The sequence below is a fragment of the Denticeps clupeoides genome, chromosome 18, assembly GCF_900700375.1.
Source record: "Denticeps clupeoides chromosome 18, fDenClu1.1, whole genome shotgun sequence".
NCBI classification, from domain to species: Eukaryota; Metazoa; Chordata; class Actinopteri; order Clupeiformes; family Denticipitidae; genus Denticeps; species Denticeps clupeoides.
The window spans coordinates 2,373,420-2,443,758 of record NC_041724.1 but is presented as its reverse complement, the minus strand read 5'-3'; the positions used below and the strand labels follow the sequence as shown (position 1 = coordinate 2,443,758).

Below are 70,339 nucleotides of genomic sequence, written 5' to 3'. Positions count from 1 at the left end.
TGGAAAGTGATAATTTCCTGCATGGCGGGCCATAATATCATTTAATTCACATTCCACCTTACTGTACTGTGACCAGCTGCTGCATAATGATGGCACTTTGGAACAGTTTCAGAAATTCATTGTTAATTCAAGAGAGATAATCACTGTGATTTTAACATCATATAGTTCAAGTTCAAGTAACCCTTATTGTCATCTCTTCTATATATTGTGCAGATATACAGAGAGACGAGAAGACGTGGCTCCATATAATAAATGTTTAGCACATAAGCTGTATTAAAACACTGTAACACACTATAGTGTGTTATAGAGTGGCACTATAGAGTGAGATGTTAGCACTGCATTTAATGTATGTATATATATTTACATTTACAGCATTTACCAGACGCCCTTATCCAGAGCGACTTACAATCAGTAGTTACAGGGACAGTCCCCCCCTGGAGACACTCAGGGTTAAGTGTCTTGCTCAGGGACACAATGGTAGTAAGTGGGATTTGAACCTGGGTCTTCTGGTTCATGGGCTACTACCACCCTATATATTTAAATATATATATTAAATAGATATTTAAATGTTGTATTTCAACCACGTTATCCCACGTTATTGTTGTATTTCAACCACGTTGTATTTCAACCATATTCATGTAATCTTTTATTTTTATGCCATCCACTTCTGGACTGTTAGGTTTTCATTTGCTGTGGTTTTCTGCATCTACATTTTTGTAAAATATACTCTGATCTTTTGATACGCTCAAGAATCCTCTGCAGTTCCACGCCAGTCCTCTAGATGTTCTCCAGACCCTTGTTGGGACACCCTGCTTCAGCCAATGGTTCAGTCAGCCTCCGTACCTTGAGAGGAGGCCTGAAAATGAAGGACACCCGCTTGGTTGCGTTTATTAGCTTTGCTCCGGCAGCGTCCCATCGAGCCTCCAAAGGTCAGAGGGATTAAAATCCAACGAGACGAGAGACGTTGACGCTCGATTTCACGCCGTGTAGATCACACGCCACAGCGCGTGCAACGGTGGGCACAGATTGTAAACCAGGAACGACTACCCCCTTCCGGCCCGTCTCCGATCACCAGTGGTGTCGGCCGATTATGTACGCACACCTGCTCGTGGACGCGGGGAGTCCCCCCGTCTTAATGAAATGCAGATTATACCTGGACATTAAGACCGTTGCACCGTATGACTGCAGGTGGGAACAACGCTCATATTGCAGGCGCCTGGCAGGAAGCATGGAAACCATCAGAGCGCTGATGGAGCGCGCCATTATCCGACATGGTGACCCTTTTTAATTTGACCTTGTCCATTCAGATGGACGAGGAGCCTGCATGTTTATAAAATTACACTTAACACAGCAAAGGCCCCCAAGAAAGGGACATGGCCTTATCTTCACCGTCTTCATACTGAAGACAACATTGCCCAGTGTTTCCATGGCGAGGCCATGCAGATGTCATGGAAGGTCTGAAGGGGAGGAGAGGGTGCGTGTTTTGAGGAGACAGCTGGACACCCAGTGTCCATCGCCCCATGCAGGACCGGCCAGCCGGCCGTCCCTCCGAGAAGAGCAGATGATACGTAGGGACAGCAGCTATGGTCATCAGTGTTCCATCAGGCCCGATGGGCATCAGAAGGAACGCACTGGCCCCATGCCTGCTCTGCGGCTTTAGCCAATCGGACCCTAAAGACTTTGGCCGATGAAGCGTCAACATTTAATGGAGCCAGATTGGTCACCTCACCTCTGCAGCGTTGTTAGATCTACACCCGACGGAAATGGAAAATGGACGGTTGCGTTGAGCCATCAAGGTCATTCGATCAGATATTTATACACCCTGAGTAGAGCGTGCCGGTGCGGACGTCCCCTTCTTTTTTTCCGTGACGCGAGCTGTCGAGCCAGGGACGCGGTGAGAAGGATCTGATGGGTCAGCCAGCATGAGGTGGTGCTGGATGCCGTCCCTCAGACTTAAGAGGATTTTGCACATGGCCGTCCCTTGTGTCCCGTTGTGTTCTACATGCGACTGCAGCTGCTGCTCTACAGGAAAACATGGCCCTGAGCAGAAGCCCATCGATACTCCATGGAATCACAAGGGGTCCCCAGCAAGGAAGAAATTACAGGTGTCCTCTCGATCATAGATGGAAATCCACATTTTCTTAAATGTTAAAGTTAATGCAGGAAGAGTAGGGTGGTGGTAACCCAGGTTCGAACCCCACTTACTACCATCGTGTCCCTGAGCAAGACACTTAACCCTGAGTGTCTCCAGGGGGGACTGTCCCTGTAACTTCTGACTGTAAGTCGCTCTGGATAAGGGCGTCTGATAAATGCTGTTTCATGGAGAACGTTTGTGTGTTGCTTGTTCGTAGAAGAGAAATTTGTTGGTTAAAAATAAATTCTAATTTAACTTGGTGTCCCTGAGCTTTCTTAAAACGTCGTGATGATGTGCTGATCTTTTTTTCTTCTCAGCAGTTATGAATGTCACATGCTACTGGCTCTGGCGTGTGACATCTGGTGACTTTCTTCAGCCCTCGGTTGACAACTCTGGGTACGGCTGCTGAGCAGACGACAAAACAAATGACACTCATTACCGTAACCACTGGCACACGGCCGGGCGTCGATGCCAGCGCCTGGGACGTCTGGACCTTGGTAGGCCCGGTCCCCGCACCCAGACCTCATTAGCGCCAGATGTAATTCATCCTCTCCGTGGCTGACCCTGGGCTGTGATCGTCCCCGTCCTCTCGCCGCCCGCTTTATCCGAGATTTGGGAAGTCACCTCCCGCGCCGGGCTGAGTGGAGGCCTGAGGGACGTCATAACGAAATGAATCTGTCAAACGTCCGGGCGAAAAAGAAAATGACCCCGCAGAATGACCTGGAAAAAAAAAAAAGAATCACTCGAATTCTCACTTTAATCTGTAATTTATTTTTCTTTTTCAGTAGCTGTGAGGTGTCCATGATTCCCTGACGTAGACGTGTACTTCTCTCTACCTCGTGGCGGTTGTCTGGACGTCTTACGAACGAATAAAGCCCTGAAGGACGGTACTAATAATATCTACTGATCTGTTATCAAACGAACTCGGCTGTTCGCCCCGCCGAGCGAATTATTCTTAATTTTTTTACTCCTCATTTTCCCGTCCCCAACGCCTTGGGCTTCGATGAGGCTCTTTGAAGATATTAAACAAACAAATTCTCATCAGCCAGAGAAGAGAACGTTCATCACCGGAAGCCAGACTCATCTCCTGGTGGCCAGGAGGCCAACTGACGGTGTTACATGCACCACATGACCAGACGCCGGATTCCTGGCTGGACACGTACGATGTCTTTACTGAACGCCTCCCGGTCGTCCAGGGTCCTAGACCTTCTCCTCTTCAGCTAACAAAGCCCCCGGGCGCCCGTCATGGCCGCCCGCTGCTCACTCAGGGTGATGGGTTAAATGCAGAGGACAAATTTCACTGTGTGCACCGTGTGCTGCGCTGCTGGGTGTCACATGTGACAATCACTTCATTTACAGCGTCCAGGTTCCCACCTCTCTTCTCCCCTCTCCATACTCCTCTACTGCTCCCTGCTCTCCAGCTATTTTCCGGCTGCTTTGGTGTCTCCTGTAATTGCAACACGTCTCCAATCATCTCAACCAATGAGCTGCTTCTCATTTGCGGCGCCAGAAATTTCTCAGCGTCACTTTATTTTTTGACATCGTCACAAAATGCGCAATCTGATTTATTAGGACGACAAAATTTTGGCCTGTGCGTTTAATTTATTGTGAAATGATTTCGAGTCATTTCGCCCTTCGCTGTCCTTTGATTGACTCCATGTCGAAAGCAGTGAAAATTGAAGGTTGACGTGTCACCCGCACATCTGGCCAAGGATGCGGGCTCCCGGCGGACGGGTGTGGCGTTCAATTTTAGCTCGCCCGCCATGGCGGTGACAGACGGTATGTAGGGCATTCAGCGCGCCTTCTAATCAGAGCGTCTCCCTGGTGCAACGCCCGCTCCTTTCTCCACCATCCCGGGTCCTTCAGCGGGTGCCGTGTTACCGCCTTGATTTTCAGTAGGCTGCATTATTTAGTCACAGTGTCGTGCATTTCCGGGGGGTTCAGGGGGCCAGCAGACGGGTCCCCTTCACCATGACGCGGTGTACCGGACCGACCCATCTAGCCCACTTTCAGAAATGCGGGTCAATGCCATTCCTCCCTCTATAAATGGACACCGTAGCTCTCCGATTCAGTTCGTCATCGCCTTATCAGCACAGTCGACTGGAACTAGGTGAAGCGAGAACATGAAAATGAACCAGAAGTCCCAGGTTCAAACCCCACTTACTACCATTGTGTCCCTGAGCAAGACACTTAACCCTGAGTGTCTCCAGGGGGGGACTGTCCCTGTAACTACTGATTGTAAGTCGCTCTGAATAGGGGCGTCTGGTAAATAATGTGATGTAATGTAAATGTACTAAAGATCAGTTTGATCAGAGGTTTCAATCTAAAGTCGCAATTTCTCCCTATAAACGTGTAAAAATGCTGTGATGGCGGCCAACAGAGACGCCTCGCCGGGAGTCTCATGTCTGGGTGTGGTTGTGTTGTTTCTTCCTGAACTGGTTTCACTAATTAGCAGGATTCCATGCTTGCCGTGTTTGCCGTTCCTGTCATTGACGTGTCCATTCATCTCAGAGTTGAGGACACATGAGAGCCAGAAACGTCTCGGTCTCTGTCACGGCTCCTTTCGCGCCAGAGCTAATCTCGGCGCCGAGCAGCGGCGGGAGTCGCGGCCGGTGCGCCGTTCTCGTTGTGACAGCCGTGGGACGCGTCACGCCGACGTTTGAGGAGCTCTCCCCCTGGCTCCCGTTCTCCGGGTGGCAGCGCTCGCCGGAGGACGCCAGCGGCCCTCGTGCTGTCTGAGCGTCACATCGTCCGAGGTGTGGGCTACCCTGAGGTGGACATCATCTGCAATGACAGGCCCACGCTGTTTTCGCTCTGCTTTCCCCCCCCCCCGTTTTGGTATTTCGGTCTTGGTACACAGGAGACACTGTCACATATGTAGGTCACGTACGTCACTTATGGCGCGTGGCCGATCATAACAAAGAACCCGCATCCAATTATGAGCTCCCATAACGTTAATTTAACTCTGGGGTGGTAGTAGCCTAGTGGGGTAACACACTCGCCTGTGAACCAGAAGACCCAGGTTCAAATCCTACTTACTACCATTGTGTCCCTGAGCAAAACACTTAACCCTGAGTGTCTCCAGGGGGGGACTGTCCCTGTAACTACTGATTGTAATATGCTCTGGATAAGGGCGTCTGGTAAATGCTGTAAATGTAAATATAACAGCACACAATATACAGTATGTGATTTTATTGCCTTTGGTTGTATTATTTTATGCTATTCCATACCCTGAATATGGTCACTCTCGCATAACAGTGCTGTAAATCACACTATTCATAAATAACAAGAAGTATGAAAAAGCTCAATGTTATTGTAGCCGCAGATTATTGAGGATGCATTTCGTTGTTCTCTTGACACGGTGCATGACGTGGCCAAGTTAATTTCACCGCTGTTTGAATACATCTCCCTGAATCTTCCGGCGCCGTTGGACTTTAAGGCGTGCATTTGCAAAAAAAAATATATATATATATATATATATATATATATTTCTATTTGCAGGGTTTTTAGTAGCCCACTCCTCCTGCAACAGCGAGCCGTGCCGAATGCTCAGGGACGGATTTATTGCCTCCCACCCGAGCACACATGACCCCGTGCATCTTAAATCGGCAGAGCGGCCCACACACGCTCACACACCAGCCATTTCCACATCCACGGGTCAGGGACCCCTTAGAGTAACACCAGCCTATCGTGTGTGTGTGTGTGTGTGTGTGTGTGTGTGGGGGGGGAGGGGGGGGGTTCTGATCACGATACACGCGAGGCTGCATCTGGAGCGAGGGGATCAAAGGGAGGATGAGGAGCCTCTCCAAAGCTCGGCACAGAAGAAAGAAAAGCTTCTACTAATGGTGTTTTTTTTTTGTTTTTTTTTGCTTTACAACAACATAAAAAGAAATTAAATAAAAAGAAAGCGCCACGGACACAAGATGCATGTAGTAAACTCTGTCTTTACCAGAATTTAATCAAGAGAGCTCCATGACAGCAGATAAGCCAGAGGCCATTGTGTTGAAACATTATTTTCCTAATTCTCGCGGATTTTAAACGGCAATATTCAATTATTTTCCACATGCGTCAAGCAAGCACTATGTTGCAAAGCTTATCGCTCCGTCCATTCTTAAAAAAAAAAAAACATACTGCCAGTAAGACATTTAACCAGTAAATATGTTCACTTCTGTCATCCAAATCATGTCCATTAACCCCCTTCCACTCCTCCATAACCAGGCAGAACCAAGGCCACACTGTGCAGTTTATAGTCTGGAAGGTCAGAGGCACCAAACGACATTATATATGTGTGTATATATACAGTACGGGCCAAAAGTCTGGACACACCTTCTTATTCAACGTGTTTTCTTTATTTTCATGACCATTTACGTTGGTAGATTCTCACTGAAGGCATCAGAACTATGAATGAACACATGTGGAGTTCTGTACTTAACAAAAAGTGGAGACCTGGCCTCCACAGTCACCGGACCTGAACCCAATCCAGATGGTTTGGGGTGAGCTGGACCAACAAGTGCTAAACACCTCTGGGAACTCCTTCAAGACTGTTGGAGAAGCATTTCAGGTGACGACCTCTTGAAGCTCATCGAGAGAATGCCAAGAGTGTGTAAAGCAGTAATCAGAGCAAAGAAACTAGAATATAAAACATGTTTTCACTTATTTCACCTTTTTTTGTTAAGTCCATAACTCCACATGTGTTCATTCATAGTTTTGATGCCTTCAGTGAGAATCTACCAACGTAAATGGTCATGAAAAGAAAGAAAACACGTTGAATGGGAAGGTCTGTTGATCGACAGAGAGGAGGCTTCTCTGCTGATTCCTGGATGGTTGAGGGGACAGTGTATGTTTTCTACAGAGCAACATGCGGTGACAGAAACCAAACGATGGCGTCCTCATATTTCCTTTTTCCTTCAAAAGTAGCAAGAAAGGGATCGAAATAGAGCACAGGACCAAATGTTCTGCACTAACACGGTCTTGTATGAAGATGTTGGTTTTATTCCCTCATTTTAGCCAATTGGCCATTGATCCTTCGGGTCATTATCTCTGTGGATCAATACTGCCCGGTGAAATACAACAAGAATATTTTATTTTATCACCCGGCCCGGGAAATGTCAGATACACGCCTTCAGAACGCCGCTGAGTCCGTATGTGCCGTCCATCTGAAATCCATCCTCTTCTTTTCTTCCCTCCATTCATCACGGTGACAAGAGAATTCTGCCAACGCTGGGAACTTAAACGTCTCATTGTGCGAGGGCTGGATCAAAAAAACAAAAAAAAAAAGCCTGACAGACTCCACGGCGGCTTAACAACCTTCCACTCGTTTGGCAGCCTTTTTACATATTTCTCTGTATTTTGCGGAATTGCGTGAGTCTTGGCTGTTGCAGCTCACTTGTCAACTACGATAAGAGGGATCCTGCCCGTCCTCAGTCACATCCCGCTCGCATTGTTCATCTGTAGCTGATCTAGTCCTTCAGGTATTGTGCATTTAAAAGCCCGTCTGCTTTGCATTATTTGAGTTTACCTGCTTGTGGCCACAAAATTGCGTACAAATAAGAGGAAATGGCACATGTGGATTTTGTTATCTGGGGAAATAAAAGTCAAATTATTCACCATATCAGAATAAAGCCTTTTTCTGGCCCCGTCGGAGTGGACACAGCGCTGTGAATTGGAAAAAAAAATTAAACAAATGTTTGTCTGAAATTGCATAAGCCGTGCGCAAATATGTGGAATGAATTCAATTAGCATTTTCCGTTTCTATTCTTTTTTCATTTCGATGACACACTTTTATATATAGCTCACTTAGAAGCATGGCTAAAGCTAGTTAGCGCTGAATAATTATTACATGTGCTGCGAGTGTGTGCGCGTGTGTGTGGAGAGAAGGAGATTAAGTGGCCCCGCAATATGTCAGTAGAAACCTCGAAGGTTATTTTGGTGCTTCTCCCGAGATCGGCGCAGAAGTGTCGTGATCAGTCATCCTCGGTCATTAAGAAGTTGGTCGCGTGGATTATTATTCATTCATTCATCCATCCATCACTCACAACTCTCATTAAAATGTCGTCAGGTTTTAATAAATTGTCATTCTGCGCAATATACCGCAAAGTTGTTTTTTTTTTTCTTTTTTTTTGCCAAATTTGTTGGTGGTCTGATTAATCACTAGAAAGGTCACATCAGACAATAACCAGCTTTCTGCTTCCAAAACTATTCAGACATGAACATAAGATGAATAACAAATGAGATCTAGGGCCATATTTTGCCAGCACTATGCAAGACGTAGCACTTGGGCCGCTAATGTCACATTCGCTGGTTCGTTGTTTAGTGTGTGGGGTGACAACTTGAATTAAAGCGCCTGATAACCTGCATGCTGGTGACCATAGTGGGTGTGGTCACGTTCACTAGAATAAAAGCACCTGATAACCTGCATGTTGATGTCGGTAGTGGGCGTGGTCACGTTCACTGGAATTAAAGCGCCTGATAATCTGCATGTGTGTGTCGGTAGTGGGCGTGGTCACATTCACTGGAATTACAGCACCTGATAACCTGCATGTTGGTGTTGGTAGTGGGTGTGGTCACGTTCGCTGGAATTAAAGCGCCTGATAACCTGCATGTTGGTGTTGGTAGTGGGCGTGGTCACATTCACTGGAATTACAGCACCTGATAACCTGCATGTTGGTGTTGGTAGTGGGTGTGGTCACGTTCACTGGAATTAAAGCGCCTGATAACCTGCATGTTGGTGTTGGTAGTGGGTGTGGTCACGTTCACTGGAATTAAAGTGCCTGATAACCTGCATGTTGGTGGTGGTAGTGGGCGTGGTCACGTTCACTGGAATTTCAGCACCTGATAACCTGCATGTTGGTGTCGGTAGTGGGCGTGGTCACGTTCACTGGAATTAAAGTGCCTGATAACCTGCATGTTGGTGTTGGTAGTGGGCGTGGTCACGTTCACTGGAATTAAAGCGCCTGATAACCTGCATGTTGGTGTCGGTAGTGGGTGTGGTCACGTTCTCTGGAATTAAAGCGCCTGATAATCTGTATGTTGGTGTCGGTAGTGGGCGTGGTCACGTTCTCTGGAATTAAAGCACCTGATAATCTGTATGTTGGTGTCGGTAGTGGGTGTGGTCACGTTCTCTGGAATTAAAGCGCCTGATAACCTGCATGTTGGTGTTGGTAGTGGGTGTGGTCACGTTCACTGGAATTAAAGCGCCTGATAACCTGCATGTTGGTGTTGGTAGTGGGCGTGGTCACATTCACTGGAATTACAGCACCTGATAACCTGCATGTTGGTGTTGGTAGTGGGTGTGGTCACGTTCACTGGAATTAAAGCGCCTGATAATCTGCATGTGTGTGTCGGTAGTGGGCGTGGTCACATTCACTGGAATTACAGCACCTGATAACCTGCATGTTGGTGTTGGTAGTGGGTGTGGTCACGTTCACTGGAATTAAAGCGCCTGATAACCTGCATGTTGGTGTTGGTAGTGGGTGTGGTCACGTTCACTGGAATTAAAGTGCCTGATAACCTGCATGTTGGTGGTGGTAGTGGGCGTGGTCACGTTCACTGGAATTACAGCACCTGATAACCTGCATGTTGGTGTCGGTAGTGGGCGTGGTCACGTTCACTGGAATTAAAGTGCCTGATAACCTGCATGTTGGTGTTGGTAGTGGGCGTGGTCACGTTCACTGGAATTAAAGCGCCAGATAACCTGCATGTTGGTGTCGGTAGTGGGTGTGGTCACGTTCTCTGGAATTAAAGCGCCTGATAATCTGTATGTTGGTGTCGGTAGTGGGCGTGGTCACGTTCTCTGGAATTAAAGCGCCTGATAATCTGTATGTTGGTGTCGGTAGTGGGTGTGGTCACGTTCTCTGGAATTAAAGCGCCTGATAACCTGCATGTTGGTGTTGGTAGTGGGTGTGGTCACGTTCACTGGAATTAAAGCGCCTGATAACCTGCATGTTGGTGTTGGTAGTGGGCGTGGTCACATTCACTGGAATTACAGCACCTGATAACCTGCATGTTGGTGTTGGTAGTGGGTGTGGTCACGTTCACTGGAATTAAAGCGCCTGATAATCTGCATGTGTGTGTCGGTAGTGGGCGTGGTCACATTCACTGGAATTACAGCACCTGATAACCTGCATGTTGGTGTTGGTAGTGGGTGTGGTCACGTTCACTGGAATTAAAGTGCCTGATAACCTGCATGTTGGTGGTGGTAGTGGGCGTGGTCACGTTCACTGGAATTACAGCACCTGATAACCTGCATGTTGGTGTCGGTAGTGGGCGTGGTCACGTTCACTGGAATTAAAGTGCCTGATAACCTGCATGTTGGTGTTGGTAGTGGGTGTGGTCACGTTCACTGGAATTAAAGCGCCTGATAACCTGCATGTTGGTGTCGGTAGTGGGTGTGGTCACGTTCTCTGGAATTAAAGTGCCTGATAACCTGCATGTTGGTGTTGGTAGTGGGCGTGGTCACGTTCACTGGAATTAAAGCGCCTGATAACCTGCATGTTGGTGTTGGTAGTGGGCGTGGTCACGTTCACTGGAATTAAAGCGCCTGATAACCTGCATGTTGGTGTTGGTAGTGGGTGTGGTCACGTTCACTGGAATTAAAGCGCCTGATAACCTGCATGTTGGTGTCGGTAGTGGGTGTGGTCACGTTCTCTGGAATTAAAGTGCCTGATAACCTGCATGTTGGTGTTGGTAGTGGGCGTGGTCACGTTCACTGGAATTAAAGCGCCTGATAACCTGCATGTTGGTGTTGGTAGTGGGTGTGGTCACGTTCACTGGAATTAAAGCGCCTGATAACCTGCATGTTGGTGTCGGTAGTGGGTGTGGTCACGTTCTCTGGAATTAAAGTGCCTGATAACCTGCATGTTGGTGTTGGTAGTGGGCGTGGTCACGTTCACTGGAATTAAAGCGCCTGATAACCTGCATGTTGGTGTTGGTAGTGGGCGTGGTCACGTTCACTGGAATTAAAGCGCCTGATAACCTGCATGTTGGTGTTGGTAGTGGGTGTGGTCACGTTCACTGGAATTAAAGCGCCTGATAACCTGCATGTTGGTGTCGGTAGTGGGTGTGGTCACGTTCTCTGGAATTAAAGTGCCTGATAACCTGCATGTTGGTGTTGGTAGTGGGCGTGGTCACGTTCACTGGAATTAAAGCGCCTGATAACCTGCATGTTGGTGTTGGTAGTGGGTGTGGTCACGTTCACTGGAATTACAGCACATTTGTGTACAAGGGGTGTACAAGGGGTATTAAGAGTGTAGAGAACGGAGGATGAAACAGAGGATAAATGGAGGAGATGGACACTGTGCTACACCTGGACATGCCTAGGGCGTGTGATAGCTGTCAATCCTGCCTACAGGCTCCTCCCCATTTTAAACTTTGTTTATTTAAAAAGAAAAATCAGTTGGGTGTTACACACCAGTAGTTAGTTCCTCCTCTCCTAGTGGTAACACACTCACCTATGAACCAGAAGACCCAGGTTCAAACCCCACTGAACCCTGAGTGTCTCCAGGGGGACTGTCCCTGTAACTACTGATTGTAAGTTACTCTGGATAAGGACGTCTGGTAAATGCTGTAAGTGTAAATACAGATAACCAGCTAGCAGCCACTTTTTATATTTTCACAAATATAAAAGACGTACTTGATGTGACATTAGCAAATGTGCCTAAAGTCCTTTAACGGCGGTACCAAAAAAAAGCCTCTGATGTGTAGGGGGCTGCGTAAGAGCCCACCGGGGCACAGCGGATTTTCTCTTGTTCCTTTTCACCTAATGTGATGGAGTTAAAGCGAAGCCTGCGGCGTGGGGCTGGACGGGTTCACAGGTCACGGCCGACCTACCGCGCCCTCACCACGCCACGGGCATCAGATCGGAGCTCGTCTAAAATTAGAAAGTAGAGCTGGCGCGTCCCATTAACGGCCAGCCTGATGCAAATCAGCCGTAAGTGACGTGCCGCCAGCGGGACACCTGGGGAATTTGGGGAACGGGGGGAGGCAGGAAGCGGATTTCGTCCTCGGGGATCCGTGGCCGCTCCTGTTCCTTTGTAATTTAAGCAGCGAATCACGACAGCGGCATGGCGAGAGCCACAGCTTCTCAGATGCGCGTTTTACATGTCTTATATACCTCCATCAGCGCATGTTGTACCAGGTGACAGGTGCAATAAGTGTAGGCGGGTCGGCTTGGTCACTCCGCTTAACCTCCCTCCCCATCGACCACCCCGTCCCCGTCCCCCTTCCCTGAAGGTGTCCTCTGCTTCCTCCCAGCCGGCTGTCCAGACAGCTGGTGACGAACGGGGGGAAAGGCGAGAGGGACGCAGCGATGCATCAGGTTTCGCTCAGGGGCTGTCAGGAGGTTCCATATCATGGCGCCCGGGACAGGACAATCGGACGCCGCAGTGTGCAGGACGTAGGTGATGGCAATTCTCGATGGAGTTAATGTGGACAATCCAGGCGTGGTTTGGCTGTCGTTACGTGTTACGGCCCTGTGTACATCCCCGAAAAACGCAGGGGCTCTCACATCACCATAGGAGGGTGACAATGTGAGGTCAACATGAAGACACTCTGTTTGCAGGCAAGAAAGGCCAGAGGGGGGAAATACCGCCATGCCGAAGCGAAACATCACGTCCTGTTACAGCCTCATTAAAAATAATCTGTTCTGAGGCGGCGGGAAACTCAACAGATGAAAAACTAGTGCAGTTTCTGAAAAAAAAACCTCTGAAAAATACATTAATTAATAACGCTCCTTTGACGTCCCCCAGAGATCCCCTCCAAACGTTCCGTAAACATTAGGCTGTAGGATTCCCTTTCTGTCCCACATTATCTGTATTTCCAGTCTCGATAGTGAATAAAAGTCCCGGGAGAGTTCCGTCAATGTCCCCATTACATTATGTCCCCAAACTTTGCAGGGAAGGGAAATGCTAGACCTAAGAACATGTGAACCAACATATGAACCAAAAGAGAACCTTGTGATGGGGACCAGTGTGGGGGACGTCCCCTGTTTGCAGGGCTTGCTGTTTGAGGGAAATGAACCCTCTCTCTACTCAGAGACCCCGGTTTCAGCTCCTAGTTCCCTGCTTTGCCTACCTGCACACACTGGCCCGGGGGGGGAACCCTCAGGTATAATTCATATAAGCAGCGTTTAAGGCACGTTTAAAATGGCGACCCATGTCTTCTTTTGGCAAGGGACTTAAGAGTTATACTTTTTTTTTTTTTTTAATTGTCGTTATTTGCTTTGTTAGCACATTTCACATCCTTCGAAGACACAGGTTTCCATCCGCTCGGCAGCCGGGAGTGTGGCCATCCATCCTGCCTTCTCCTGAGAGACCCCTCTGAGATTGGAGTCTTATTTCTGGCACACCTATTTATACTGCATGCGCCTGGATAAGGAGCTGGATCGCACCAACATTCAGGCCATGGATCCACCGATGGGGAAAGTTGCAGTTGCTCTCGAAGCTGAGGCGCATGACCACTGCAGCAGATATAATTGTGATTATTACAGTTCATAATTAATATTAATAAACGTCCTTTTTTTTAGCTATTTTGTCATTTTTGACGTGCTGTACTGAGTTGGTCCTGTGCTGGTATGCTGGGTCTGTTGTTTGGTTGAAGAATTTGCCAGTTTTTTCTGCTTTTGTGTTTTTCTGCAGGGAGCCCGTTTAGAGCCCTGACGGGGATTAAGCCTTTTAAGAAAATTGATTCATTTTGTTCATGCTGCTATAGTCGCAAAATCAAGGTCACGAACGTAGAGTAAGTTCACAATTGTACAGTTAAGCCTCTTTTTTTCATCTGAATGAATGATATGATTAAATGCTTAGATGCCGTAGACTCAATAAGACCTCTGTTGTCCCTCTCGTAAGGACATGCTTTCTCAGTTGTGCTTAGGACATGTCTACTAATGTAAAAGCCTTTTAAAAGCCTTTGTCTTCTAGATGGAAAAAAAATCTACTTTTTATATTGGAGAGGAGGAACTAACTGCCCTTTGTTGGTGTGTAATTATTTCTGACACTCAGAACATGCTTTTTAATGACATTATTACTAGCAAAAAGTTTAAAGGGGGAGGCACGATTGACACCGCAAAACACCTCCCACTTCCTCCTACTTCCTTAAGCCTCCTGTCAATATGTGACACGCCCAGGTGTAGTGCAGCGTCCATCTCCTCCCTTTCTCCTTTGTTTCCCTCCATTGCCTACGCTCCTAATGCACACTCCCCTCGTACACAAACGTGACCACGCCCACTACCAACACCAACATGTAGGTTATCAGGCACTTTATTTCTAGATGAACGTGACCACGCCCACTACAAACATTAACATGCAGGTTATCAGGCACTTTAACTCCAGTGAATTTGGCCACGCCCACTACCAACATTAACATGCAGATTATCAGCAATTTAATTCCAGTCAACTTGACCACAGCCACTACCAACACCAACATACAGGTTATCAGGCACTTTAATTCCACTGAACGTGACCACGCCCACTACCAACACCAACATGCAGGTTATCAGGCACTTTAATTCCACTGAACGTGACCACGCCCACTACCAACACCAACATGCAGGTTATCAGGCACTTTAATTCCAGTCAACTTTACCACGCCCACTACTGACACCAACATGCAGGTTATCAGGCGCTTTAATTCCAGTCAACTTTACCACGCCCACTACCAACACCAACATGCAGGTTATCAGGTGCTGTAATTCCAGTGAATGTGACCACGCCCACTACCAACACCAACATGCAGGTTATCAGGCGCTTTAATTCCAGTCAACTTTACCACGCCCACTACCAACACCAGCATGCAGGTTATCAGGCACTTTAATTCCAGTCAACTTTACCACGCCCACTACCAACACCAGCATGCAGGTTATCAGGCACTTTAATTCCAGTCAACTTTACCACGCCCACTACCAACACCAGCATGCAGGTTATCAGGCACTTTAATTCCAGTCAACTTTACCACGCCCACTACCAACACCAGCATGCAGGTTATCAGGCACTTTAATTCCAGTCAACTTTACCACGCCCACTACCGACACCAACATGCAGATTATCAGGCGCTTTAATTCCAGTGAACGTGACCACGCCCACTACCAACACCAGCATGCAGGTTATCAGGCACTTTAATTCCAGTCAACTTTACCACGCCCACTACTGACACCAACATGCAGGTTATCAGGCGCTTTAATTCCAGTCAACTTTACCACGCCCACTACCAACACCAACATGCAGGTTATCAGGTGCTGTAATTCCAGTGAATGTGACCACGCCCACTACCAACACCAACATGCAGGTTATCAGGCGCTTTAATTCCAGTCAACTTTACCACGCCCACTACCAACACCAGCATGCAGGTTATCAGGCACTTTAATTCCAGTCAACTTTACCACGCCCACTACCAACACCAGCATGCAGGTTATCAGGCACTTTAATTCCAGTCAACTTTACCACGCCCACTACCAACACCAGCATGCAGGTTATCAGGCACTTTAATTCCAGTCAACTTTACCACGCCCACTACCGACACCAACATGCAGATTATCAGGCGCTTTAATTCCAGTGAACGTGACCACGCCCACTACCAACACCAGCATGCAGGTTATCAGGCGCTTTAATTTCAGCATTCTATGAACTGGTATATGTGACATTTGCGAACATAACCCATGTGCACCATGCACTAGGAAAATCTGACCCAAGGTGTTCAAGTGAACATTTTATTTGGGTGAGAATAAAAATGGCCTGGCATTTACGCTCAAATCAAGCCTGAATAACAGGCTTTTTTTTTCTAAATCTGACTGCAATAGTTGAACACCTTTCAAAAACACAACCTCTGTTCAGCTCCTCATGTACGCGGCCATGTGACACGTGTTGAACATGGCGCTGGAATTGAAGTTCACGTGACCTTATTTCACGCAGAGAAAAGGCGATGACCTATTCAAATTCAAATCAGCTCCCCGGGTGGATTAGAACGACCCAACGCGGTGATGTTCCCATCCCCGGAAGCAGACCTGCACGAACGAAACCAGAACGACATACATTACAGGGTCTCGAGATGACAAATTGCATTCTTATTGAGGCCATACAACCTAGATGCAGAGGTGGGGGTAATTCAGACCCTTGCTCGTGCAGTTTCCTGTTTGTGATAAAAAAACCTGGACGCCTCGTGTCCTCACGCGGTGAGTTTGGCTGCTAGCGCCCACTGTGTGGGAGGCAGGTACTTATTTCTTTCAAAAAAAAAATGTAAAAAACGATGGGCTGTTTTTGTAGGCCACTCGGAGTGTTGATTTCACGGGCGTCCCCCACGGGGGACGGAGGAGAGGAGAGGAGGTGTTCTCCTCCCTGCTTTCCATGGGTTCACGTTGGTTCTTGGAATTAGGAGGACAGCCTCCAATTTCCTTCCAAGCGCTCGTGGACCTCAGATGTTAACTCTGGGTTTTCGGGTATTTATAGTTCCTCCAGGATACCTGAGAAGCCCCAATTAGGCCGCGGTGCTTATTTTACGGCCATCTCTCTGCAGAAGGCGCTAACTGATGCTCTTCAGCGACGGGACGCGACCACAGAGAAGACGGTTTGTTTTACCGCGTTATAAGCGCGTTATTTGTTCTTCATTCTTCAAACCTTTCTCACCCTCACTCCAACCCCCCCCACACACACACACACACACACACCCTCTTCCACGCTGGAGGGCATCATGGAAACATGATCACAGCGGGCTCCCGCATCACTTCCTTAGTCATCGCCAGCGCAGACATCACCCCCGCCAGCCACAGCAGATGTATCCACCACCCTCCGCGCCGTCATTTCTGCTGAGCTGGAGGAAAGCGGTGCAAGCTGGGAAAAAGGAGCCCACTCTTGTTGTCGTTCTGCAAACCCACTCTTGTTGTCGTCCGGATGTCCCGATGGGCGGGCGGACACGTCCTCTGACGCCTCTCTTTCGGCTCTCCACGTCTGCATGCACCTGTGGGGAAAGCGGGGAAAGTTTAATCTGCCGGTTGAAGCCACTTGATCTCTGGGCGCGAGTGTATGTCGGACTTTGCGTTTTTAACCAACCCAGGACATCAGGACATCGGGACATTTCACATTCGGAACAATTTTCAGATGTTGCACGTTCCTTTACAGTAAATTCTTTTTTTGACTGGTTTGCAGTAGCCCCAGCCAGTGAAACATTCGCCTACGAACCAGAAGACCACAAAGTCCCAGGTTCAAACCCCACTTGTTACCACTGTGTCCCTGAGAAAGACATTTATTTGGAGGGGGACTGTCCCTGTAGCTACCGATCGTACGGCGCTCTGGATAAGGCCACCTGGTAAATGGCAGTAGGGTGGTAGTAGCCTAGTGGGTAACACACTCACCTATGAACCAGAAGACCCGGGTTCGAATCCCACTTACTACCATTGTGTCCCTGAGCAAGACACTTAACCCTAAATTGCTCCTGGGAGACTGTCCCTGTAACTACTGATTGTAAGTCGCTCTGGATAAGGGCGTCTGACAAATGCTGTAAATGTAAATGTAAATGCATAAAAACGTAAATGTAGCGCCGATGACTGGTTATGCCTTGCTTCTTTTTCCTAATAATTCGGCGATTCGTAGAAATTGCACAGTTCTGAGGCTGCCGTTGGTGCTCACAGATCAAAAAAAACAATTGCATATCATTTCTTTCTTGTTATTTGGTTGAAAGGAGCGAATGCGAGAGCTTCAGGTGGTCAAGTGGTGCCCACAGGGTCAGTAGTGGCCTAGCGGCTAATCAGAAGGTTGCCGGTTCGAATCCCGTTCCGCCGAGGTGGCGCTGAGCAAAGCACCGTCCCCCCACACACTGCTCCCCGGGCGCCTGTCATGGCCGCCCACTGCTCACCAAGGGTGATGGGTGAAATGCAGAGGACACGTTTTACTGTGTGCACCATGTGCTGTGCTGCTGTGTATCACAATGGCAATCACTTCACTTTAACTGCTGAATTTTTTTTTTTTATTAATTTTTATCATTTTCTATTAGCGGTATCTTTACACAGAACCTCCGCTGTCGCGCTCGCCACGTTTTTGCCGCTGTGGGCGACGACAAAAACCGCAGCGTGAGCCGCGGCGTATTTCCGCTCGTATATTTTCTCCTGGAACTCGACTGCCTTCGTTGGGACGGGATCTGATTACCAGACAGCTTGACTCACAGTTCTGACTCATTAGTTTCGTTCGCCAGGCCCCGCCACGAGAGCCGCCATCGATACGGGCCGCGTGATAAAGCATGCCTCGTCGCGTCCTCGCGCGCTCCTTCTGCGCGGTGGAAAATAGTCTTTTTTTGTTTTGTTTTTTAAAAACATCGCCATCACTAAAGGCCCTCGTGAACCTTACATCGCCTGCAGAATGGCGTTTTTTCCATTTCCCCTCGATGACATCAACAGAAAAGCTGGCCGCTTTCATGCCATCACGTCTAACGTTTTTAATTACGTTCTAACAGCGCGTTCTCGTGTAGGGTCGTGTGGGAGAAGGACCCGACGGAGGTGTTGCTCACATTTCACACATTCCCTGCAGCGGAACGTCGAGGAGCGTCGTGGAACGTCTAACGACCTTCCCCTCCGTCCCGCGGCACGATGCGGTGCACATGACACCCTGGGAGGAAGTCGCGCTCCTGCCGCCGCTGCCGGAAATGACTTGATAGACGGAGCGGTCGGCACCTCGCCCTTGAGGGAGTGCGCGGTGTTCAGAGAGGGCTACGTTCCCGGTCCAGGTGCCGAGAAATCTGTGAGTCTGCATGTGGCCTGTCCCACTTACTCTATAATGTGTGTGTGTGTGTGTGTGTGTGTCCTCACAAGTCTCATAGTAAAAAAAAAAAGACATTTCAGTTGCTGTGGTTAGGTTATGGCGAGTCTGCATGTGGCTTGTCCCATTTACTCTATAGTAAAGTGATTGGCATTGTGATACACAGCAGCACCGCACACGGTGCACACAGTGAAATGTGTCCTCCGCATTTAACCCATCGTCCTGAGTGAGCAGTGGACGGCCATGACAGGCGCCCGGGGAGCAGTGTGTGGGGATGGTGCTTTGCTCAGTGGCACCTTGGCGGGTCCGGATTCGAACCAGCAACCTTCTGATTACGGGGCCACTTCCTTAACCGCTAGGCCACCACTGCCCCTGGGGGAGGGGGTGTCCTCACAAGGCTCATAGTAAAAAAAGAAGCAGGGACATTTTACAGGTTTCTTTTTTAAAAATATTTCGGTTGCTGTGGTTAGGTTACGGTGCACATGTGGCCTGTCCCACTTACTCTATAGAGTGTGTGTGTGTGTGTGTGTGTGTGTTTGTGTGTGTGGGGTGGGGGGGTCCTCACAAGGCTCATAGTATAAAAAAAGACACGAGGGTCATTTTACAGGTTCCCATAAAAAATGGGTTATTTGTAAAAAAAAAAAAAAAAAAAAAGGCTGCTATGGTTAGGTTATGGTGAGTGTGCATGTGGCCTGTACCACTTACTCTATAGTGTGTGTGTGTGTGTGTGTGTGTGTGTGTGTTTGTGTGGGTGAGGGGGGGGGGGGGGGGTCCTCACAAGGCTCGGTTAGGTTATGGTGAGTGTGTTTCTGGGTCTTTTTTTTCATGAAGAAATTATTCCTTAATATTCCCCATAATTGTCACGTGCACCTGCACTACAACTGCGCGCAGGATCGTTGTAAACCAGAACATTGCAACTCGCCACAGACCCCTCCCTCCCTCCCTCCACCCCCACCCCCCCTTCTCCGGACCGCGCGCGCGCGCGCTCGCTCGCTCCGCTCCTCTCCGCGCGTCGTGGAAGCGTCGGACGCGCCGATGGACGGCCGGGAGTAGACGGAGCCGCGGAGCGGGATGCCCGCGCACGGACGGCCGCCCCCGGCGTGACCTTTTCCCGGGACGGGGGGTTGGGGGAGTAAAAGTATGGCATGGGAAGATGCCCTCTGCCAAGAAGGAGATGGGTCGCGTTTCCACGCTCGTCTACTTTCTGTGCGCCGCGGCGTGGTGGTAAGTTGTGTCCCGGACGCGGGGGGGGTCCGTGTTGCATTGCCGTGGGAATGAAAGTGTCGCGTTTGCAGCACGGACGGGGTCTCTGCGCAAGTGAAGAGCGATGAGAGGGTGGTCTACCCGGAGAATTTTACCCGCATCCTGGACCGCCTGCTGGACGGCTACGACAACCGACTCCGGCCCGGATTTGGGGGTACGTACCTGTCCGCCCACCTGTCACGGGGACGGTCCCACTTTGCGTCCCCTGTTAGAACCACCCGCCGCATTACGCAACCGACGCGGCGGGGAAAAGCCGCTTTATCGAGCAGAATTTAAGTAGGTAAGAGAGTGCAGATGTTCCTTCCCCCCGTGCGCGCGTGCGTGCGTGCGCGCGTGCGTCCCTCGCCAAGGGAACCCTGGTGCGCACCCAACCACGGGCGGGCGTCATGGTGCGGGTCAGCGGTGCTGCCCTCTCGTCCGCCTTGGTCGCCGACCGCGTCGCCTTCGGCGATTACGCGATTAGTCGAGTAATCGTCGCGCCTGTGGACGTAAATGATCGGCTTGTGTCCCCAGAAGGAAAATTTTCTCATTGTAAATTATGTAAATTGCAGGTTCTTAAGATATGTTGCATGCAGGAACCCACGTTGGCTATTCTGGACTATAAGTTATTTTAGGGCGGTGGTCCCCAAACCACAGGCCAGGCTCCTATCCAAAACTAAATAAACGAAGGAACCGTTATTTCGTGCAAATGAGTCTCGCGGAGCGATGCCAGCTCTCAGCCACAGATGTAATGAAAACCCTTTACCAATAATCATCGTTGGCAATTAAGCGAATTCATTTCCCGCCCGTTAAGTTCCTGACCAGTAGCCCCATGGGTGCTGCGTACAAGGTAACAGGATTACGGTTCAAATGTAATTACCCACAGTGGGATGGGATATGGGAAACTATGGAAATTGACATTTTATCGGCAAATATGCCTTAAATAATAAAAAAAAAAAAACCCAAGGAGCACAATTGCTCCTCTAAGGAAGTCGGAGTGCCTTTTTTATGCAGTGAGCTCGGATCCATCAGGGTTTCCACCATTAGGGCTCCCCAGAAGACCAGCGCGGGAGAGGTTGAGTGGCCCATATGGCTGCTTTTGTAGACGACTGAACGGACAAGTGGTGTCCTTTTGGCTAAAGGATAATTGGCCGTCTCCCTCGTTGAGAATAATCATCTCGCCGAGCATGTGTCCTTGTCCCTTTTGTCTAATGGGAAAGTGATTGTGTGGCACAGTTTGAGGATGTTGGGTTGCCGCAAGTTAATTATGAACCCTGCAAAGTGACATTGTGTGAAAATCTGGAGGTTTTCAGACAGCCAGTTGAGGGAAGGTCTCCGCTGAAGGTGTCCCGCGTTACCTAGTAACGCTAGGATGCTAGGTGCCTTCGTGGATCGGACTGATGTCTGGGATATTTTTTTGGAATTGAACATTGCCAGGGGGTGTTTCTGTTCTATTCGATGGAACATGTCTTCTGTGAACATCTCTCCAGTGGCACCTGGCCGTTCAGAAGGCAGGCACTGGATCGCAGGTCAACGCTTTCTTGCTCTCGTGGCGTGAAGAACCCAGTCACCCAGGCACTCCTGGTCAAACTTTTTTTTACAACATGGCTGTCAGGCTCACATCAGAGGGAGGAGCGGCCTGGAGGATTCAGCTCCGTCCATCACACCTCAGGCTAGTGATGGTTGTGCAGAGCAGCCGTAGCCGGTGGTGGTACGAGACGAACGGTTATTTTTCCGAAGGCGCCCAGCCAGAGACGCTCCGAGAGAGGCGCAGCTGGGATCTGAATGAGCGTCGCGAACGTCCGCCGCCATCAGACGGGCATTCAGATCCACTGGCTGCTGAGCCAAAGCACTGATTATTTCATTCTTCCGATAGGTCCAGTGACAGAGGTGAAGACGGACATCTACGTCACCAGCTTTGGTCCCGTGTCAGATGTGGAAATGGTGAGTCGGTTTGAAAGCGAATAAAAGCCCCTCTTCCAGGTGCATGCCCTTCACGGGACATCCTGCGACGTGACAGTGCCATCTTGGTGTCGTGATGTAATAATGCTGGGACAGATGCTGCTAAGTAGGTTAGCAAACGGGCTAGCCAAAAAAGACAGAGGAGGCTAGATCACAGCTCTGGGTCCCGTGGTGGGACCGGTTGCGGTGCCAAGTCCTTTATTTGGCACCTTCAGAGGGTTTAGAAGCAGGACTCAAATAAAACACAAAAAAGGCACCCAAGAACATTCTCTTCGTGATTTGTTTTAGGAGTACACAATGGACGTGTTTTTCCGCCAAACGTGGGTTGACAGGAGATTGCGCTACGAGGGTCCCGTGGAGATCCTGAGGCTGAACAACCTGATGGTGACGAAGGTTTGGACCCCGGACACGTTCTTCAGAAATGGGAAGCGCTCTGTGGCCCACAACATGACGGCCCCAAACAAGCTCTTCCGGATCATGAAGAACGGCACCATCCTTTACACCATGAGGTGGGCAACCACGACATGACATCTGGAGGAGTTATGGTCCAGCACCGACTTTTAAGAGGCTGAAGTGGAGTCATTTAAGGTGTCTAAGGCGCATCTGTGCATTGTGTGTCTAGGTTGACAATAAGTGCTGAGTGTCCAATGAAGCTGGTGGATTTTCCCATGGATGGACACTCTTGTCCCCTGAAGTTTGGAAGCTGTGAGTAAATCTAGACGATGAATGCTCATTAATCAGAGATGACCAGATTTCCGACGCGGTAAGTTAGTTTACCTCCAGTCTCCGAGAATACTTCATTAGCTCAGTTTTTTCCAGTCAGGAGATGGAGGTAATTAGCAAGGGGCGCTTCTGCTTTATGAGCTTGAACTTACATTTGCATTCTTTAAAGAACTCTTTAGAGGTCTGCATTTAAGAAGTAAGCGAATTTTCCTGTTGCCACCGGCGGGGTAATTGTGCCGACCACGGCGATTTAATGTGATTCTGATGGGAAAGAAATGTCAGACCACCATCTTGCTTTGTAGCCCCTATATAGAAGCTTCAGCAATCACCAGCAGATCCGTATTGCCGTCAGGAGGCCCAGAACGTTGGAATGAAATGGAGATTTGTTTGTGATGCACTTGACCGTGTCTCCTAGTGTCACCATCCAACCTGCCAATGCTCAACTGGGACAGTTGAGGCGTGGCTCTCCGGCTTTCACACAGTCTTACAGTCCTGTTGTCATGTTGCTTCTGCCACAGCCCATTTAATCACATTTGGGATCTGTTGTGTTTGTTACCTGTAGCAGATAGCATATTGGCATTAAATAATCTAGTTAATCTGGGTTAATAGTGGTGGTACTAGCCTAGTGGGTAACACACTCGCCTATGAACCAGAAGGTTCAAACCCCAATTACTACCATTGTGTCCCTGAGCAAGACACTTAACTCTGAGTGTCTTCAGGGGGGGGACTGTCCCTGTAACTACTCGCTCCGGATAAGGGCGTCTGATAAATGTATGATAAATGCTAGAAATGTAAATGTAATTCGCTTGTGTTGCACGAGGTACACATTGTTCCATAACTTGGCAATCAAACCTGCTCCACCTATTTGTGTAAAACCAAAGTGTTTCTTTGCTCGTTCTTTTTCTGAAGCCTACTTTTTGGTCTTGCTGTCAGCATGCATAATGTTACTGACAAAGTGGTTTATTTTAAGATGTATGCAAATCTCTCGGAGTTAAAGCTCCGTAACTGGAAACACTCTGATGGTAGGTAGTCCGCGTGTTAGCCAGTTTGATGTTTCTTTTTCCACTTTCATCGGGAAAACGCGACGCGTTGTGTGGAATTAGCGTGCGCCCCCCCAGTTCGCCACGAGAGAGAGGCGGCGGCTCATCTCCCCAAGCGAGGAGTAATTGCTTCTTTGCAGAAACGCGAATGCATTGGATCTCGAGGTAAATCCAAAACAAAGAAGCGTGGCATCAGCAGAATGGTCAGCGGCGACTAATCTCCCAGGGACGGGCCGCCCGGCTCTTATCTCGCGATTTGGAGATAATAAAGCACAGTCTCTCTGGGAAATGAAGGGACAGCAAAGTGAGGATGAGGATAATGAGACAGCCAGTCCAACTAAACACCTACTCGGTTATAATAGAGAGGAGGGCTTTCGCATCTCCTGCCTAATTCGGGTTGAGACTGTGGTATCAGGCGTCCCTGTCTAGGCGGCGTTCGGCCTGGGGGACAGGGGAAGCAGTATCAGGACGGGATGGGGCCTGTAACGCAGGAAAGGTCAAACTCCTTCCTCTCCCGCCCCGGGTTAGAATAGACCTATTCCGGCTTCTCCTTTTTTTTTTTTTTTTTCCTCCTCCTCGTCCCATCTTTTCCCCTCCCGTCATCCGAATCCCTCTCTCTCTCGCGCGCCCTTCCGTTACCCTCCTCCCCTCCGCGTCTCCCCCTTTCTCCGGGTGGATCTCGTTCTGCTTCGGCGGCGTCCCCCTCCTCTCGCTGGCGCTTCTCTGTCCTCTGCACCGTGGGACATGCGGGGGCACAAAGGGAAAAAAAAACCCAACGCTCCGTACAAAAATCCTATTATGCACAAACACATAATCGTGACCTTTAATTTCTAGTTCGCGTCTATTTTGGTCAAGTGCATGCTTAATTTAACCAAGCTCAAGGTTTCTTGTGTCTTGCAGTTGACCATAAAAGTTCTTCCAAGTAATAATTGTGCAATAACATGACATAATTCCGTCTTACATTTACAGCATTTATAAGACGCCCTTAGTAGACGCCCTTGGTAGTAGCCTAGTGGGTAACACACTCGCCTATGAACCAGAAGACCCAGGTTCAAATGACACTTAACCCTGAGTGTCTCCAGGGGGGGGACTGTCCCTGTAACTACTGATTGTAAGTCGCTCTGGATAAGGGCGTCTGGTGAATGTTGTAAATGTAAATGTAAAATGTTATCCAGAGTGACTTACAATCAGTAGTTACAGGGACAGTCCCCCCTGGAGACGCTCAGGGTTAAGACGTTCGTACTGAATAAATAATAACTATAAATAATAACTGTTTGCATTTGTACTCACCCCAGATGCCTACCCCAAGACCGAGATGATCTACACCTGGACCAAAGGGCCGCAGAATTCCGTGGAAGTTCCTCCGGAATCTTCCAGCCTGGTGCAGTATGACTTGATTGGCCAGACGGTGTCCAGTGAAACCGTCAAGTCGATCACAGGTAACCGGCACACAGGTAACCGGCACACAGGTAACCGGCGCAGGGTCCAGAGTGGCTGTCGGTGCGAATGAACGCGCATACGCTCTTGTACGTAGGATGAAAGTCCGCGCCGCTTCGCGCCTGTTGCCTCCGATTAACCTCTTTCTCCCGCGGCTCTCCGCAGGTGAATATGTGGTGATGACGGTCTACTTCCACTTGAAACGGAAAATGGGCTACTTCATGATTCAGACGTACATCCCCTGCATAATGACAGTAATCCTCTCCCAAGTGTCCTTCTGGATAAACAAGGAGTCCGTTCCCGCGAGAACTGTCTTCGGTGCGTATTACTCACAAGCCCGCCACATTCGCGCCGCCGCTTCCTCTGCCGCTGGAGAGGCAATTTTCATGCAAATGGCGGGAAGCGGAGTGGAGACCCGACGCGCCTCCTCTGCAGTACGGTTGGGGCCTGCTGGGTCCGGCTCGCGTGGATATTCGGAGCGGGAGTTTCTTAGTAATCAGCCTGTGGTTTTATGTTCTCGTCTCTTGTACAGTCTGTTCTACATTGTTCTAGTGCGTGCTAGTAGCCTAGTGGGTAACACACTCGCCTATGAACCAGGAGACCCAGGTTCAATCCCCCTGAACAGGACACTTAACCCTGAGTCCCTGTAACTACTGATTGTAAGTCTGGATAAGGGCATAAATGTAAATGTACATTCTTCATGTTACAGTTGGTAACTGTACCATTAATGCTATGCAACCTAAACCTAAGTGCATCAAGAACATAAGTAAAAAAAAAATATATATATATATATATATATATATATATATATATATATATAGAGAGAGAGAGAGAGAGAGAGAGAGAGAGAGAGAGAGAGCCGTGGATATGAGCACTGCAAGCACTGAGCACTGGTTTCGTCAAAATAACCACCCCTTTCATTTATCATGACCTTTTTAGCAATCTTTGGAAATAATTTGCATCCTAAACATTCCAAGCAAGTGCCTTTTAAAGTAAAGTGAAGTGATTGTCACTTGTGATACACAGCAGCACAGCACACGGTGCACACAGTGAAATTTCTCCTCTGTATTTAACCACCACCCTGAGTGAGCAGTGGGCAGCCATGACAGGCGCCCGGGGAGCAGTGTGTGGGGACGGTGCTTTGCTCAGTGGCACCTCAGTGGCACCTTGACAGATCTGATCTAACCGCTAGGCCACCACTGCCCCAGATTGCATGTACACAGTCCAACAAGCTTTGCCGAAAAGGGATTGAACCAGGGACCTTTAGATCTCCCAACTGAGCTATTTCGGCTCATGGAGGCCGCAGCCACACACCTGATATTTCAACAACCAATAGGCTGGTCCTTCGTGGCTAAATAATGTGTCACCGTAGATGAGAAGAAAACGGGGCGAATGCTTTCTGTTGTTGTTGTCATTGTGGTAATTTTCGGAAGGAGATGTTGCACCCTCACACTTCGCAAAACTTTACCTGGGGCAAAGGAGAGCTCAGAATAGATTTTTTTTTTTTCCGAAGCGTCACAATGACCCACCTTCAGATGGAGGCGCAGACACACACACTCACACACACACACGCTCGTCGCTGGCATGTTGCCAAGCGAATGGATGCATGCCCTAGATGGCGGCTCTTCGGGACCGGCCGAGTGGATGCGAAACGATGTGGTCGCTTGGCGGCGTTATAGAGTGATGCTGAGCGCCTGAACTGAAGAGCTGATGTCGTCGTGCGAGAAATCGTGACAGAAAAGCGTATAAATACATTTTAGGAAACGCTTGGACTTAATAACGTTTTAACACATTTTGACGGTTCTGAACATCTTCGCAGGTATATAATTACAAGACAGTTGAAAAGTACAAAACATTTTAATCTCTTCTGTCCTCCAGCATGGGGTCAATAATCCACGCTGAGAGCGAGCGCACGAAACAGCTTGGGGCTTATTTATTTACCCCCCCCGAGCACCGCGGCTCTCCCGGCTACAACCGTCGACCTGACCTTGACCTCTGCGGGCGTTCGAAGCGGGGGTCACAAAAAAACGCTGATTCGCTTTTTCCCTAGAAGTGTGTTTGAGTGTGTGTGTGTGTGTGTGCACGCGCGTGTGCAAATTCCACCCCGCCGTCATTGATCTGTTTACCCCTGCCCTGTTGCCAGCCGCCATATTTTTTATTTGCATCACCTTAAGCACCGTGTGTGTGTGTGTGTGTGTGTGTAACATTACCGCCCCGGCTGATCTGTTCTTCAGGGGTGATGTGTGTTGCCGTCTGGCAGCCTCCCACTATAACTCCCGTGGCTGTGTGGGCTGTGGAGACCCCCTCATGTGAGAGTGAATGAGCGACTCCCTCTGCTGGCACAAGGCGCAAGTGTCCCGGTATCGTGGCCCAGTAATGACAGTGTGTGTAGGTGTGTGTGTGTGTGTGTGTGTGTGTCTGGATAGGCTGAGGTTGAGAGTAAAGCAGTGGCCGTGATTCGGTTGTGTGAGATGAACCGTCCGTTCAGGTTAGGACGTTGGAGACCGTCCTGTAGCGCCTCTGGTCTTTCACAGACTGTACAGCCCTGCGGCAGCTTCTCTATCCGTCCCTGCTGACGCATCAATGCAGGTAAAAATGTTATTGCACAATGCTGCTGTAGTAATGCTCGTCCCCGGCGTCCGGTGTCAGTGTTTGGGTCTGGTCTCGTTGATGTGATTCCGTCATGTCGCTGTGTTTGTGTGGTGTGTGTGTGTGTGTGTACGTATGAATTATGGTCAGTGGGCTTGCATGGCCACAATCACAATTTTCCCAGGACGCGCCGTTTCACCGTCTGTAGCTTTAAATGTTAATGAGGAGACCAGAGGCGGGACGAGGAGGAGAGCGGCCTATAGGAGTTGAGGGGATGGGCAGTGGTGGCCTATTGTGTAAGGAAACGGACCCGAAATCAGAAGGTTGCCGGTTCAAATGCAGAACCGCCAAGGTGCCACTGAGGTCCCACTGAGCAAAGCACCGTCCCCACACACTGCTCCCCGGGCGCCTGTCATGGCTGCCCACTGCTCACCAAGGGTGACGGTTAAATACAGAGTGTCACCAAGTGCTGTGCTGCAGTGGATCACAATGACAATCACTTCACTTTCACTTTTTTCACTTTCAAGTTTAGGGGGCATTCGTGGAAATGACGTCATCAACACCTCAACACCGACCACAATGTCTGGTGCAGACAGGAAGTCGAGTCTGCATTTTTCCAGAAATTTTTAAATCAACTAAAAAAATACATTCTCTGGCTGGAAAAAAGCATGAGAAGCGGGAGGTAACCTTTCCCCTTATGACGTCATAAGGGGACAAAATCCAGATCCGACCGTCTGAGCTGCCGCTCTCTGAACGGGCGAAGCAGAATAACCAAAGTACTCTTGACACCTATTGCCATTTCTAGCCACTGCAGGACCACAGACAGGCTCGGGGGAACTCGTATTAATGTTATATCATCTCACAAGTTTCATGTCAGGGGACCTTAATGAGTTGTGGTTCGAGTTTGTGTAACTCAGGGGTCCCACTGTGAGTGTGAGCATTCCCTTTTCCCGTTTCCACTTGCCCTTACCCAAAGTAAAGCCCTATATGTTCGTTTGTCCAGTATAAAATTAAAGATGCGCCTGGTCCTCCCGCTTCCTTGTGTCGAGACAACTGTCATCGGATTGTACATGAACTCATGGTTAGACGGTGGTAGTAGCCTAGAGGGTAACACATTCGCCTATGAACCAGAAGACCCAGGTTCAATTCCCACTTACTACCATCGTGTCCCTGAGCAAGACACTTAACCCTAAGTTGCTCCAGGGGGGACTGTCCCTGTAACTACTGATTGTAAGTCGTTCTGGATAAGGGCGACTTACAATTATGCTGTAAATGTAAATGTAAAAAAAAAAAATTACTGTATCATTTTTAGGTCAATCCAACTGTTTCTAAGCAACATCCTCAAGCAGCAGCTGGTCACGTGACCATCTAAGATGGAATGGATTTTAATGAGAGTGATGGCACTGTGCATGCCAGGTTGGAATAAAGATATTCGATTATTTCTATTCATCTCTTAAGCGTCCTTCTGTTACATTCTAATCCACTCTCAGCTGGAGGAGGAACTGTTGAACATGAGAACAGAGGCACGAAAATGTTGTTTCTGTTTAAGCTCTTGGTTGGAAGAAGCCAAGTAACAGTGAGGAGCTCCGTCTTTTCGCCGTTGCTGGATTATTTACTGTTTCATGAGGGTGGAGGGCTGCAGTTTTCCCAGCGCCTCCTCGCCTGCTATACTTTATTCTGTTTGCTGACATTTCTCCAGTCTCTGCTGGTCCTTGCTCTCCTTTAGCCCAGGCCCAGAGGGCGTTGTTATCTTTTCCCAGAATTCCGAATGTGATCTGAACCAGCCGGCAGCGCTGGAGAGGCGTTACGTCCACAGCTCTTTGCTTGTGGAGGTCCGGGGAGGTGCAGAATCGCTCCTTTTCATGATCTTATGTAAGCCCAAGCAGAGCGTATACAGCTATTGGTTTTGGACGATCTTCCCATCCCGCTGGCATACGTGGCGTTTGTTTTACGCACCAAAAAAAAAAAAACGCCCAGCGAGCAACGAGATAAGGGATATTCCTGATTCAGCCTTAATTTAACGGAGAAATCTTTTGAGCGTGGGTGGCTCCAGGCAGTAGGCTGTGTGGGTAAAGGCCAAAATAATTCATATGCATTTCAGATTTCTGCTCTCTTCCCACCTTCGACAGTCATAGACGCGCTTTCCACATGTGAACAGCATGCAATTCCCTGCAGTTAATGCATAATAATTCCTGGATGGCCTCTCATGGAATATCCCAATCTTGGTTATGCTTTTGAGAGGGTTTTTTTGTGGTTTAATTTTTTTCTGCTTGTGCAGGCATCACCACCGTCTTGACAATGACCACCCTGAGCATCAGCGCCCGCCACTCCCTGCCCAAGGTCTCCTACGCCACCGCCATGGACTGGTTCATCGCCGTCTGCTTCGCGTTCGTCTTCTCCGCCCTCATTGAGTTTGCAGCGGTCAACTACTTCACCAATGCCCAGGCCGAGCGTGCCAAGAGGAAGCAGGCCAAGTGTCCGGTGCACGGCGCCAAGAGCGGTGGCAAGGACAGCGGCAAGGCCAAAGACACGGAGGAGGTGCTGCAGGTAGACGCATGCGAGCCCCAGGACACGGAGTTTAAAAGGGAGGAGGAGTCTGTGGGCATGATTGACAGACTATTTACACCCCTCCTGTCAACACAGGTGTGGCTCCTCCCACGAGGCCAACCACCAGATTAACCCTGTCTAATGGGTGAACTAGTGAATGTGAAATTAGTTAACATGCACCACATCTTTTATAGTGGCACAGAATGGCTCATAATGAGGCCAGCATCTCGTCAAGTCTATCTTTAGGATATTGTAAAATAAATTAAAGGTGAAGAAGATGAAGCTGCTAGGCCTTAAACGCTAAACAATGAAAACAGAACCTGCTTTTTTTTGTTCTTTTTCTAATTGGATTTGTAAAGAAAGACCCAGAACCGGGTTTGGCTACCCGGGCGCTCGTGTTTGGCTGCGCTATGACGTGAAATCATAAGGGAGCAGCTTATTTGGGACATGGATGACATATTTAGACTTTTAAGGGATAATGTCTCTAAGCCTCCATCTCTGGATTAATGGCAGGGTGGCTGAGAGCAGCGGTGCTGTACTTGAGTAGCGGACACACCTGGATGTAAGGAATAAACACATATTGGTTTCCATAGGAGCACATGTTGTGCTTTTAAACCACTGATGAAATGAAGACATTCTGCCATGTATGGTGCGTGCCGACGCCCTCGTCCCCATTGTCATTATTTCCCCCGGTTGTGCTCTTTACTTTTATAAAGCAGCTTTTCTTTCTGCTGCAGTAGATACCAGGTGGTGTAGCCCAGACCCGCCTCTCGGCTCGCACTGTATGTCGAGGTGAAGCTCTACAGCTGTTGTCGCATGAATAATCCATCAGTAGAGCTTTACAGGCAACAATAAGCAGTAGAAGAAACTTCTTATGGTATAGAAGCTCGTGTTGGAGTCTCTGCGATCGTACAGGAATGTCGTTAAGTACATTCGGTGATGGATGGATTATAAGGTTGCTGTGGCAACCGACCAGGGCACATCTGTATCCTGTAGGTTTTTTCTGAGGGAATTAAAACCCTTTTCCTGGAGAGCGGCCCCCATGCAGCGAACAGTGGGAAATCTGAGTGGTATTAGGGCCTGGAAGTGGGGTAATGTGTAGAGATTTCGAACCACTCATTAACCCCTCCTCCTACCAAGCATACTGTTGACACTAGAAAGAACCTGCACTTCAGCCACGGGGTTGCCAGACCATGAAAATTGAAAGCCATCAAGACTGTGGAAATAAAGTGCTCTTAAAGAAATGTAGAACATTGGGCCACTCATCCTGTTCAGAATGGGGTTGGCATTTCAAGCACATTGCTCTAGTTTATTGTTTTATTTTGGACAGCAAAGACTACTAGCTTAATATAGCCAGATCTGGCAACACAGCAGTACAGAGGTAATATGCCAATTTAATGCTTTCTCTAATTACTCAGTTGCTCCCCACCACTCCCACACTGACTCCATGATAGAAGACATGCATAAATGAAAAATTTTATAAATAAATAAGTGTGATGGACACCCCCCTCTTCTCACCCACCTGCCATTTTGCACCAAAACAGCATCCAGACAATGTTTGCTTGAGGTCTTTCTCTGTCCGTGGCACCATTTGGCAGGATTGCCTCATGTTTTATTAACGTCCTGTGATACTACATGCGTGTGATACTGACGTCTTGGTTTTAGATTCCACAGCACACCTTCAGGGGTCTAGTGGAGTCAATGCCCCGGCAGGTCAGGGCTGTTTTGGCAGCTGCCTACTCTTTACTAGTCATAATGTTATGGCTAATTGTTATATATTGGCGTGCCATTTTCAGTCCAGCATTGCTGATGAGAGTGGAACATGGAGCATAAGGTTTTCTTTGTCCCAAAGATTCTCAGTGTGTAAAAACGAGCAACTGAAGCAACCCCAGATTCATATGCCTAAGGAGCAGGGACGTTAAAATGAATCTCATAATCAATGCATCGTAGATGATTCTGCGTCAGTGCAGTGCAGAACATAATCGATTATATCATAATGACGTGATTTTGACTGTGGCTTCCTGATCTGAGTACAGCGTCGCTCCGGGGCCTCGTCCACACGGACGTTCGGAATGAACACCCTCTGGGCGCCATTAAGCGCAACAAATGTGAGGAAATCTCACTGACATATCTGAAAACATAATGTGAAGTAATAATAAAAACTGATGCAATGCATCGCGATGCATCGATAATTGAGGCATTGATAACGCAATCGAACGGACTCATGAGACCAGTGAAGGTTCACACGATGTCTGATGCAAAGCTTCATAATCAGCGAAATTAATTAGACATAGATTATGGATTGAAAATGTCCCCCGGTTGAATATGTACCCCAAGCAACGCTGATGGCAGTGGCTTAATTCAGTTTAATGTCTTTACTTTACTTTACTTTATTTAGCAGACGCTTTTATCCAAAGCGACTTACAAGAGGACGACACCAGCAATTTCTATAGAATATTGAATTTACAAACTAAGAGCTCAACTAAGATAAGACTCAACTGTCTGTCGTCTGATCAAAGTTTGTATCCCTGCAGCAAAATCCCGACACAAACGGCAACCTGCGGAAGCGGGTGAACAACGCGGGCCAGTCGGACTCGAAGGGCGGCCAGTCGACCGAGTCCTCCAGCAGCAGCTCGGCAGCGCGGGTCCGGCAACCCCAGGGCTCCTCGGCCGCGACGAGCGGCTCCTCCGCCCAGTCCCCCTCCAGCCCCGAGACCTTGTCAACGGCGGCCACGTTCGCCACGGCCGCCAGGGGCGTGGCCCAGGCGACACCCGCCGCGCCGGCGGTGGCCGGGAGACCATTTGCGGGCTCCATCTCTTTTCAGCGCCTTTTGGGGACCAAGCTGGAGCACATCCAGAGCAAGGCGGAGGCGAAGCCGGCCACGCCCGGCACTCAGACAGCTGCCGCCACAGTGGGAGGGACCAGTAAGATCGACAAGTACGCCCGCATCCTCTTCCCCGTCTCCTTCGGGGCATTCAACATGGTCTACTGGGTGGTGTACTTATCCAAAGACACCATGGAGTCCAGAAGTGTTTAGTGCTGCGTATCGTGGGAGAAATATTCTTCCCATCGGAAAAATGTGGAACACACGAGGAACACTTGTTTCTCGAAGTCAAGGAAGGATCCTTAGCAGGACTTATTTCAAGGACACCACGTCATCGGTTCTAGCCAATGGACTATTCCAGGGATCAGGATCCTTCTAATCCTACCACAGACCGTTCAGAGGACTTCTCTTGGATGTTTGTGTCCACAGTCCTATGCACACATTAGAAGGGCAGGACCTTAAACCAATAAACTTGCAAGATTGTCCCGTTGTATGTCCTCCAAATGCTAGGAAGGAGTCTCGCCCAGAAACAGCCTGCTTGGAAGCATCCTTGATTTCGAGAAACGCCCGTAGATCGTCGGCCTGAGATGAAACAGAATGCGAGGAACAGTGGGTAGGTTAGAGTACTTGGCGATGTTGTTCCGTTATACGTTCTCCGCATCTCGCAGTCTTGCCTGGACGCTGAAGGACTCAGCTTGGAAACATTCTTGTCTCCGACAAACACCCATTGACTGTCAGGATGCGAGGTACTGCGGGGAGGTAGTGAAGCGCATAGCTCTGTGTTATGATTTACAGTAGATCTATTTTTATATATAAGAGACGGATCAGCCTGGCCACACCCACAGCCCCTCCCAGTAAATGGACACATGTGGTTTGCAGGCCTCAGTTCAAATTGCCTGAGTAACATGGACTGGAATGACCACTCAAAAGGGACTCCGCACCGGGATAAAAATGGGGAGCAATTTACCACCGCATTGTGTTGTTTTCTGGACATAAAAGCAGGACCGATAACTCACAGTTTACAACACCGTCCCATTCTGCTTTATTGCTTCACTCCAGTCATCAGTTTTTATTTATTTATTTATTTATTTATTTATTTTTATTAATTTTTTTTTTTTGTTATAAGTGCTCTTTGGTTCATCGGTGTCGAAGAGGCGCTCTTTCACCGTTTGGAATTTGACATTTGTTATGCCGCCATGTTTCATATAGAACATGTTTTGGTTGTGTAAAGCTGGACATGAATAGCACTTGTCAGGATGAAGAGGCCCAACAAAAAAAAAAAAAAAAAAAAAAAAAAGGTAATGAAAATGGGGCACATGGCTGGGGCCATGGAGAGGAAATGATGGGAAAAGCAGATCAGGTCCGGACGAGCGGCTTTTAGCGCAGTCGAGGGGAACGCCGGATGTATATGCAGGATCCTCGTTTTTCCCCGTCCGACTTTATTTCATACTTTCGCGCTCAAAAGGCCACACGGGCACAGAAGTTTTCATTCCGTTACGAACTTGATGATTAATACCGCGCTGACTGGACATAAACCTGTCCAAAGAAATGAAGGTACCGGGACCTGTAAATTCTGGTAGGGGAGCTGCAGATCTTCTCATCCAGTTAATCTGCCAGCAGCGCCGAGACCTGGATTGATGGATTAGGAAGCCAGGTGGATGCCGGGGGGTGCAGTAAAATATGTCTGACTGGCCCAGAAGAGATTAAATGTCGATCCAGGAGGAGCCAGTTCCGCCTCCTCTGATGACCTGGTGTTACCTGAATGCGACGCTGTGTGTCACCCGGCCCTGTCCACTTCCTGTCTCAGTAGCAGCCTCGCCGTAGACACATTGTCCCATCCTAGTGTCACGGAAGAAAATAAAATAGATTCACTGCGTGAAGTTGCAATATTTTGAGAACAAAGTAGAACACATTTTCAAATATGAGCATCAACAGTTGATTTGCTCTTCAAAACGGTTCGGAGTTGCTCCAGGTTTTCTGATACTGTCTGATAATGTTGACTCCAACAAACTCCAATTCTCCAACTTTACTCTTCTATTATTTAATATTTTGGCCCTCAAACACAATTGCCGCTGCATAACTAATACCTTCAGCTTCAGCATCAACTCTGTAAGAAAAGGACCTGCGGGGCCTACCGTGTTGGGTCGGTTCTAGCGAAACTTGGAACACGTTAGTGTATTTGCATGCTAATGGTTATAACGGCAGCACACAGCTACGGTCGGTGCGCAGCAATGGTGTGTTGTACGAATCTGTTGCGCCATTTGGTACATGTTAGCACAATTAGCAATATGCTAATTATTACACCACCAATAGTTCATCTTAATTTGAAAATACGCTATCTTTTTTCATTGTATCATATTTTTTCATCCTAGATGCAAAAAACATTGTCTTTTTTTTTTTTTTATGATTAGTGTTCTAACGTTAAAATACTAGCATGCTAATACCAACATCATCAATGTTCACCTGGATGCTCTACAATGGCTTTGGTGTAATTTGACCATGTTGGCATGGAGCGTTAATACCACACACGCCACAGAAATTTTACAGAACCTGCAGGCTGCTTCTTTCATACCTTAAACCCAGCAGCTCCATTACAAAGGGTTAGGGCTAAGCAGATATTTAGCCGGGGACCCTGGGGACGGTGTTCCAGGCACTTACGCCGCTCGGCACCGTGTCGTCACTTTCAACTAAAAAAGACGTCCTCCCCTCAATCCTTCTCTGGGTCTCTGGTGGTGAAGCGACCTGCAGGTCCTCCTGCTCCAGCTCTTCTGCAGGCACATCTCCTGATTAAAGCGCTGGAGGAAAGATGAAGACGTCTGGCCACCCCTGGCCTCCTCGCCACTGCGTGACGGCTTTGCTAAGCGCGCCGTTGTCGCCATGGCCTGAAGAGCTGCTGTGAACGTCCAGAGCATCCAGCTGGGGGCTGTCTGCTTAGATCCAGAAAGATCAGTAGCGAGGGAACCGTGGGGTTCCGTGCATGCCTCCAGAACATAAAACAGAGAACCCCAGCACCTCCCAGCACCCCGATGGACGTCTCTTCCGTCCACACTTTTATTCCCTGTTACATGCATGGTTATACACGACATTTTCGAACTGGCGCCGGATCATTATTCTTATTTTTTTTTCGTATTTTAACTCCAGGTTCTGAAATGTGATGCTTCAGACTTGAGTGCTGTGCTTGTAAGCATTTATCTGAACGGACGATATGAAGTTATTCAATGTAAAAAAAAAAAAAAAAAAAAACCTAACATCAGGTTAGCCGGTGAAATGATGTAAAATCTGTAAATACTCTCAGTCACTGAATGTCTTTGTATTAAGGAGAGCGCTCACACTCTGTGTTTTGTAGTGAGAATCATATTTGCTATATTACCCTATGCAAGAATAACCACCTTTAGAATTGTGACATTGTTTCCTTAACGATGACGACATGCTAACGAACCAATTAAAGAGAACACTTACAGTAAACTGGCTCCTCCCCTTTTGTAATTTAGTATATGAATCCTAATCAATTATGAAAATGAAGCCGGTTTCGTTTCTGTGCCCCCGACGGCTAATTACCGACCTCCTTTTGAGAGCCAAAACGGGGGTACGGCCTCATTGCCGTACAGCATCGTACATGTACAATAATGCGCTTTGTTTTCTGAGGCTGTTGCAGGCGTCTTCTGCAGACACGTCATTAACGGACGGGCCTATTTTTAGACGGCTCCAGCGCTAAATGGCGCATGTTCTTCCTGCACGGGGGCCCCAGCTGAGGTTGCATTCTGCAGCGCTCTTCTTACTTGGTAAGAGGCTGCAAAAAGTGCGGCAAGTGGCCAGGGAGGCGACTGCTGCGTGTCCGCCCACCACACCGGGGCCTGAATATTGGACTGAATATTCGACACGATCTGCTGGTCGAAGGGGTGACACTTTCACGTCGTCTTTTGTAACATTAACGTTTGTTTGTTTGCACAAATTCAGATGGGGCCCTCTGCTGGATGAACGCGATTCGCTTTTTTTTTTAATTCCCAGACGGGTGGGATAACACGTATTTGTGGAGTTCATACTGTTTTCGAGAAAGTCGAGAAGTCGCTGTGTTTGTGTTGTATGATTTAGTAGAAAAACCGGGCAACTTCAGACGAGTAAAGAGGGCTGCTGCTGCTGCTCCTGCCGCCGCTGCGTGGAAGGCATGGTAATGAGACGGCTGTGGGTGGCTGTGTGTTCAAAATGTGTGTGTGCGTGTGTGTGTTTATATAATTGCTGTTAGAAAATGGCAAAAGCCTCAGCCACTATTATTTTCAATTATTTTCCGCCATTTATACCTTCACACACACACACACACACTGCCATGCATTTACACAATTCCCTCCTCACTTACAGCCCCCACCCACTACAGCACACACATGCATAAAAGTCAGCCCACACACACACACACACACACTCACACTATTGTTTCTCTTAATCAAGTTTGAAAAGGCATCTTAATTGAATGAGCTGAACATTTAAAGCCATTTCACATTTGGGTTTCGCGGAGGCTCACTAATTAAATGATCTTCTGTGTAGCAAGATGGGACGAGGAAAAATTCAAGTGCTTATTATAAAATTATTAAAAAAATTTAAAAAAAAACTACAATGTTATTACAGTATCGTAAACTAACTAGATGCGACAGTCACAAATGTAATAAATCAAATGTTAAATAAACATTATTGGAATGTAAACATTTTTCTAAACCTCTTGATTTGACTGCTCACACTAATAAAAATATGGATTTGAAGTTGGCCTGAAATTTAGCTTTTGGTGTGTGTGTGTGTGTGTTTCTGCTGTTTCAGGCAAATGCTCAGAAATCTCCGCAGAGCAGCAGAAAAATAATTAGCTTGAAACGGTTGCTAATTTGGTCGAGAGTGATGCAATCGCCAGCGCGGTGAGGAAAGGCATAAGCGACGAGAACCTTCCTCCCGGTTTTGTTTCCCTGGTAACTATTAGCCCACAGCTCATTTCTTCTGCTTCTCGCTGGCTCAAATGTCCGACTGTGGTTCGAGTTCTCCTCGTCGTCCCATCGGCCCAACCCCGCCCTGGAGTTCCTCACCGTCCCGGTCCGGATCTAAACTGGCAGCGGCGAGAAACCGAAACGGCAATGTGAGGAACCCAAGGGCCCTCACCTCGCTCACAGACTGGAACATCCATCCCATGCAGGACAGTGGTCAGAAGAAAGGCGAGGCTGCTGGTGGTTAACCCTAAGTTGCTCCAGGGGGGGACTGTCCCTGTAACTACTGATTGTAAGTCGCTCTGGATAAGGGCGTCTGGTAAATGCTGTAAATGTAAATGTAAATGTAAATGTAAATGCTGGATCTGCTGACCCAAGATGCGCACAAAAAAAATCATTTACGGTCTTCTACCGTAAGAAAAATCCATGTGTTTTTTTAAAAGTATACTTTTTGTGGTGGTGGACGTTGGTCCTCAATGATCACCTGAGCAACCATGTCAGGGTTATTAGCTACAGAAGAATCCATGCGACACCTGAGAGAGAATTTTTTTTTTTTTCTTGTCATTTGTTATTCACGCACATCAATTTCGTAAAAGGAAGTCAAGCTTCACGATGGACAAACTGAAGAGTTTTTAAATGTCTTGCTCGTTTAAATGTGTGCTAGACAGCGGCCGTCCTCCACGATGGAGCAAGGGGCAGTGGTAGGAAGCGGCCCCGTAATCAGAAGGTTGCCGGTTCGAATCTCGATCCTCCAAGGTGCCACTGAGGTGCCACTGAGCAAAGCACCGTCCCCACACACTGCTCCCCGGGCGCCTGTCATGGCCGCCCGCTGCTCACTCAGGGTGACGGTTAAATGCAGAGTGCTGTACTGCAGTGTATCACAATGACAATCACTTCATCTTTACCAGAACGTGACCATGCGAGCGAATTCATTAGCGTGTCAGATGCAGGGGAGAAATCAGCCGTTGTCAGCAATTACGTCCACGTAATATATTTTACAATTTGCACTAACGACTGTTGCGGAGAGTCGCACGCGTTCAGGTGCAATTACGGCACCGGCAAGGCAACAAGCCGCGGTGTGGGACTTCTGCCGAGGTCGGACGGGTGTAATTAGTCGTCGGCGAGAAGGTGTCACGCGCCTCGGGCAGGAAAACAGCCTTTCGCTTCAGGCCTGAGAGACTACGCCAGGCCGAGGACGCCGGTCTCTTACACAACCGCACGCCAAACCGGGCTCTCTCTCCACCCACGTCCCCACTGCGCCGCGACGCACGTTGTGTGTTCGCACGGAGGGAATGATGAGGAGAAGCGACGCTTTGATCCGGCCCCAGGGGCCCGTCCTCGGGTCTCCAACGCTGTGGACCCACGTGCCTCTTGTTGCAATTTCCTGTCTGGCCTTTCAAGAACTTTTTTTATTCGTTTTTTATACATACCGTCTACTTGGGTTTGCGTCCCCTGGACGGAAAATGTTGCACTCGCGCGGCCCCGATCGGTGTCAAAGACCATCCGCCGTTTCCACAGCAACAGGCTCCACAAACACCTCGCCTTGTTGCCATGGCAGTCGCGTCCAGCGATGAAAAAGTCCCGAGATGCGTAAATCCGCTGCAGCCGAGGGTCATTGTCCCCCCACCCCGGTGCCCTGCACAGGACGGCGGCAGGCCCTGGCCGTCCTCCGTCTGTCACAACGTCCCTGTCCAGCGAGCGCCTGTGTAGGTCCGAACGTTTTATTTCACGCTTTCGAGCGTGCGCAACGGAATTACGCGAATAAATGAGCGGGACCGCTGTTAAATCATGGAGGTGACGGAAGATCAAGTTGCAGACGAGTTGATATGAAGCAAAAGCAGCGTGCGGTGGCACTTTGAAGGTGGCTCGTTCCACCAGGAGATGTCACTGTTTCCATGACGAAACCAGGCAGGGTCTCTCCAAGGCTGGAGAAAAACCCTACAGGTGAAAATATTTGTCTTTCCAGCAGTAGCACTGTAGGTCGAAAAGGTAAAAGCACGGGCGTGTGAATGAGAAGAATAGCAAAGTGAATCCATGTACCTTGAAGTCCATCTTGACAAAGATGGCTTCAGACGAACACGTTCTTCCGCTGTTTATTGCGTTTAGGAATGGGAGAAAAACGATAAGCTTTTGGCATTGATTATTTCATAATGGGATCGTAATTGTGGACCTCTGCTCCCCGACCGTGAGACGATCATCGTGTCAATAAGGCCTTGGGCAAGGCTCACGGTCCAAAAGTGCTACCGTGCTAATGCTACCTGCGGCCTTTTTAATCTCATGCCTCCGCGTCCCAGGTCTCTTTGCCAAAAGCATCAATTAGACGCATTGATTTTGACAGACGCTTGTGTTCCATCGTCAATGAAGCTAATTTATTAATCACGTCTCAGCCGCGTTTTATTTATATCATCTACAAACAAGGAGGCCCTGTGCAGCGCGTCTTTCACTTCGGGCCGCGTCCTAGTTTAGCGTCGGCAAGCTTTTAAGTTAGCAGTTACCAGATAAAAAGGGCTTTTTCTCTCCGATGCATTTACAGCTCATATGCAATCTTACGCACACGCTGATGTCCGATTAAAGACGTCGGGTGCGGTTATGATGTTGGTCCGTATGGACCTTAGGGTCCAGTTTGTGGTATTAACTTGACTATCCTAAGAGAACTTTAGAAATAAATCTGCAAGCCTTTGAATAAGGGGTCATGTGCTAAGAGACACAGTATTCGTAATTTATCCATCCTGTCCATTCTTTCAGGTTTCATTAGTCCTTCATACATAAGCAAATCCTATATGCTTTTTTTCATGTGTTCCTTCGTCCTTTCTACTGGCAACTTTTATTTTTCTCTCTAATCCTGGTTCTCTAAATGTTTGTGTTGTTGCGAATGCTTTTTATGGCAAGGAAATTATTTTGCTCGCCCCCACGCGGTCCGCCCACACGACTGTAGCCCGCGCGCGACCTTTGACCCCGCATTTGCATCTCATTCCGCGCGAAAAGAGCACTGCTCGTACGTGTGGCGGCAGGCCACACAAGCGACTTGTGGCCATTAAAATAACGCGACGTGCGCGATGTGGAGCGCTCGGCCCTCCCCGACCCGACCCCTCTATCTGATATCGGCCATTATTCTGCCCAGAGAGAGACATGGCGCTGAGATCTGAAAATGCAATTAGTGCAAGATCAAAATTGCGCCTCGGCCCGCCACCGGAGAAAAAGCTCATATTTTAGAGCCGGGAAAGATGTTTCAACTCCCACGCCTTCTGCACTTGGAGGCGTCTCGGCTCAAACGGAATGAGCCTTCGCGAGCGGGAGATCTGCTACAGATTATTATTTTTATTCAAAACGTGTTGTGCACAGCGTCTCCTTAAGCAAAGGCGAAATGCATTTGAAGTGAACAAATAAGCAACAATGGTAGTGCATCTTTACTATTAAGTTTTAAAAAACATTAATAATGCATAAACTACATTTAATAAATATATAGAGCTGCAACTAGAGATGCTTTCAATGCAGAATAAACCCTTATAGGTGACAGATATTACAGATATTGCAATATTATCTTTATTTTAGACCGTGTCTGGGGGGGAAATTAATATTTTTGCAGCCATAAAATGAAAAAGGACAGCATCAATGGATCAATGGACCAATGAATTCATCCCACTGTGGTGTTAACTGCATTTGTACAAGAACTCCGAAAGTCTCCAATTGTCCCTCACCGACTCTAATCCAAAGCACATGGAGAAGCAAGGAAAGAATCAGCAAGAGTTAGTTCATCTCTGCAACCAGAACGCAGCCAGCAAGAACACGACTTTAATATAAAAAGGGAAAAGGGTTTACCATGTAACATGTTTTAAATTGAACTCTCTGAAGGGTTCATTTCACACTTTTCGCATTTTTACTGTGTATGTGAGGTATTAACACATTTCCTGTTAAACAGACAATTTTACAACTTACAGATTTACGTTGTCCTGGGATGTTAAGTTATAACACTAATTCAATTTAAATGGCATGGATGATTGTTTTAAGTTGAAGCAAATTATAGACATATGTTGACAGGACTTATTGATCAAATCGTTTTTACGGTGCAAGCCCAGTCAGCAGAAAATAGCACACATTACTGCCGACACCAATGTGTATGTACTACGCATTTCTTTATATTATAGCAAGCTTTAGTCTCTATTGTGATTTATTGTGATTAATTCTTTGCAAATTGTGTGATTAATTGACTGTTTTTCATTGACTGACAGCCCACATGCACCAGAGCGCTAAAAGGTCAAAGGTTACTACTTACACCATGGTGAGTACGGAGAAACGTTGCTTTGTACAACCATGTGCAACTAGAATCTGTGATTATTTATTATTTTATTGCATTTCAATACTTCTGCCAATAAAATCCAACGTAACTATAATCGATGCATCAGTACTATGAACCTTCATAGATATTGAGAGATTTCCTCTTCCATTATAATTAAAGAGAAGATGAATTCGCTGGCATTAGCCCAGCAACAGCGGCGTGGCCACACATCCCCCCCCCAGCTTCTCTGGCGGAGGCATCCGGAGTTCTCTCCGGCTGGACCGGAGCCGGCCAGGGTAACCCCCCCCCACATTATATCATTATATCACCCCTTCTACACCGTATTCATGCTCCTCTCACCCATGTACTGGTTGTTCGAGTGCATATAGGTGAATTGAAGCCTTTGTATGGGATTGTACAGGGTCCTACGGTGTTTTTAGTCAGCACGTTAGCCTCGGTGCCATTCGCCCGTTCCTGTCTGCCATCTTTCCTAACCCCCGTACTTATATTGGTAAAGCATTTTTGTTGGCTATGTGACTCGGAAACCTATGGTAGATTACCTTAATTACCATAATTACAATTGTAATTAAAGTCAGAACAAGTGACCAGTAATACATTTATGACCCAAATATGTGAGCAAATCCATTTTGGCTGGGACATGGTTTTTCGGAACATCCTACATAAAACAGGGATGTGATGGATTCAGACACTTGAGGTTTGAGATAATTACTCCCCAAATTGACAGATTTCACTGAATAGTCTGCAGTTGTTGCTCACTTGTGTGTGTGTGTGTGTGTGTGTGTGTGTGTTTGCTGCAGCGGCCTCATAATTTATCCCAAGCCTGCTCTTCAGAGAATACAGAAACTCGCCTTTGTGTAAATGCAGAGTTTGCATTAGATGCTTGTCCGGGTCTGAATAAGACCTGTTAAAATATTAATTCTGGGACCGGAGGGCACCGGAGGCTGAATTAGCGTTTAACTGTTAATCGATAACGACTCTCCGGTGATTTACCGAGAGGCCATTAAACCAAATCTGCAGACTCTGCAAGCATGAAAGGCCAAGACCATCACTGGATGAAATTCTCCAGTTCCCGTACCGCGGCGTGTTGGTGGCCTGTCGACGCCGTGCGCCCTCTGCTTTACTTTTGGTTGGCATTCATGGCACGCGGGGCATGTTTTAGTGAAGCTGCAATGCCCATATGTGTGGCACAGCGTGGCGCCTTTATTACAGATTTCCGAGATTAAAACGTGGGCACGTTGTTTTCTGGGCACACACACACACACACACACATATGCAATGTTAAAACCCCAACATAATCAAATCACATTATAAATATCTGCGTTTTTCCAATCCATCCAAGATATTTTTTCCTCACTGGCATTTTTTTTTTTTTTTATAAGAGGAACTGAATTTGTATTCTTGGTAACCATAGCAACAGCGACTCACATGGCTGCAGAAATTAGTGGATTAAAAAAAGAAACGAAGTTAATTCAACGTGCGTATTGTAAGGCTTTTTTTTTCTCTGGTTATCATGAGCTCATCGGCATCGTCTGAACGCGTCCATGGCGATACGATCGGACGTTATAACAATTCATAGTTTGCACTGCGCGGGAAAAATGGACGTCCACTGTCCAATGCCTGTGCATTGTTAATTCACTGTTAAGCGTGTTTTCTTGTTTTCTGCCATCATCATCATCATCATCATCGTCATCGTCATCTTCAGCCGGCTTTAGGACCCTGCTGCTCCTCCCTCGCGCGTATATAGCGGGCCGGGCGGCGGGGACGCGCACGAGCCGCTGCTCGGGCTGTCGCGAGGGATTCGGGTCCGAGCGGAGCGCGCGGCCGGGTTCGAGGGGGGGGCGGGACCCGGCGTCTAAAGGAGGCGGGCGCTGCAGCAACTTTCGCGTCTGGGGCGGCGCGTCTCGGTGAGCGGGAGACACCGGTCGCGTCCTCTTTGCCGGCGCGCGTCTCGGGCTCCTCCGGTCCCGGGTCCGAGTGTCAACTCTGTTGTGTTTCCGCGCGTAGGAAGGGGGTGGGGGGGTCCGATATCCGCTCAGCCATGAGGAGGAGGGGGCTCACCTTCCACCCGCTCCACTTCTGCATATCAATAACGCTGCTCTGGTCCACGGGGTGAGTGCTTTATTGTTCTCCTTTTCATCGCGACGATATTCGGGCTGTGGCGGTGACGTTTTCTGTACTGGACTGCTTGCTAGAGTATATATAGGTAGATATATAGATGTAGATGTGTTGATATAGATATATATATATTTTTTTTACAATGGCTCCCGGCGAGCGTCGTGCGTAACGGGCGCGTCCGTCCGCGTAACGGGACGCGGTCCTCACCCGTCACCCCGCTCCAGCGTCCTGCTGGGAATGTAGACGCGCTCACCATCGCACTTGGGCAAATCCTACTGGGACTCCATTCAAGATCAAATGGACGCACACGCACACACACACACACACACACACACACACACACTCACTCGTTCAGCCTTGAACTGGGTCACACGCAAACGTGCCACTGACACTGTTAGAAATGCAGCGTGCAATTTTACCATGTTAAAACGCAGGGGCTTTCTAACGCATGCATAACGTACGATCATTATGCATTAACAGACGTTATTATGTTGATCAATGACTAGTAATTCAGGCTTTTATACGTTTATATATTTATAAGGGCGCTCTTATTGTAATAGATTGTCACTCGGTTTAGTGATCAACTTGGCCGTGATTGTCGAACTCGTTGTTTTGTCGTTTCCATGTGTTCGCCCCCGGACCAGGGCTTCGGCAGACAACGCTGCGGATGCCTTCAAGAACAACATCACCCTTTTCACCAGAATCCTGGACAGACTCCTCGACGGTTACGACAACCGGCTCAGGCCGGGGCTCGGAGGTCAGTGCGCCCATCTCCATCGCCGCGCTCTCTTATCCTTCCACGCCTCCCACTGAACGGTCAATTCACTCTTCGCTCCGTGTTTTTCCACCTTGGAGCTTTACCGTGCTCAGGTTGTGCGTCTTCAAATGCAATGGTGGTACGGTGAGGCACAAGCGGTCACTCTCAGGGTCAAATAAGGGGTGCTAGTTACATTTACATTTGCAGCATTTACCAGACGCTCTTATCCAGAGAGACTTACAGTCAGTAGTTACAGGGACAGTCCCCCCCTGGAGACACTCAGGGTGGTAGTAAGTGGGGTTTGAACCTGGGTCTTCTGGTTCATAGGCTACTACCACTACCATGATTTACCACTCGCCTATGAACCAGAAGTCCCAGGTTCGAACCACATCCCTTACTGCCGTCGTGTCCCTGAGCAAGACACTTAACCCTGAGTGTCTTCGGGGGGTCCCTGTAACTACCGACAAGAGCGTCCGGCAAATGCGGTAAACGCGGCCGCGCCCCCGGTCAATTAGCCGCAGCGCCCGCCTCTCTCTCTTTTCCTTCCAGCGACATTTACTCACTCTGTCTGGCTAATGAGATTGGATCTCCGCGGCGCGCATTAATAACGGCGCGACAGAGCCAGTTTAGAGGATTGGGCACGTCGGTCCGTTTTACCGCCTCCCTCCCAGTAAACCTCAGCCAAAGACGCAAAAAAATCGAACCAGTCGATAAAAAAGCGAACGTGCCAACGAGGACGGGTCCCCCTGGACGGTCACATCAGGGCCCGTTTGCCACTGTATGTCCCACCTGTTGCTAAGCTCGTCAGCTCACGGCTCGCCGCTCGTTTTCGAGGCCAAATCTCACGCTGCGGCCCAACACCTGACTCCACACTATTGAGCGGCGCGACCGGCAGGCTCGTCCTGTCCCCGCACGATTGACTTTCGTCCCCAAACCAAGGCAGCGATCCTTCACAGCCGAAAGGGCCCGCTTATCGGCTCCGGCCAGGGACTTAATGACCTAATAAAATGTCCATTCCGGGGATGCATAAACCGCCGTTTAATTATCACCTCGCCCAGGAGTGGGAGGCATTGATCGGGTTGCCGGTGATATTGTCAGCGGTCCTTGACCCCGGCGGGCCTTTTGTCACCGCCGCGTGCGTGATGAAGATGAACAACGCGCCGGGCAGCTGGTCAACGATAGGACGTGAACGATGGCGAATGGCAGCACAACGAACAAATCCATCGGAGAAGAAAAAAAAAGTGTGACGCGAGCTGCGGCGCTGATGAATGCATCGCCGGCAATTTACCGAGGCCGTGCGACGTTATTATTGTCCCACTCTTAACGTCAGTGGATCGTAAAAAGTCAGGGATTGTCCACCAAGGGTTTCGTCGTCCCGTTTTTTTTTTGATAATCTGCGTTTTGGGGCTGTGGGTGGCTTAGTGGTTAAGGAAGCGGCCCCGTATTCAGAAGGTTGCCGGTTCGAATCCCGGTCCGCCAAGGTGCCACTGAGGTGCCACCGAGCAAAGCACCGTCCCCACACACTGCTCCCCGGGCGCCTGTCATGGTGCCCACTGCTCACTCAGGGTGGTGGTTAAATGCAGAGGACAAATTTCACTGTGTGCACTGTGTGCTGTGCTGCTGTGCATAACAATCACTTCACTTTACTTTGTGAACTCAATTAAAGTGAAGTGATTGTCACATGTGATACACAGCAGCACAGCACACAGTGCACACAATGAAATTTGTCCTCTGCATTTATCCCATCACCCTGAGTGAGCAGTGGGCGGCCATGACAGGCGCCGGGGAGCAGTGTGTGGGGACGGTGCTTTGCTCAGTGGCACCTCAGTGGTACCTTGGCGGATCGGGATTCGAACCGGCAACCTTCTGATTACGGGGCCGCTTCCTTAACCGCTAGGCCACCACTGCCCTTTTTTTTTTTTAAAGATTACAAAAAATTAAAGCGCCATTGGACGTCTCTGGACGTTTTATAGCCAAAGTTGCCACCCCGTCCCACAGGGGACAGTGGTGGCCTAGCGGTTAAGGAAGTGGCCCCGTAATCACAAGGTTGCCGGCTCGAATCCCACCAAGGTGCCACTGAGCAAAGCACCGTCCCCACACACTGCTCCACGGGCGCCTGTCATGGCCGCCCACTGCTCACCAAGGGTGATGGGTTAAATGCAGAGGACAAATTTCACTGTGTGCACCATGTGCTGTGCATCACAAGTGACAATCACTTCACTATTTGTCTTTTTCACCCCTCTGTCCCCCCATAAACTCTCATTCGTTGTGCTGTCGGAAATTCAACGCTCTAAACCTTCCTCTTTCTTCTTCCTCTGGTTCACTCCCATCCGTAGCCATTTTTGTCACCATCGGCAGCGACACAAAGCGAGCCCGGTGTTCCCAGGGGAGAGTATTGTGTGAGTAAGGAGTGAGCGGTGCGCCTGAATACAAAGTGCCGGTCGTGCGGCGGAGAGAGAGAGAGAGAGAGAGAGAGAGAGAGAGAGGAAGGTCTTTAGGGGGTTATTAACGGCCACGAGCATGCACAGAGGAACCGGACGGTCCCGGGGCCGCCCCCCTGGCCCTAATTCAGCGCGCGTGTCAATAAAATCCAGCCGCCGTCCCCCGGGCACCGAATCCGCTCACGATTTCCGGCCAGCGAGCCGGAGTGGCCCGGAGGACGTTCTCGCCTGCGCCGCTAAATACGCGTGCGTTTGAATAAAATGCAATATATCTTTATTTGATAAATGGCTCGGAACGCCAGACACGGTTTTCGGTCACCTTCTCGTACCTGTGTTTGAGTTGCTAAACAAGCTTGGACAGCTGCTGCGTCTTTTACACGATGTGGGCAGTGGTGGCCTGGCGGTTAAGGAAGCGGCCGCGTAATCAGAAGGTTGCCGGTTCGAATCCCGGTCCGCCAAGGTGCCACTGAGGTGCCACCGAGCAAAGCACCGTCCCCACACACTGCTCCCCGGGCGCCTGTCATGGCCGCCCGCTGCTCACCAAGGGTGATGGGATAAATGCAGAGGACAAATTTCACTGTGTGCACCGTGTGCTGTGCTGCTGTGTATCACAAGTGACAATCACTTTCTTTCTTTCTTTTCTTTCTTTTCTTTTATGACAAGCCAATCGCGGTCCATGAAAATGACACGTTCCTCTTCATCCGCATGGGTTCACAAATTAATAGGCAAACGCATTAATATCTGCATCTCAATGGCAGCGCCGAGATTGCCGGTCGTGCCTAATGGCACTTTGTTTAGCGTAATGAGCATCTCCCCGGCGCCACACAAGAGTCGCCGGCTGCCGGCGGGGATGAATGGGGGACGCGCAGCGAGCTCCGCGGCGCCGCCGAGTTTAATGAAAGGGCCGCAACAAAGGCGGCGGCGCGCGTGACGTGGGTACAGGTGCCTTCACCGGATCAGCTGACGTGGCCCTGGAGATAGAAAGGCAGGGAAGGCAGGCAGCGTTGAAGGCGACATGTTGATGACATTTTCGTCATTCTCAGGTTCAAGAGGAATAACTCACGTAATAACAGGTGTTTGTTTGTTTGTTTGTTTTTCTTTTTTTCAGATCGTGTGACAGAAGTGAAAACAAACATCTACGTCACCAGCTTTGGTCCCGTTTCAGACACCGACATGGTGAGGTTCTTTTTTTATATATACATACACACACACACATTTATATGTGTCTAATGTGTGTTCACCAATTCGTGTCTGTTCACCAATGGGTGTTTGTTTCTTGTTCCATGGATGTCTCCCCTGTCCTGTTTATCACGGATTAAACCCCTATTTCGTGATGTTGTGCGAACGCGTCGTTCTCAATCATCATGTCGTCGTCATATATAAAGCGAAGCAATCACAACAGGAAGCCACTTAGGCAAAAACGTTTATATATATATAAACACACACACACACACACACACTGGCATCAGCACAACTGCCACGGCCGTTCGGCTGCGGTTAGAGGGTCGGTCCAACCATGGGGCTGTTAAGAAGTAGTAAGGTAGACACGTTAGTGGTCGAAGTGGTTTATCTACTAGGTAACTACCAACCCATGTCTCATTGCCCCTGTAAATAACTTTGAGCTTTCCCCTAAATGTCAGTGTGTACGGTTCCTTTCCCGTCCCGGGGCTATGGCTAGTGAAACCGATAATATTGCCACGCGTTATTTTCACAATGTTTATTTGATTCAGTATAAGGTACATTAATTATGTTTAGTCCATTCATTTATATTCATAAAGGTAAGCACATTTATATATTTTTAATTTGTCTGAATCGTCTCTGATCAAAAAATGAATAAGTGTTCGCACAACATCACGAAATAGGGGTTTAATCCGTGATAAACAGGACAGGGGAGACATCCGTGGAACAAGAAACAAACACCCATTGGTGAACAGACACGAACAGGGACTCTTTACACATTAGACACAGGTGAACACGATTAGGAAACATTACACAGGACTAACGCCAAACTCCGGTCTGGATCTCGGACCGGAGTAACCCCTTCCAGGCCGGATCATGACCATAAAACATATTACAATCAAACAACAACTCAGTACTTGAGTCATCCTATCAATAAATACCTTTGGACTCTTACTTAATTAGAGGGAATCTCTAATTCGTACACGTTTAATTCGTCTAATTCGTACACGTTAGTCATATAAAGAGAGAGAGAGAGAGAGATCAGAAATTGTAGTTTCTGGTCCAGACAGGATGCTGCAGCTACCATCATCTTTAGCTAGTCAGCCTTCAGATACTTCTTCATTTAAATTGGGCTGATCATCAAAGACGTTTCTATGGAAATATGCTGTTGTGTGCTCAGAGTGATTTACCATTTGCATTCGCACAGTTAAGAGTTTCTGGTGTGCCATAGACGAAGTTCAGACATCCTCGGGGCTCGTTTTCTCACGTCACTTCACTGGCATTTCCATCAACACCCCCCCCCACACACACACACCCCCCCCATATAGATTCACCATCTGGCTTCATTAAAAATTAATCTCTACAATTTGATTGATTTGCACTGGCCACATAGTGCTGAGTCTGGACTGGGCTTGCCCAGCCATGAGACCTGGGAGAAAAGCATCAGATTAGACTTGGCGAGTTATTTGTTTCTCGATGGATTTTCCCGTTTCCAGTTGCGAGGTCTACACTCCGCAGTGCGACAGTGTTGATTCGGGATTTGTCGTCACGTCTCATTGGGATCATTATCAAGTTAATTGTGAACTGACACACTTCTAATGACACTAGAATGTCCCCAATTATAGTATGTAATAAGTTATTGATTCATCATCCTTGGGGCATGTTTTTAAAATGTAGGTGCCATTCGAGATAAATTTTCAGGCCAGAAAATTGAGCAGTTATGCCATTTATAGACGTTAGTTATTGACACTGTGGGTGGTGGCCTCTTTAAAATTAGATAAGCTTTATTGTCGTTGCATTAGAATGTAATAAAACTAGCTTGGTTGCTCTTCCGGGCACTATGCATAAATATGACCATTAAAATGTAAACATTCACGTTTTACGGCATTTATCAGACGCCCTATCCAGAGCGACTTCCAATCAGTAGTTACAGGGACAGTCCCGTCCCACGAGACACTCAGGGTTAAGTGTCCTGCTCAGGGACACAATGGTAGTAAGTGGGGTTTGAACCTGGGTCTCCTGGTTCATAGGCGAGTGTGTTAAAAAGTCAAAAGTCCGGATGCACTCACTCTTTTTATTTGCCCAGCCCCTTGATTAATGAGGAGATTTTGTCTTATCACTTATCACCCCACAGAACATCACATCCAGATGCAGGTGTGCGTTTCTCACGTCAACATGTTCTGAGTAGAGACAACACCCCTGTAAGTAGAGTGATGATGGAGTGGTCGCCCCATCACAAACTGGGAGGTCTCCCCGAAACGCAACCATGCCGACGCAGAATTACCATCTGCAGGTGCAAAAAGACCTCCTCCACTCTATATGCAAATTGTTGCGTCTCCATTTCTGGTGAAGTAGAGAAGAAGAAAAAAACGTATGTGTGAGACTGTCGGCGTTGAATCCACAACATGGGTTAGGGTCACTTCCTGTGGCATCTGGGGAGTGTTCACTCATCTGGTGAGACGCAGCACTGCAGTTGATGAATAATTGAAGAGTCTGTTTGTCACTTCGGTCGTTCATACGGACGTGCGGCGTCTTTAGCACTGATGTGGTGTTTCCATGCGGTAATTCATTTTTCAGCATTCGAACGCTCCCTTCAGTTATCAGTCTCAAAGTGATGTGAGCAAAAGTAAGTCGCTTTGGATAAAAGCGTCTGCTAAGTAAAGTAAAGTAAAAGCAAATCTAATCTTGAAACTCTGACCAGTCAGTGCCCGTCACCTGATGGCTGAGAAAAACGACATTTTCACACTCAACTTCATTGGACCGTGCCGGTGAAAGTTGCCATGTTGTAATGGTTTTCCAGTCTCTCCGCCGCATGGAAAGCAAGAGGATGATGCCGACCGTCGATTTGAAATCGAACGCCGCTGCAATATGCATGCGCCGCTCTCCGTAAATAGCCGCAATCGACCGATCGGAACCGGTTGAAAGAAAACGGTTCGTCATTCAGCATGACAATAGAAAGTCAACACCATGTCACAATTTCTCTAGACTATGTTATATTTTAATTCATTTCTCTTCCGGTATCCTCTGTTGTTCCTGATCGTCTTGTTGTTATTTATAGCCGAGTTTATGCAAATGAAAATGTGTGACGCAGTTAAATAGATTTTTTTTTTTTTTTACTAAATTGACAAACACAGATAGTATTGCATTGATGATCAAATGGATAAAAAAAAGGCATTAATGGTCCGTAAAATAAAACGGATTTGAATAAAGCCGAATAAAAAAATGTGGTGAGTGTCAGTTAAAAGAATGGCGAGATAATAAAAAGTGTTTAGTGTCAAGCGGCCCGAGATTTTGACATGTATTGCTGCTACTTTGCCGTGGCTCCACGCAGCGGAAAAGAGCCATTAGCCGAGTTGTGCTCAGGGCCCCGGTGAGGTCAGGACCGGTTCCGAGTTGTCATTACGGTTTACTGTCCACCATTGTGTTTTCCGGTCCCCCGAGGCCGGAGTTTCGGCGAGGACCTGATAAAAAGCGCCGCGTCCACGGCTCCTTTTATTTACGTCCCTCCTTTCATGGCGGTGCTTTATTCCCCTTGGTTCGAAGCCGCAGGCGGCTTCTTCACCGACTCTTCACCGAATCAGCAGAAATCGCTGTGCGTACCCACACCCACAGGCAGCCGATCTTTCACCCTTCCATCATGTCTCTTCTCGGCTTTCCTGATTGACGATGTACGTAAAAAAAATAATAAAGTACCCATGATGCCTCACAGAACGTCCTGTTTTGAGCTGTTAGGGGGTCCCTGGCCCAGTAGCGGGTCGCTGGGGACATTGCTGGACCTCCAGAAAGATTTTATATTCTGGAAGCGGGCGTGTCTGCTCACTAATGGACGAGGTGAAAAGCCCACGTCTCCGCATGAATCAGAGAGCGGAGAGAACAAGTCATTTTCCCCGCCATTTCACACACCGGTGACAGAACATGACGGCCAAACAAGCCCTTTTAGAAAGAGGATAAGGGCGCCTGTTGGGACAACTGCAGAATTGACACGTGGTCAGAGTTCTGTACTCCTGCTGTGTTCCCCGACAGGAGTACACGATAGACGTCTTCTTCAGGCAGAGCTGGAAGGACGAGAGGCTGCGCTTCGATGGGCCGATGAACATCCTGCGCCTGAACAACCTGATGGCCAGCAAGATCTGGACGCCGGACACGTTCTTCCACAACGGGAAGAAGTCCGTAGCTCACAACATGACCATGCCCAACAAGCTGCTGAGGATCCAGGACGATGGGACGCTGCTCTATACTATGAGGTGAAGTCGTGAGCGTCCGTTTATGTTAAATACTGTCCATCGTCCAAATTTTAAATTAATGTCTCATAACATCCACATATCAACTGATAATTAACATTTAATTATCATCTCATTTATTCAATAATAATTTTAAGAATGTTTGTGTTTATATATACCAGTATACAGTACAGGCCAAAAGTTTGGACACCTTCTCACGTGTTTTCTTTATCTTCATGACCATTTACGTTGGTAGATTCTCACTGAAGGCATCAAAACTATGAATGAACACATGTGGAGTTATGTACTTAACAAAAAAAGGTGAAATAAGTGAAAACACGTTTTATATTCTAGTTTCTTTGCTCTGGTTACTGCTTTGCACACTCTTGGCATTCTCTCGATGAGCTTCAAGAGGTCGTCACCTGAAATGCTTCTCCAACAGTCTTGAAGGAGTTCCCAGAGGTATTTAGCACTTGTTGGGGTCCAGCTCACCCCAAACCATCTGGATTGGGTTCAGGTCCGGTGACTGTGGAGGCCAGGTCTCCGCTTTTTGTTAAGTCCATAACTCCACATGTGTTCATTCATAGTTTTGATGCCTTCAGTGAGAATCTACCAACGTAAATGGTCATGAAAATAAAGAAAACACGTTGAATGAGAAGGTGGGTCCAGACTTTTGGCCCGTACTGTATATATTATCAATTGTTAATATATGAATGAATTCGCAAACATATGTTCTTTTATTGACTTGCCAAAAATTGATTGAACGAATTAGTGCACAATTATTTTCTTTGCAGATCAACTGACAGGTTGAGACAATAATTCAATCAGAAGCTTATTTTAGCACTAATGTTGTACTACGTTAAAGCACATAAACCAATAATAAAAACTCACACAGAGATTACATTTTTAAACCATGGTTGTTAGTTTCATCCATCTGATTTTAAAGGAAATCTTTACCAAAAAAGAGTATTCTGTGGCTTTAGACTGGGTGTCTGACTCAAAATATAGTTTGAGTTTTGAATGAGACATCCAGCCAGACCTCGTACGTTGCCAAAACAGCTCATCTTTGTCCTTAAATCTCACTGTGCGCGAAAAAAAAAAATGTGATTGCTCCAGCGAATCGATAAAAGCGTGATTTACTACACGACTTTGTTCTCCTCCAGTCACGCTGACAGGGGCGATTATTTTGAGCGGTGGTCTCGGCGGACGTCTGGTGGAACGTTGCACAGCGCGGTGAAAAATGTGTCTCTGTCCGTCTGTCTGCAGATTGACGGTGCATGCAGAGTGTCCGATGCATCTTGAAGATTTTCCCATGGACTTCCACTCCTGCCCCCTCAAATTTGGGAGCTGTAAGTTTCCCCGGTTTTGGCTTTTACGATTCATCGCAATTACCGCACCACTCGCCGGGCAGCTCAGACCAAGTTCGGGCGTCAAGATGAGTTAATGTACCTCTGTTTTCACTCCTCTTCATTACCGAGGAGGCAGAGAGAGAGAGCGTCTCGTCCCCTAATGACGAGTCACCGGCTGGACGTCCTCGTCCAATATTCGCCGCCGCTTGATGTGCATCATATTTAGCAAGGAAAGTGGGTGGCGGAGAAAGCCGGACGACTGCCAGGGCGATGCAGACGTTACCCGCTTGGAATAGAGATCTGTAATCAGAGAGAGGGGAAGCAAATTGTCTAGGACCGCGTCCCACGCATTAATGTGCCAGGGACATGTTTTTAAATGATCATTATTTTCATATTAAAGCGGAGAAGTTGCGATCTTTTGTTCTTGGTGGCCCCGAAGTCAACACTCTGCTTGCTGGATGTTCCTTAGACGCGTACACCATGACAGAAGTGACTTACGAGTGGACTCCAAATGTCACCGTTGTGGTGGAAGGAGAGAGCTCTCGGCTCAACCAGTACGACCTGCTGGGGCAAACTGTGGGGCAAGAAACCATCAAGTCCAGTACAGGTACAGAGCTCGTTTCATAGCCCCTTTGTAATGTGTTATGAGCCTTGCATGGTACTGTGTGGTACGTGCATGCTGGATATTCATGAATGTAATATAAATTAAAAAAATACAAGCTACATATGCCATGTATGTATGCATGCGTTAATGCTGAATTCTTTGAAATAGAAATGTAGAAATATTTTAACTGAGCTTTTTATGCATTTGTCCTGATTCTGGAGGACGCGGCTGCAGGTGGAAACAGAAATAAAAGTAGGGACATGGGCCCCAACAAAGAGTGTAGACGGCAGCAGACAGTAGACAGGCTGTGCATAAACACGGCAAGATGCGCTGAAGCAGGTCACAAATGACGCAAACACAAACGATGAGTCCATTAGTTCATCTTGGGGCGGTGCTGGCCTAGCGGTTAAGGAAGCGGCCCCGTAATCAGAAGGTTGCCGGTTCGAATCCCTCAAGGTGCCACTGAGCAAAGCACCGTCCCCACACACTGCTCCCCGGGCACCTGTCATGGCCGCCCACTGCTCACCAAGGGTGATGGGTTAAATGCAGGGGACAAATTTCACCGTGTGCGCCGTGTGCTGCGCTGCTGTGTATCACAACGACAGTCACTTCACTTTGTTGTTTGTCCTGTGGACAACATCGGCCCCTGGTGGCCAAGACCTGCCAACTGCACAATGTGACGTATCTGTTTTAGGTTTTCGAACTGTTTCCATTTAAAATTGAATTCAGTTTTAGACACAAAGCCAACAGGCGCGTTCACGACGTGCTTTCACTGGTAATAATAACGGATGTAGTAAGGAACTGCACTCTGTCCTACACAAGATGCGCTCTGTTGCTTGCTACGGAGAGCGTATCGATTAGCAGCGCCATGGCTGCCGTGGATCAATATCTCTACCGGTGGCGCGCCGGCCTTCAGTAACTTTCATGAATCTCGTGAATTTTTACCCGACGCGTCGCCCTCCGGCGCCCGTAGCGGCGTTTGCAGCACATGAAGTAATTAGTTCCCGCCGTGCTTTACTACCGTACACTGATTACCAGATAAACGCCGTTGTCGCAGCGTAAGTGAACTAATTTTAATAAAAATAATAAAGTGAAGTTATCACATGTCACTGCAGCACAGCACACGGTGCACACAGTGAAATTTGTCCTCTGCATTTAACCCATCACCCTGAGTGAGCTGTGGGCAGCCATGACAGGCGCCCGGGGAGCAGTGTGTGGGGACGGTGCTTTGCTCAGTGGCACCTTGGCGGATCGGGATTCGAACCGGCAACCTTCTGATTACGGGGGCGCTTCCTTAACCACCAGGCCACGACTGCCCCGACGAATCTTGTTTTTATCGACTCACCGGCATTTTTATCGTTTAAAAAAAAAAAAAAAACTCAAAGCCGCCGCCACAAAGTGGCTCGAGTTCGTTGTCGTTTTCCGAAAGGTGAATCGAGTATGAAACAATCGCCATGCCGCTGCCGCGTTTTCGTTCATCCGCCACTAATGAGTCACTTCAAACAACGCAAACGCACACACAATTCATTTACGTTGCCTGTTACGTAGCGCAATTCGCTTCTGTTTAATTGGGTAGCGTACGGTAATGAAAAGCGCCTGTGCCGTGCTTGATTGACAACTCGGATTCTGAGGCTGTCATTGTCGGCTCCTCGCGTGTTTCGGTCGGCCTGCTTGATCCTCCACACTGAAAAAGAGGCGCGGGACGTCTCGAGCGGCGATTGGCCGCCTCCGGGCTGACGAGTCCTTCAGTGAACGACTTCCCGCTCAAGTAGGCGTCGCCGAACCGGCAGCAAACACTTGAACGCAGCTGCTGATGAGGAGGAGGGTTGAATCGGCACACCGCGAACCCATCGTTTGCACAGAGGTCCTTTTATTTCTCACACTTCTGGGCCTCGTGCAAGGGAAGTCATTAAAGTTTCATCATCTTCCGTAAGTCAACGACCCGCTAGCTGGATATATAGGCTACACGGCGGGGAGGGATTCGGTAATGTAGGGCCTACACCATCATTCAGGACCAGCCACTGTTGCATTTTTTCGACAAGAAGTGTGAGTGTAAGTGAAGTGATTGTCACTTGTGATACACAGCAGCACAGCGCACGGTGCACACAGTGAAATTTGTCCTCTGCATTTAACCATCACCCTTGGTGCTTTGCTCAGTGGCACCTTGGCAGATCGGAATTCGAACCGGCAACCTTCTGATTACGGGGCCGCATCCTTAACCGCTAGGCCCCCACTGCCCCTTAAATACGTCTGTGAATTTGGATTCACAGACATAAACAGACGGAAGCAAGAAGTGCCTGCTAGTCGCTAGTTATCTGTGTGTTGAAGAGGAGCAACTAACTAACCAGCCGGCTCTTTTTGTTGGTGTGTAATTATTGCTGACGCCCCGTCTGACGAACTTCCATTATGAATGAGAGGGGCCTGTGGGCATGATTGACAGCTGTCGCACACCCTTCTTCCTCAATCTGGACGATTTAAACCCGCTCCATCTTCTCACTCTGGCAAAATAATATACGTAGTTGTGTACTGTGTGCATTGTGTTTGTGACCATGGCCTCCCTGCCTCTCGTCTTAAGGACAAGGCTTCACAGGAACTTTCTAGATTGGGCCGGTGGTGGCCTAGCGGTTAAGAAAGTGGCCCCATAATCAGAAGGTTGCCGGTTCGGCCCGATCCGCCAAGGTGCCACTGAGCAAAGCACCGTCCCCACACATTGCTACCCGGGCGCCTGTCATGGCCGCCCACTGCTCACCAAGGGTGATGGTTAAACACTGAGGACACATTTCACTATGTGCACCGTGTGCTGTGCTGCTGTGTATCACAAGTGACAATCACTTCGCTTTATGGTTTGTTTCTTAACAATTCCCTACTGACCGTTTGCCGATTATTCCCTAAATGTCCTCACTCTCACATCACAGCGGCTTTAAGACTTTCAACCAGAAACCGCCTGCACACATTACACACTCGACCCTCCCCACATCTCGTTCTTAACTCTAGTCACAGTGGGACAAGCGTGGAGATCCGAAGCTGCAGGACCGTTATCTTTATTTACACTCCGCTCTGTTCGGAGGCGCACGATTGCGGGCCGCGTATTATTATTAGACGGGAAGAGGCCACTTGAACAAAAGATCCGCCGCGGAGCCTACGGGGATTAGGGATGGGGGGGTGGGGGGTGAGACTCCCCCACCCCCTTCACACACTCGGCAGAACGGAGGGAGTTCCCCGGCTGCCAAGAGGCAGAATCAAGCGGCCGAGATTCGCGAGGAGAGAGATGTATTTCTCTGTTCCGTTGCCACGGGCAACGGGCATCTCTGCTCGCCTCGTCCCTGCCGTATCGCGCGTGCTTGTCGGCTCCGGCGTCGGGCATCGCGCCACCGCGTCGTGGCTTTGAAGGCAGTCCACCGGTGTAAATTACACTGTGCTAATGCGGATACGTCGTCGTCGTTTCGGTGACACGCGGCTCTCTGTTCGCTTCCCCTCGCCGCTGACACTCGGCTCCATCGCCCATTTACATTTACGGCATTTATCAGACGCCCTTATCCAGAGCGACTTACAATCAGTAGTTACGGGGACAGTCCCCCCCTGAAGACACTCAGGGTTAAGTGTCTTGCTCAGGGACACGATGGCAGTAAGTGGGATTTGAACCCGGGTCTTCTGGTTCATAGGTGAGTCTGTTACCCACTAGGCTACTACCACCCTAGGCTACTACCTGCCTGAAAACTCCATCCCCTGCACGTTGTGTCTGGCTTTGTTGCGGAGAAATGCACATTTTTTTTTTTTTTTTTAATGTGTCCTGACTCACCCAGTTGGACTGGCCTACTTACGGCTAATCGGTTTCGCCCCCCCCCCCCCCCCCCCCCCCCCCACACCACAGGAGAATACACGGTCATGACGGCCCACTTCCACCTGAAGAGGAAGATCGGCTACTTCGTGATCCAGACCTACCTGCCGTGCATCATGACGGTCATCCTGTCCCAGGTGTCCTTCTGGCTCAACCGGGAATCCGTGCCGGCCCGGACGGTGTTTGGTGAGTCGTAGATCAACGTGTCTGCCGAGGCTTCTGAGAAGGTTAAAGGCAACGGTTAACCTCTGTAATGGCCTGACGGCGGCCATTTATCTCCGGAGGGAAAGGCGCTTTGTGTGATTTGCTTTAAAAAATAAAAAAAAAAAGACAACTCACTTTTTATAATCTCTTAGTCCGACTGCCAGAGCCCATCCCACTGTATTCATTGGTGGGCTGTGATCATTAATGTGCTAATTGCTGAAATTAAATGTTCGTATTAAAAATAAATTAACGTAGTTGCGTATTGTCAGCGCTCGAGGCTGCCATGCAGGGAGCACAGGACTGGCAACCACTCGTGACAATTAGCGTGTAATAAACCCCTCCTGATTGGCCAATGCGTGCGTGTTCAGGAAAATTGCATACATGGATTTAATTGTCTGGGACGTTAATAATGATATTATGTATATATTATTTTTGTCTTTTTTTTTTGTCATGATAACCCATATGATACCCTTTTAAACGTATGTTCACATCTACATTTACAGCATTTGGGTATCTGGGTAGCCTGCGTCGATAAGAGTAGGAGAGGGAATCGTCCATGTTTACCCCAAGTTAGTGTGCAGTAACAGATCGCCTGTTGTGGGGGAGGAATTAGCCGGAATGAAGAGCAATTTGGTTTTGTTGAGTTTCAGATGATGAGGTTGACATGTCAAACAGAGATCTTGATGGACACGAGTACATCTGATGGTGGAACAGAGAGGAAGGTGTTGGATGTCGTCTGCATATACTGCATGTACAGAAATGTCATCCCAAAGTCAGAAATGAAATGAAAATAAAGTGAAATTTAGATGCTGCTTGTGGGTTAGAGTAGGGTGTTGATGCCAGTCTGGGATCGCCGGTTTGAGACCCGGCTCAGGTTTTTCTTCCCTTTAATGCGTCCCACATTGCATCCCATTCTGAAGACGGAGTAGCCGTTTAATTGCATTTTGCAGCCCGAGCATTGACTTCCGTTTGAGGAATTACCGTGGACCCTGAAAGGTAAATGATCCGGTTACCGAGGTGCTTCCCCGGACTTCCTTGCGAGGGAGCAGGTAATGTGCTGGAGATGAGCCTGTTTGGCAGGAGACCATCTGTATCCCCCCCTTCTTGCATCCATCCACCTTTTTCCTCCTGCCTCAGCGGTAGATTCGCTTCAGCCGCTGCTGTCAGGGCTTATCAGCTGTCTGAGCGGGACGCGGCTCGCCCCCTTCATCCCCCGGGGGCCGCCGCCCCGGGAGCGCTGCCCTCCGCACCCGCCAGACCTGCAGCTCTACCCAGCATGCCCTGCAGGCCGCCCGTCCAGCGTAAGCGCATGAGTGCGTGACAGCTTGATCTCCCGCCTGAATAATTAAACATGTGCCACAGGCAAGACGGCTGCCAGAAGTGGACTTGGGACACCTGGGCTCACCTGTGTGAGGTCCAGGCTTTACTCTTCTCTGATTGGCTATTACTCTAGCATGTGACCATGATGTAAGTGTCTGGTGTTTTGCATGCATTATATGATCCGTCTATCATACATGTGGTCTACACATTAGTGAGTCTGATATTTACTTGAATTTGGTTTGCATATATGAATCTGTATGCATATCTGCAATAAACAATTATAAATAATATAACTAAGGCGTTAAAATTCCAGGGCTTTGCATGAAAGATTATTTGGCTGGCGGTGCAGTTTAATAAATTCCATGGGTCAGAACACACAGAATGTTTAGGCTTCCTCACTCTTCTGGAGATAATGATGGATGGAGTTGGAGGGATGGGCGGAGGGATAGGCGGTTAGATGATATGTGTGCAGAAAATCATGAGGCGTGCTCCTTCATCCGAACCTCTGAACTGAAATTCATGAACTCAGATGTGAGTTTCTGTATTTTTGGTCCTATTTCAGCCTCAACTTGACCTGTTCGCCTTTATTAGAGCACCAACGGTGACTGCACCTACAAATGATCTTATTCCAGATCAGTTGCACCAAAAGCAAGTTCAGCTGGAATCGTGCGATGGAACCCTGAAAGACCACGAGAATCTTTTGGAATCCACAGAAGCTTCTGAGTAGACACTTCCCTGTGTGCTATTCATTTACTTTCCAAGTGGCCATTTCTGACCTTCGGCCCTTTGAACATCATTTATTCCACAGCGTCACCATCTCACGGTTAGCAGCTGCTCTGTGAATGAGGCCATTGTGAATGTTTCTGGTTCATCCAACCAATTGCTCTTTCCTCCCCGCTGTTAAAATCCATTCACTGTCGACGCCGAGCCCCTCCGTGGTTCTGTACGATCGCCGGGGTCAGTGGTGCGCCGCGCTCTTGTCTGCCTTGTGAATGGATACGAGGTTGCTGAGACGAGTCCTCCTCTCCTGCCCTGAGAGTTGATTCAGGAGATCCAGGCTCCTCCAGATCCAGGCTCTCTCTCGTTCCACAGTCACCACATCTTGACACCGCGCTCAGTGACATTTAGCTAGCAGTTAAAGGCCAGCATCTCATTTGCAAAGAGTTAAAAGCAACAACAGTGTGCAATATGGACTAATATCCTATATACAGAAAAATGCAGAGAAACGACAGAAATAACAGTTGCAATGTGTGTGACAGTTCAGCAGTTTAGGAGGGTGACGTCGACTGGTCCTAGCCGGCAGGCCTCAGGGTCATCTTCTAGATGGGTGGAGGGATGGAAATTATGTTCCAGAATTATTGATGGCCTTCCATGGTTGCGTCATCTGTGGAAAGTGGACGAAAATAAAGGTGTGTAAGTGGCCTAGCGTTAGTTATTAGACCTTTTTTGTGATGCTCAAGGCACAAGGTGCCATCGGTCTTTTTCAGTATCAGTGGGTTTTAATGTTGTGGCTGTTTGGCGGATTGTTCTGCTGTTCATAAATTCATCACTGTGAGACATTAACGAGCTAATGCTAACTGCACCACACTGCATCAGTGCCTTCATTCGTTTCTCAATCATTTGTGTGCAAGCACCGTTCCATGGCACTCTGACAATTTAATGGTTGTTGCTCTGTACCAGCGTGAATTTTTTATGAATTTTTTACAGGCTTATTTTGCAATACATTCATGTATATTGAATCGTAAACCCTGACTCGTATCCTATATGATTCTTCATAAGTTGATGGTCCTGAGAAGACAAATCGCACCAATGTGGTTTACCATGAAAATACCATAATCATATTCCTTCCAGTAGCAGATATTTGGGATCCCATTTTGTGTAGCATATTTACAATTTTAGACACTGTCAACCTCGTCTTCCGTTCCACTTCATGTGATGCGTATTGCTAATAGAATCAGGCCTGTTGCTGTAATATTGCCGTCTTCTTCTCCCAGGCGTGACCACGGTGCTCACCATGACCACGCTGAGCATCAGCGCCCGCAACTCCCTGCCTAAAGTGGCCTACGCCACCGCCATGGACTGGTTCATCGCAGTCTGCTACGCCTTCGTCTTCTCCGCCCTCATCGAGTTTGCTACCGTCAACTACTTTACCAAGCGTGGCTGGGCTTGGGATGGGAAGAGCGTGGTTAATGACAAGGTATCGCCCTCGCACTCTCACAATGTTTCGCCAGCGCATTCCTTTTAATATCGCTGATATTAAAAAGTAACACGATGGGTCTCAATACAATACAATACAATATTTTTGATAAAATCGCAGCATAAGCAAAGAGCTGCAGACTAAAGAATGGAAAAAGTGTGCGAAAACATGGGCATTAATGGCCTAATTCTGTGCACGAGGGGTGATGAGGCAACGCTTTGATCGCAATGTCGGCATCATTAGCTCTGCCACCCACAAACGAAGGCTGAATATTAACGCATGAGAACAAGCGGAAAGCCTTTTAACTCGCCCTGCGTCAGGCACAGCCGATGCGTCGGGCTTTTAACGTCATCAGGAGGCCAATGTGGCCACACCGCCGCCCCGCCAACTGGAACCGCGGTGTAAAGGGAACGACGGGAGTCAGAGGGGAGCGCAAGAAACACTCGACAGCTCCAGGACAAAAGATCATCCAACATTATGACACGAAGGCATGAGGCAATCTTTCAAACAACTATTTATCGTGGTGGATGCTAATAAATCAAAAATGCTGTTTCTTCGCGTTTCCCACCGCAATCAAGAGTTGGCCAACCTGTCACTTCCACCGTTTTACCTCCACAAATCACGCATTAATCCTCAGTCGCCTCACTGAACACTGAACATGGCAACGCCTTGTTAAATTCTCCGCGGGAGGCGCCGCCTAGGATCGCGGCGCAGATACGAGCGCGGCGCTGTTGTCGTCGGGGCCTAGAGACACCGAAAGGTTTGTGCACAGCCGGTCAATTCAGCTGCAATTAAGTGAGATTAATTCGGCGCTGCCGAGTGCGTTTGCGGTAGGGATTCGTCTTCCCACATCTGCTCACGTTAAAAGCATTTCCTGCCGACTGCAGTTTCATTCGCGCGTGTTAATAGATTTGAAAAGCATTCCAGTCAAGCCATAATTCACTTATTAGGACACCAAAATGACCAAAATCGAATTTTTTCAGCTCTGAACTGAGCGCAGGACGCTGTCAATACGTTCCTGCATCTAGGGCCAGCGGTGGCCTAGCGGGTAAGGAAGCAAACTTGTAACCGGAAGGTTGTGGGCTCGAATCCCAAGGCGCCACTGAGGCACCGTCCCCACACACTGCTCCCCGGGCGCCTGTCATGGCTGCCCACTGCTCACCAGGGGGGATGGTTAAATGCAGAGGACACGTTTCACTGTGTGCTCTGGGTGCGGTACCTTTTCACTTTAATCTGGTGTTTTATTGCGCAACTTTGTGCTGTTTCGCATTATTTTGACATCTTTTCTGAGGGGCAGGTTATGCACGGATGAGAGAATCATCCCCACAGAGATTGAATTCTGAGATAGTCATTGATCTGCTGTGATTATGGAAGCCCAGGTACAGTAGTGAATGCCACAGTCCAGGTCATTGTTGGAAATGATATCCCTCCCTGAAAGCAATGATGATCCGTATAAAGAAACGTAATAGTATTCATTGGAAAAAAAAAACTTCTTGTTATTCATATTAATTTCAAAATGAGTGCATTCAGACATGACAGCGGATGAATGGCTCATTCCTGAATCTGTCTTGTCCACCCTGTCCATATTATAAATGGCGTTCGGCCAGTCAGAGCTGACAGTCCATTAACAGCAGATAACAGAAGAGCCCGACCTGCTCCAAATTGCAGTCGGTGAGACCGGAGATGTTGGTTGAACATCTAGATCTTCGGAGGACTGCAATAGGCCAAGCAAGTTTTGTATTTCCTCGCCTCCAAAACTTACTCGAGATGCAATTAACAGATTTGATTAATGCTATCAGCACAAGCAGTCACAGTCTTTTCATGGTCAAATTGCCAATGACATGTGGCACCGATGCTGATATCCCCACGTCCCTCACCCCTGCAACGTCTTCTGCATTTAGATGGCTCCATTAGCCTTTTCTCTATCTCATTAATTAATATTAGGATGCTCTTGCGAGAGCATCCATCACTTGGCCAATATTTGATCCTGAGGGTCCCGCTACATGCTGGAGGCTCACCGTGGACCTTCAGAAGACTCCCAGCAGTCAGTTGATCTTCTGTTCTTTCAGGAGCTTAACAAAACACATTATATCTCAACGGATATCATTGGTCTGAATTATTTAATAGGCCTATGGAAATAGCTAAATGCACGGTTATTTTTGGCATATGTTTTTGCAGGTGGAACTTATTGTGTCTGTATTATCATGATATTGAATTTATGACGATATTTAAATGTCGTGTCCATGTAGAAGAAAGAGAAGGCGTCCGTCATCAAGAAAAACAACGCGTATGCCGTCGCCGTGGCCAACTACGCGCCCAACATCACCAAGGATGCCGGGCTGCCCACCATTGCCAAGGGCGGGGCCACCGACGCCAGCAAGCCCAAAGCTGACGGCAAACCGGCGGACGCCAAGAAGACCTTCAACAGCGTGAGCAAAATCGACCGCATTTCCCGGATCATGTTCCCCATGCTCTTCGGCAGCTTTAACCTGGTCTACTGGGCCACGTACTTGAACAGAGAACCCGTCATCAAGGACATGATGCCTTCCAATTAAGAGGGACCAGATTCGCTCCTCCCACCCCCCCAGCCCCCTTGGAACCGACATTAGCCTTTGTAATTATGTATTTATCGAGGTGTTGCATACGTTTCGCTTATTTTTAAAAATGCATTATTTGTTGGATGGTAACCGTGTTTGACCGCTTAGTCTTTTTTTTTTTTTTTTTTGGTTTTTCCTTTTGATTTTTTTATTTAATAAAAGGGTAGATGGCGATGATTAGCACCGTACTGTGCTTATGTTTCTATTTCTTCAGTTTAGTGCTGAAACGTTTCTTGATTTGTTCAGTGATGGTGCTTGTCTTCAGGATACCTTTTTACCGGCGTAAAAAAAAAAAAAGCAAAAGAGACAGTCTCACAACTAAAGCCTTCTTCAGACGTGATAACCGTATCGTAGTCCTGTGACCTTCTCCACACGTTCAAGTTTACAGTCGGCCGAAGGGGGTGGCGCCATTGTGTTCGCCACTCGCCGGCTCCGCCAAAATCCTACCGTCACGACGACCTCTACGAAACGCCAGCGTTACCAAATGGTGGCTTGCATGCACAGCGTCCTACGAAATAATAGACAAAGCACGAAGACAGCTGCTTAGGCGAGGGATGGTTACCAGCGCTCGGTCCACTTTCGGCAATTTTTGGTAACATCTGGTTTATTTTTCACTCTCTGTTATGGACCAAAACACCTAAAAGTGCTTCAGGATTGCATGGTACAAATCGTGATTACTATTATTACTATTGGTATTATTATTTATATATCTAATTTATTGTTGAAAACAGATTTTTTTTTTTTTTGTTGTAATTATTCATGATGGACAGCTCTTTATTTATCTATTTATTTGATGATGCTTGTAATACGTGCAGAGTCACACACACACACACACACAAAAAAAGAATGATGATTACATGTGTAAATACTGTATCTTATAAATGCACATTGGTTTTATGATTTTCCCCGCTGAGTTTCTTCTACGGTGAATATTTGTACAGTTTTATACAGTGATCAGTGGCTGAGAGAGCATCAACGTTTACTACACTTTACTTCACTCATCCCCAGCGCGAAACGTATTCATTCAAATTATTAAAGAGGATTAAAAACGGGACCTTATGGGTGTAAAAAATGTGAGCAGCTTCTCTCCAAATATCTCTAATGTTTTTGTTTTTTTTATTAAATACCGTGAGTATTGTTTGTTTGTTTGTTTGTTTGTTTGTTTTTTGATTGACAAGGGTGGACATACAAAGTGCATCATGAATAGAAATAGTTGTGTGAAATACCAACACACCGCACTTTACTACGTCCTCAGAAGTATATACTGTTATATATTCCTCTCGGAATATATATATAAAAACTTCTTCTCATGAATATTGATTTCTTTTTTCTTGTTTGTTTGGGGAAATACTGCATAAGCAATAAAATACAGACATACTGGCTTTGGGAATGTTCTTGGACCCTGTGCTTATATCCACCTTAAAAATATGGAATGTAAAAAAATAAATGCTTTTGTATTATATAGTTTTTTTTTTTCGTTTTGTTTGTCGAGGAGAATGTGGGGTGCGGCGATATATCCGGCGCCTCGTTTATGACCAACGAGAAACCATTCCGGCACCATTCGCTAAAGGGCCACAAATTCTGGAATTCTGTGGCATCTGGTGATGTTTGCACTGGAACAGGGGGCGGGATCATTTCACCAGGTGTCTTATACCTGCTTGACCAGGCTCCGTTTTATAAATGCTCTTCTTAAACTTGTATGTGCTCGTCCTTCTTTCCACAACTTCTAAAAAATAAACGAATGAACAAATAAACTGATTATGGAATGGTGCCTTTCATTATTACCTCATTTTTGGCTATGTTTCCCAAACGTGGACTTTCAACATTAGATCCATGCGACTGAATTGCTAACGAGAACTTTTGGGAAATTGAAATCGCATAATGTGTAACCATAGCTACGGCTGGGCTCGTATCTGCCGTTTATTCCTCAGAAGATCCCGAGCTCTGTCCGTCTCCGCTGATGAGGAATCTGGGTGATGTTGGGGGCGTCCGGGTTTTGATGGAGGGGGCATGTGAGCTCGGTTTCTGCCGGCCCGGGCTTGACTGACATGGTTGTGATGGAGCGGTCTGATTAAAACCTGGCCCTTCTAACCCAGAAATGGAGTTCTAAAAATGGCAGGAGGAGGAGGAGGAGGTCATTATCCACCACATACCAGCCTTCATCACTCAGTGGCAGTGAAGGAGGAAAGAGGGCGTACAGAGCCCTTCAAATGGGTTTTCTTGGTTAAATAAAGTCTATTGACTGTGGAGCTTTTTTGGGTTTGTAGTTATTCATATTCAGTGCTCATTTCTGACTTGTTAGGTCTGTTGGTTTTTTTGTTGACGATCTAATAAATTCAGTAGTTCAGAACATCTGAATTTAAGGTTAAATGGAAAATGTAATTTAGTTGTTATGACATTCTAGTTATTTTTATGAAGCACATTTCATACAATCTTTGCAGCTTCAAGTGTTATTAAAAAAATTAAAAATGAATAAAAAGCAGATTAGCTAAAATGCTAATGGAAATATTAATAATGATACAACAAACTGTATATAATACAACTGAAAATAATTTTTTAAAATTAAATTAAAATAATTCATGATAAAAAGAGTTATAATGCATAATTATTGCGCTGCCTTGAGTCTATAAAATCTAAGGTGGAATAAACTTTTTTAAATTTTATATATTTTTTTTATATCGCAATAATCATACTTTGGGGATCATTTAAATGCTACAGCTTTTTGGAACTACAGGTTCTAATTTATTATCTCCAATTAAGATTGTGTTGACCGAGGGCTTTTCTTCTGGAAGCCTAATTTAATCCGCTTTCAGAGCGCATCATGACAGAGCGAGTGTCATCTTAACACATTACCACCAGAGGAGACGGCCCAGGCCCGCCGAGGACGCCGGGAAAACAGATTGTTGTAGGGATTGTCAGATGGCTGCTGGAAATGAGGAAGTCGTTTTCCGGTGCGCTTGATTGATGCCGAGCACTTAAGTTGTCAACACTCATCCGGCGGCTTCAGAGGCGACTCGTTTCTTCCCCGCTTTTTTCCAATGAAAATGTAAAACGCAGCCTCTGTCTCAGGTTGAAAGAATGAATTTGGCGAGTGGCGACAGACCCTTTGAATCGTGGAGGACAAAGAGACCAGGTTTCAACATTTTCAACCAGTTAATCCACATTTAAAGCACATGGCCACCTCGCACCCACCAGACGGTGATAAAAACCCATGGAAGCTGCCAGCACTCCACGACAGCACGCGGCCCTGAGTCCATGAGAGCCTGACTTCCCGCGGGGAATGTGGCCAATTAGACCTCGCCCAAGGCTCTGCACTTGTAAAATCTGTTATGGTCAGAAGATAATACTATGATTATCATCGCTTATTGCCATAACCTGTTCCGTTTAGTCTCCATTTGTAATCATATTGGCCATGGCAGCGCAGAACTACGCTGCCCTGGACTCGGATTGAACACAGCCCTGCGGTGACGGGAGCAGAACCCCCCACCGGGAGCGTCAAGTGCATTAACTTGATTCTTTTCTTTTTTTTTTTTTAGGCCATTAATGACCCACTATTCTGGCTAATGAAGTAATCGAAAAGGCTCGTTGCTATCAGGATTCTGCCTTTACCAGCCGCCAGCAAATGAGCTACAAATGACCAGATTTAGAGTGACCTCTAATTCGCCACTTGTTTGTGTCCCCTAATTCTGTAACACACCACAGTTAATGAACAAGACCCATCGGAAGTGCTTCAGGCCAGCACTGTTCAATTTATTATCATTAACAATTCAGGCATAAGCATGCAACGTAATTCCATTTCCCTGGTAATAACATTTGGGCATGTTAATTAAATGCACATCCAAAATGGCTCTTAATCTAAAATGAAATAAGAAGAAATGAAGATCAAAATGCATGTTTCCAGATGATCTGCCCAGAACATGCCACTTTTGGTGAAGAAATGTGATCGAATGATTTAAATCATCCCTTTTCAACACTTCTGTACATCTGGAGACTTTATAAACATTACAAATGAGGATGTAGTAAAAAATTATATTTCTCCACACACACTGCAATGTTGAAAAATTCAATTTGAATCAAATATTGATGAGACTTACCACATACTGTACATGCACACATGCCGAGCTGCACATAAATCCAGCATGTGACATTTTGCAACAGCAGTCCTCGCCGTTTAGTGGGTTCTCCGCAGAAATATTAATGAGGCTGGGACAAGGCAATAAGGGAGCCAACATGCCGAGTGTTTCACACTTCAAACATACATCACTGCAGACCTGAAAGTAGCAGAGCGTATATTTATTTTCCAATGCTAGCAGCAGAGAACTTCATGGGAAGGGACGTGTTCGAACATGACCGCTGGCCCACGCTGAGCAGCAAAGGTATCTGGTGCATAAGGCATTCATCTAGACTCTTCTCCGTCTTGGACCCTCGGTGGTGGAATGAACTTCCAGCTCAGTCACTGAGCACCTTCAAACGACAGCTCAAGACCTTCCTCTTTAGAGAAGATTTAGATTAAATTATAACTTTCTTATTGTCGAACTTGTGTACAGAATCTACAACAGAGTGAATAAAAAGATTGTATTCATAGTTGGGGGTCCTAGTGAACCGGAATTGATCTCTTCATCCATGGTAACTTGAAAGCACGTTGTAAGTCGCTCTGGATACGGGCGTCTGCCACATGCCGTAAATGTAAAACCTGTGCAGCTTGTTCCAGAGGCCTCCTTACTTCTTCCCTCCCTCCCCCGTTTCCCAAAGGCGAAGCAGCTCGACGTGGGAACAAAGGCGTGAGCGGTGCAGCCAGTAGCCAGTTACCTTACGGCAGAGCGACGGGCCATTTTTCAAGATCCCGACGTGCGAATTTTGCAGTTTGCTGACAGCGCGCAGTGCAGGACGTGTAATGGATGTCACCGTAAAGAGATGAGCCCTCGTGCACAACAGATGCGTGTTTGTACAGGAATCCAATTCACCCATCTGTTTACTTGAGGAACCGCGCATGCTAATCCGTGTGCTCTTTTTTTTTTTTTTTTTAAG

The 70,339-nt window shown here is 47.8% G+C and overlaps 2 protein-coding genes across 3 annotated transcripts; both read left to right on the top strand.

Annotated features, from left to right (window-relative positions):
• Positions 1-19,846: 19,846 nt before the first annotated feature.
• gabra4 (gamma-aminobutyric acid type A receptor subunit alpha4) lies at positions 19,847-36,511 on the top strand. Of its 2 annotated transcripts, XR_003743007.1 has the most exons (10): positions 19,847-20,091; positions 20,163-20,284; positions 21,986-22,053; positions 22,360-22,580; positions 22,694-22,776; positions 25,130-25,273; positions 25,437-25,589; positions 30,139-30,407; positions 32,942-33,501; positions 33,794-36,511. XR_003743007.1 is itself a non-coding variant. In XM_028959907.1 (9 exons), the coding sequence occupies exons 1-9, from the start codon at positions 20,021-20,023 to the stop codon at positions 33,443-33,445; spliced, it is 1,635 nt and encodes a 544-aa protein (XP_028815740.1). In that variant the 5' UTR covers positions 19,847-20,020; the 3' UTR covers positions 33,446-36,511. The 2 variants fall into 2 exon arrangements, 1 of the variants encoding a protein (XP_028815740.1); XM_028959907.1 differs by having other exon boundaries at positions 32,942-36,511.
• A 7,772-nt stretch (positions 36,512-44,283) lies between these two features.
• Positions 44,284-67,077, top strand: gabra2b (gamma-aminobutyric acid type A receptor subunit alpha2b). The gene is made up of 9 exons (XM_028959971.1): positions 44,284-44,599; positions 45,250-45,362; positions 48,912-48,979; positions 53,006-53,226; positions 54,469-54,551; positions 55,021-55,158; positions 59,027-59,179; positions 62,512-62,714; positions 64,964-67,077. Exons 1-9 carry the CDS (start codon positions 44,529-44,531, stop codon positions 65,267-65,269), a joined length of 1,356 nt encoding a protein of 451 aa, XP_028815804.1. The 5' UTR covers positions 44,284-44,528; the 3' UTR covers positions 65,270-67,077.
• The last annotated feature ends 3,262 nt before the right edge of the window (positions 67,078-70,339 follow it).

Bases quoted from the DNA above. Each gene is read 5' to 3' on its own strand.
- gabra2b (XM_028959971.1), top strand. From the start codon at position 44,529: ATGAGGAGGAGGGGGCTCACCTTCCACCCGCTCCACTTCTGCATATCA. The intron at 48,980-53,005 runs GTGAGGTTCTTT...GTTCCCCGACAG, and splicing joins CCGTTTCAGACACCGACATG to GAGTACACGATAGACGTCTT. The intron at 54,552-55,020 runs GTAAGTTTCCCC...GATGTTCCTTAG, and splicing joins CCCCCTCAAATTTGGGAGCT to ACGCGTACACCATGACAGAA.
- gabra4 (XM_028959907.1), top strand. From the start codon at position 20,021: ATGCCCTCTGCCAAGAAGGAGATGGGTCGCGTTTCCACGCTCGTCTAC. The intron at 22,054-22,359 runs GTGAGTCGGTTT...GATTTGTTTTAG, and splicing joins CCGTGTCAGATGTGGAAATG to GAGTACACAATGGACGTGTT. The intron at 30,408-32,941 runs GTAGACGCATGC...GTATCCCTGCAG, and splicing joins ACACGGAGGAGGTGCTGCAG to CAAAATCCCGACACAAACGG.